This window comes from Balaenoptera acutorostrata, chromosome 6 (assembly GCF_949987535.1).
Source record: "Balaenoptera acutorostrata chromosome 6, mBalAcu1.1, whole genome shotgun sequence".
Lineage (NCBI taxonomy): Eukaryota > Metazoa > Chordata > Mammalia > Artiodactyla > Balaenopteridae > Balaenoptera > Balaenoptera acutorostrata.
Genome location: NC_080069.1, coordinates 39550568 through 39622656, shown reverse-complemented (window position 1 = coordinate 39622656; position 72089 = coordinate 39550568).

Sequence of the window (72089 nt, the reverse complement as noted above, 5' to 3'; positions counted from 1 at the left end):
GGTGAAGTGTGCAGTGAAGATGGAGAGAGAAAACCATGTCTCGAGCAGAGATTCTTCCCTCCAGCTGCATTTCTCAAGTGCTAACGATGCATGCTCACCTGGTGCAAGATGCCAGGACACCAAAGAGAAGGAGACTGTGCCCCACGCTCTGGAGCTCACAGTCCTATACACCCTGATGTGACAAGGCCTTCCTCGAGCTGGCCTCCCATTAGGAACTGTCCCCTGCAACTGCCCCCTTGCTTATTCTCCTGCAGCGCAGCTAGCCTCCATCCACTGCAAACGCCCAGGCTGCTCTTCCAAGGGGCCTTTGCATTATTTGCTGTTGCTTTTTTAAAGCGAATCCAAGAAAGTGTGTGGTTCCCTCCCTCACATCCTTCAAGTCTTTGCTCAAGTGCCATCTTCTCAGCCAAGCCTTTCCTAACCACTTGATTTAGCACTGCAGCTAACTTACATGACACCCCTACCCGGCTCCTCTGCTTTATTTTTCTTTATAGCACTTAACCACTTTCAAATACGTCGTGTAATTTTCTTCTTTATTTGTTTATTGTATGCCTTCCCCTCTAACCTGGCAATTCTTTGAGGTAAGAACTTTTGTTTTGTTCACTCATGTATCCTGGGTGACTAGATTATTGCTTCTACATGTTAGGTGCTCAGTAACTATTTGTTGAGTGTTTAAATGTTATAACAGAGGAACATGCTGTGAGCCATAGAGACCTGGGTGAAACAGTGATGTATTAGCTTATAGGGGCTGGGGGAAAGGATTGTGAGTCCCAAAGTTATCAATTTAGGGATCAATCTCACTGTCAGAGAACTTGAAAGCCATAAGGGAATTAAGGAGATTCATTTCCTTTTTGCCATCACTTAGCATTATGCCATTGTCTCCAAGAAAAATTTATTTTTCCCTGAAAATAGTTGTTTATTTGTGGTAGGCTGCATCATGATCCCCAAAGATGTTCATGTACTAATCCCTGGTGAGATTTTTTTTTTTAAGTTTTTTTTGATGTGGACCATTTTTAAAAAGTCTTTATTGAATGTGTTACAATATTGCTTCTGTTTTATGTTTTGTTTTTTTGGCCACGAGGCATGTGGGGTCTTAGCTCCCTGGCCAGGGATCGAACCCACACCCCCTGCATTGGAAGGCAAAGTCTTAACCACTGGACCTCCAGGGAAACGCCCCACAGATGTGATTAAGTTGGGGATCTTAAGATGGGGAAGTTATCTTGGCTTATCTGGGTGGTCGAATGTAATCACAGGTGTTCTTGTAAGAGGGAGACAGGAGGACCAGAGAGGAGAAGTGACCGTGGAAGCAGAGGATGGAGCTATGATGGGCCACAAGCCAAGGAATGCAGGAAGCTTCTAGAAGCTGGAAAAAGCAAAGAAATAGAACATCCCCTAGAGTTGCCAGAAGGAATGCAGGCCCACTGACACCTCGATTTTGGTCCAGTGAAACTGATTTTGGACTTCTGACCTCCAGAACTATAAGATAATAAATTCGTGTTATTTTAAGCCATGAAGTTTGTGGCAATTTGTTACAGTGACAATAGGAAAGTAATACAGTATCCTTTTTATAACTTGAGCATTTGTTTCCCTCAATCCTAACCTTGTTTTGGGCTTTTGCTCCGCTGACATCACTGCTAAAGGTGGGCACCACTCATCCATCTTCTTCTCCATCTTTGCACATGACCGTCTCAAAGTGGACTTAATCTGGTAATTCTTTGTCCAATTCCTAAGTGTTTTGCATTTTTTTTAAAATGGAGTTTTCCCCATCTCTTCCTTGTTGAGATCATTTGAGTTTGCACCATCCATATTTTTTCCTGTATATTTATTTATAAGTCCTTCCCAACCACCTTGAGGTGCTCTCAGCAGTTCCCACAGGGCCAGCTTTGGTCTCTAGTGTAGGCTGGCCCTTCTGTCTTGAAATATTTCTGCTGGAATGGAACAAACCTTTGGCCCGTTTCCTGGCTGTGCCAGTCCAGTTCCACTACTACACGAGGAGAGGAGAGGGTGGGAGCTAAAATTCTGGCTGTGCATCTGGGGGCTCCCCCACCTCAGCTTCCTCCTCCTCCTCTATCTTTCTCTTGCTATCTTCAAGCACTTCTGGATGAAACTCTCTTGGTCAAAGACATTGCACAAAGAATAGGACAGAAAAATATTCCTTAAATGATCTCCTTCAGGTTTTCCATGAAAATAATTAACTGAAAACTAGCACTTGAATGGTCATTTATTTGTTTATCTAACGTGCATTTGTTGAATACTTACCATGTACCAATGTTCTGTGATTCCCAAAAGGAAATATGAAAAACTAGGTGCAAAAACACTCCCAAATTATGTGCAGATGGGGTTCTTATGATACTTCTATAGTATTTACAGACCTGAGTGTAATCATTGTGAAAATGTCAGTAGAGCTCAGATGATGAACTTGCTTTGTTCTTTGGAAAAAGTTGGTTGTCAATCCTTTTTCTTTTCAGTTTTTATCTCCCAGAAGGCTGGGCTAATCTTACTGCAGATGGAGTAGGTTGGGTGGCACTCAAGGAGACTGAAAGAACAAGAAATACGGTACTCTTTACAATAGCCAAGACATGGAAGCAACCCCAATGTCCTTCGACAGATGAGTGGATAAAGAAGATGTGGTATGAATGTATATATATGTGTGTGTGTGTGTGTGTGTGTATACACACACACTATGGACTATTACTCAGCCATAAAAAGGAGTGAAATAATGTCTTTTGCAGCAACATGAATGGACCTAGAGTTTATCATACTAAGTGAAGTAAGTCAGAGAATGACAAATATTGTATGATATCACTTACATGTGGAATCTAAAAAATGTGATACGAGACTTCCCTGGCGGTCCAGTAGTTAGGACTCTGTGCTCTCACTGCCAAGGGCCTGGTTTGATCCCTGGTTGGGGAACCAAGATCCCACCTGCTGTGCTGCACGGCCAAAAAAAAAAAAAAAGATACAAATGAACTTATTTACAAAACAGAAATAGACTCACAGACATAGAAAACAAACTTATGGTTACCAAAGGGAAAGGGAGGAGGAGGGATAAATTAGGAATTTGGGATTAACAGATATACACTGCTATATATAAAATAAACAACAAGGGCCTCTATATAGCACAGAAAACTATATTCAGTATCTTGTGATAACCTATAATGGAAAATAACCTGAAAAAGAATATATGTATATGTATAACTGAATCAGTTTGCTGTACACCTGAAACATTGTAAATCAACTATACTTCAATAAACAAAACAAAACAAAAAAAGAAATATGGCACTAAACTAGAAATGGATTCTGCTACTTTAAGAGCTGAAACCTGGGGGTTGGAAATTTGTAACTATACTTTTGATCTGTGCTATCAAATACTGATCACTTGAAATGTGGCTAGAGCACCTGAACACTGGATTTTTAATTCTATTTAATTTACTTAAGTTAAATTTTAAAATGCTTCAGTTATTGAGGAGGTTTTAAATAGATTTAGAACAAATTTGGCACAAAATCTACTTTTTCAATTTTAAATTTCATGAAATCTAAATATAGATAAAGTATTTCTGATGAAAATTTAGCACCTAAATTGAGACATACCAGATTTTGAAGCTTTAGGATGAGTAAAAATTATAAAATATTTCAATCATAATTTTATATTAATTAAATATGAAATGATAATATTTTGGATATATTGAGTTAAAATATCAATAGTAGTTTCACCTGCTTCTTTTTACTTTTCTTTTTGATGCAACTACTAGAAATTTAAAATTACATGTGTGAGCCACATTGTGTTTCTATCAGCCAGCACTCTTTTATTTTTTTTTAATTAAAAAAAAAAATTTTTGGCCTTACCCTGTGGCATGCAGGATCTTCACTGACCAGGGATCAAACCTGTGCCCGCTGTAGTAGAAGTGCAGAGTCTTAACCACTGGACCACCAGGGAAGCCCCAAAAGCACTATCTTGAATGATCAGTGTTATCCTTCCTAAACACATCTTGAGAAATACTGGAAATATTTGATCAGCCCCCATGACATTGTCTTCTAACTTTTTAACAGAGTTAAGAGTGTAATGATTTTGGAAAATATATTTGAATCTTTGCTGGTGTTTCCATGTGCGTTCCATGCTGGAGGGTAGACTAAAGAGAAAAGACGCATTTTAGCTATACATGCTTACAGAATGTGAAATAGAGAATGGAAAAAACTCAATAATCAAGAATAAAACCACCCAAACAGGCAAACAAGCACTCACAAAAGCACCCAGATAAACACTAGGCTCCTAATTGGCTTTGAATTAAATTGTCATCTTTCTAATTGGCGTCTTCCGTAAGCTTCCAGTTGATACATATAGAGGGTGAGACTGTCTCCTATTCTGAGAAATTGAGGCCATTTGACATGTTTCTTCATTTACCCTCAAGACTCATTTGGCGCCTTTAACCACCACTTCTGTTCTTCTGTTTTCTCAGAAGAGATGTCCCTCCTCATTTATGATTTATATTAATTTATGTTTTGGGGACTTCTCTCTTCTGCCTAAAAATAGAAACAATAACTCAGGTGTTGTTGTAGTTGTCACCTTCATCCTTCTACTAATGATGTGTCGTGCCTGTCTACTTACACACACGCACACACACACACGCACGCCCCATGGTAGTATGGTGCAATCTTCATATTTATCAGGGTGTCCTCACAAAAGCTACACACAATCACTATGAGGTTTTAGCCTGGTGCTTTGTACATAGTGAATACACGTAGTCATAGAATAAATTAACCAGTCTAATAGAAACATCCTTGTTATTTGAAGTGATCAGAAACTGTTTAATAAGAGTTAACATTTATTATGTATAGCCTGTATGCCAATTTTCGTGCCTTGTTAATCTTATTATTAACCATAACAACAATACAATAATAACCATAATAATATCTAACATTTATTGATCATTCACTGTGTGCCAGGACTCTTCATGTCATCGTCATACAAATCCTAGGAGGAAGGTCCTGTCATTAACCGCCCCCGGCCCGACTTACAGCCTCCTACTCAGCCTGCTCTCCTCGAATATTGTACAAAGTGTTAACCCAGGCCTGTTAACTGGCAGTACCCATGTGACCTTAGTTTGGTGGTAGACACAGAGTGCCTGTGACACACCAGAACCTCAAGGCCACATTGGGGGCAGCGTGCAGGTGAATTGCTACCTTGGTAACACAGAAACTAAACTGAGGCCCTGGCCAGGTAAGGACTGTGGGCTCAGCACAGTCAATTCAAAACCACTGAGAGGTACCTCCATAAGCTGGGCCATGGAGGACACACATGAGAAACTGCTTCTGCTGCAAGTGAGCTCATACCCCCAAATTCTGAAACAAGAGAGTAAAAGTACCACCATAAGAGAACATTCTCAGATTAGAAAAACAAACAAGGGCTTCCCTGTGGTGGTACAGTGGTTAGGAACCTGCCTGCCAATGCAGGGGACACGGGTTCAAGCCCTGGTCCGGGAAGATCTACATGCCGCAGAGCAACTAAGCCCATGCGCTACAACTATTGAGCCTGCGCTCTGGAGCCCACAAGCCACAACTACTGAGCCTGTGTGCCACAACTACTGAAACCCACGTGCACACACATGAAAGAAAGAGAGAGAAAAGAGAATAAACAACATTAGAAATAGAAAAGGTGAAATAATTCAGGTATAGGAATTTCAAAAAACACAAGAATAATAGGAATGTCTCTAAGCCCTAACTTTGAAAACTTAGATACTAAAGGAAAGCTGTGTAACCCTGACCCACCCTGTCTCTCTCTCCACATACTCTTCAACAACTTGCTGTTTCCCTACTCTTCCTCCCAGCCCAGAATGTCCTCATTTTCATCTCAGCTTCACGTCCATGTCCATGAAATTGTTGGAGGGAACAAGACATGTGACTAGGGTGGTCAGATGTAGCAAATGAAAATACAGGATGGCCAGTTAAATTTGAATTTCAGATAGACAACAAATCACTTTTTCATTATATGTGTGTCCTAAATATGCAGTGTGGGACATACTTAATACTGAAAAATGATTCACTATTTGAAATTCAAATTTAACTGGCCATCCTGTTTTTTTGCCCGGCAACCCTACATATTTAGGATCTATTGAGTTTGATAACCAGAAGGGTTACCAGATTTAGCAAATAAAAGTACAGGGCACCCAAATATGTGATATTTTGGTCTTACTTATACTAAAAAATTATCTGAAATTCAAAATTAACTAGACATCTTGAATTTTATATGGCAACTCTAATTCCTGAGGAGAAGTTTCGCTGGGTGAGAGTAGCCTAACCATGGAAGATCCCGGGGTAGGAATTAATGTTTCTGTCTGAGGTCCTGCTAATGCCTCTTGGAGAAGCCCTTCTAGAAACCCAAGGAGGCCCTGGAGTGGGATGGTTTCTACTTGGGGTTCTGGTAAGGGGATCTGGCTTGCTTCTTGATTTATAGAGGGCCTGGGGCTTCCATAGCACTTGGACAACTTTGTTGAAGAGTGAATATTCAAATCCAAATCAGATCTACTTTGGTTCCTTCAGAGTAGAATGTCTCTCTGTCCAAAATGCACTCTGATCTTGATTTATTCAGTGGAGCCCAACCATTGCATCATTAAAGAAAATCCACAGCTCAGAGTTTCTGAACCAAATAGTATTGTTAATGAGAGTGGGGAAGAGAGGGAGGAAACGGCTTATCTCTTTGACACCTTTCTCCAGTTGTTCGTTAATCATTCTGGGTTGTTAAAGGTTGTCAGAAAAAGGTAAAAAACGTGTGTGTTGGGGGGGGGGGAGGTGCGGGGCAGACCCGGGCTCTACATTGCCTTCAGCCATTTACCTTCTGGCTTAATTCCCTTTTATAAACTTTGTTTTCCCTCCCAGACGCTACTCTCTTACAAAATACTTTTAAAAGAACATTAACAGGAGGCGGATCAAGGATCTTGTTTTCTTTTCATTCTTTTTGATTTATGTTCCTTTGTCTTGAAAGCTCCTGTAATCTCCCACATCTTCAGAGCCAGTTCCCTGCTGACAGGGTAAAGGCAGCAAAAACTCCCCGGGCTTTGAGATAAACCATCCCAAGCTGGATCATTAGCTACACAAACTTTCTCCCTTGAGCATTCTCTGAAATGTTTGGAACTCTAGAACTTCTGCCTTGAAAATGAGGAAAAGCAAACATTACAGGCCCTGTCTTTAGAAGCATGTAACCAGAGCTTTTTATTAACTCTGGTGGGAGTAAAACCTTGAACCGAATTGGTGTGGTAACTTCTTTATTGCAGCTGACATTTATTGAGGGGCTACTATATGCCCCGGGGCTGAGGCTGTAGGGGAGGCAAAGATAAATACCAGGAGGCTGTGCCTACAGGAGCTTGCTTATAAAATAGCTGGGGGCAAATATAACTAGTCTTCTAAGACCCCCGCATCTACACGGGGTCAGATAACCCTGCTTAACACTCTTCCAGCAACCTGTCTCTTCTTAATATTGCACATTAAAAAATATATTCATATTAGGTTGGCCAAAAAGTTCGCTCGGGTTTTTTGTGTTATGAACACCTGAACGACCCTTTTGGCCAACCCAATACATTTACTCCTGTAATGATTAGTGTCTTGCTCTCTCACTGGTTTCTAAGCTCTGTGAGCTCCAGGAGGGGAGGGGCTGGGTCTATTTGGAAGCTATTCAGAAAAAGGCACCATAGTCTTTTTACACACCGTAAAGCTATGTGGACTCAACTCACGGGAAGGACCTGCAGGATGCTGGCTCAGAGGGTCTTCTTCCCAACGAAAGGAAGACACACTGCCACCACCTGGCTCTGACCAGGGGATGTCAGACTCAGCCCAGAGCTGAGGATCTGTCTTTAGACCTGGCAGCATCCCCACCTTCACTGACCTCAGCTTCAGGGGAATTAGCACCAAACCCCAAATCATTAGCATTGCAATCCGAAGGCTCCCTGAAGCCCTCTGTGAGAGGCAGGGACCTCCTCCTAAAGGACTGATCCCTGTTATTGCCCGCAGGCCCCAGGGTCAGTGACAATGTGTAGCTTGGAGAAAACCTTGGCTAAGCAATGGGGACTTGAGGAGGTTCCCAGGTCAGTTAGGTGATCGTCTAATTGACTGTCCGAAACGGAGCAATTTTGAGAATGAAAAGGGGCCCTATTATTAATTACTCTTGAAAACTAGGCATCAGCCAGGATTGTCTCAGGCAAACTAGTCTGAATGGCCGCTGTAAGTATAGTGGTTAACAGTGCAAACTCTGGAGCCAGACAGCCTGGATCCAATTCAAACTCTGCCACTCATTAGCTGTGTGACCTTGGGGTGTTACTCAACCTCTCTGGACTTTAGCTTCCTCAGCTGTTAAATTGAATATGAAAACAGTACCATCTCACACAGTTGTGCTTAAGATTCAATGAGTAAAAAAATGCTAGTAAAGTGCCTGGTGCAGAGCAAATGCTACATAATAGTTTGCTATTGTTTTTACTAAAGAATGGAAGGAGAATAGAAGCATGCATTTTTTTTCAAAATTCCATATGGGACAGGCACTCAGCTTAGTGATATATGTACACTTTGTTTTATAATCTTCAAAATAACACTACGTTGTTGGGATTTTTCACCCCATTTTAGAGATGGGGAAACTGAGGCTCTAATAGGCTAAGTAACTTGGTTAGTCTGTGATCTGAGCTCTGTTATGCCTCAAAGCCCAGGTTCAGTCTATTATTACCATTTTGCACTGGCAGAGTGAGCTCTTCCCTTCCCTGGCCCTGACTTAGCACACCCAAATATCTCATAAGTTCCTCCTGGATTGAATAGTTCCTCAGGCCTCCAAGACTGCCTATGCTGTTCCCTCTGCCTGGAAAGCCCCCTGTCCACTTATTTAGCCATGTCGCTTCCACTTTACTTCGAATTCTAGCTCAAGCATCACCTCCTCTGAAAATCCTTCCAAGACCACCCACCCTCTTCTTCAGTCTGGATTATGTTTTTCTCCATGGTGCTACTTGAGGGTCACCGCCCCCCCCCCCATAAGAGTTCTTAGTCCACTCTACATAATTATCTACCAATTGTTTGTCTCCCTTACTGGCCTGTAACCTTTCTGTGTCTATTCCCCTACACTAAGTAGAGCACCTGGGATAGCAGGTACTCAATAAACATGTGTGGATTAGATGGAATTGTGGGTGAGCTGTGGAGAAATGCTCAGAAAGAGGTACCTGTTGGGAAGGGATAGAGTCTGGAGATGCTGAATATTGTGTTTCAGATTTCAGGTTGTTGCAACATGAACACACGGGAGAGATTTGAATAAGTGACGTGATGAGCATGGGGTTTTCAGTCCTGGACGTTCTGCTGGGTGGATTGGAAGGAAGGAGAGTAGGGGCCGTGAGGACAGTGGGGAGGTTCCTGAAATAATCCAGGTTTCAGCTGATGAGGCTGGCAATGGGAGGGGACAAGAAGATTCAGGCAGAGAAATGGGCTCAAGAGAAAACTGATGAGTCCAGAGAAGACTTAAAGTGTTCCCTGCTTTTGATCAAGCTGGGATTAGAATACAACAGCCAAGGTAAGACCGGAAATAAAAGTTGGAGACCAGGCTCAGGGCACACTGGATCCTCTGGGTTGCCTGGAACCTCGCTTTTACCATGCAGGTAGGAGTCAGAACCAGGCGACCTACGAGACGTGAGGCTCCACGGCAAACCCACCTAATATTTCCAGGTGTGACCCTTAGAAACAAGACATAGACATCAGTCCTAGAAAGACCTGAAAATAAAGGAAATTTTTCAATCGGGTAATAAGCTTTTACATTTTTCCTTCTAGGACATGAACCAGTCACAAGGTTTCTCTTATCTGTGAGAAAGGTTTGGGCCACATTGGCTAAAGTTTAGTACATTGTGCTGATGAATTGGGAACTCAGTAGAAACAGATTCTGAAATGTTGAAAGAAACAGCATATATTTGTTAATTGGTGGGTATGTAGTAACTTTTAGCAAGAATTTGCATTTATTTTGTTTTGTGTCCTTTCCCAATTAATACATATTTATTGCAGAAAACTGGAAAAAGGCAATCACAATGAAGATTAAATTACCAGTAATTCAAACACCCAGCAATGATCGTAATCAATGTTAACATGTTGGTGTATGTACTTTACAACATTGGGAGAATTCTCATAGCCAGTCATTGTGTGGCCTTCAAATGGTTGATGTGATTCCGGCAGTAGAGCTTGGGAAAATGCATTCTGAAGGCAGAAGGGAAATTCCACTGCGGGTGAAAAGAAGGGGAATTTTTTTTAACAAGACGGTTGCTAGTAGGGTTTAGGTGATTGTTATTTGGTGATTGCCAGATGTGTCCCTAAGCACTTTATACTCAGAAAATATTCCACGTTTTATGTACACATGCATATTTATACAGGTAGTGTCATACTACAAGAAAGGTTTGGTAGATCTTCAGTATTTTTTCCCTGATGAAATGGGGTTTTCCATGTCTGGTGACTGAGCACTCTGAAAACAAGGACTTTAATTCATCTCTTCCACAACACCTGACACATGATTATTTGTGAACTGAAAGGAAATACATTCCTATCATCCAAAATACTTCCATGTGCTCTAAGGTGGAAAGGCTACCTTGTTGCAAAGGGCCACTATTAGTCTAACCAATGTATGCAGTAGTTATCTATAGCTGCGTAACAAATTACCCAGAAATTTAGAGGCTTAGAAGGACAAACATTTATCATCTCATAGTTTCTATGGGTCAGGAATCTGGGAGCAGCTTAGCTGGGTTGTTCCAACTCAGGGTCCCTTGTGAGGTTGTAGTGAGGTTATTATCCAAGGCAGATGTTTGTCCCCCAGGGGATTCTGATGCACACTGCACATTGATGACCATTGTCCTAATCTAGTGTTCTTTTCTCAGCACTGTGGTGCTCCATCTTAACTACCCTCTTATAAATATTTTTGTTCAGAATTCATTGAGAGATTCCTAGATATCTTCCCAACTTGGTCTCCACTTCCATGCCACCTCTGATGGATGGATGAATGCCTGGACTGTTTTGTTTAGTAGAAACAGTACCATGATTGATTAGCAAGGTCTGTCACTGCAGGGGAGGGACAGTGCAGCCATTAGCATCAGCACTACCTGATGCTGATCCCTAGCCTCTGGCTCTCTGGGATAAGTCAGGAATAATAATTTAAAAAATTCATGCACTTCTCATTTTCTTTATGACGATGTTATGAAGGGAGATGTGTAAATTGTCCTTCATTTGTACTATTTTATATCATGTTTGCAACCTTTGTAATTTTTTAAAAAATTATTTATTTATTTATTTATTTATTATTTTTGCCTGTGTTGGGTCTTCGTTTCTGTGCGAGGGCTTTCTCTAGTTGCGGCGAGTGGGGGCCACTCTTCATCGTGGTGCGCGGGCAACCTTTGTAATTTTAAGAGAGACCTTATATTATATTAACCGCACATATTGACATGAGTAAAACAAAGCAAAAGAAAACAACAGAAAGAATTTATTGTTTGTCTTTTAAGCCAAAGCTGCAAAAGGCTCCGTGTTGATGGAAGGCTCTGTACTTTTCTTTGGCAACTAGACCTGGAGGGCCCGGGCTAGAATTTATTCCCTGCTCAGGACGCTCCCCCAGGGCCCTACTCCATACCCACAGAGGGCTCTGTGGTTACTTTTCATAAGCTGCCATAATTTTCAAAGCCCAAAGGGCTCATAATCAGATTTGGGAAAGCTGCTCTATTTGTAAGGGGCTGAGACTGGCTTTCACGAGGTTGTTCCCTGAAGGGACCGATGAGTGACAGCAAAGACATCCTTTTTTTCCCCACTTGGGGATAATCCTTTGTTTAGCAGGTCTTTATTGTTGCGGAGGAAGTTTACTTAGCTTCTGATCCCACTGGACTGATTCAGCAACTACGCCAACACCCCCCCACCCCCGACCCACGCAACACCTCAGCACCGACGCAGCGGACTCCTGGGAAGGGGTGTGAGGCCAGGGCCAGCCCGCTTGGTGCACACTTGGGTTTTTAGGCAGATCTTTTTTTCTTCAGGCTAATGGATTGTGTCCTTCCACCTACAACCTCAGTATCACACAAACGGAAACTGTTTTCATCTGGGGTTGCAGCAAAATGCCTCTCCCCTGCAAGGGTAATCCTTGTCCTCCAGGGAAAGAACTCCACTTGCATGGTTGCATTCTTACTGCCGCCTCTCTGCCTCAAGAAATGCCCACACATCTAAATGGAGATTCCAAACCCCACTCAGCTCCTTAATATTGATCAAGTGAGTCTTCAGCATGGCTTCTCTTCCTGATTCCTTTGCTTTTCACAGTGTGCCCTTACATAAGCTTCTTCAAGGACATTTTTGACTTTGACTCACTGAATCCCATTGCTTAACTAACATTTTAGTCCTTGCTCTTAACCATTTCTTCCTCAGTTTCTAATGTTAGGTCCCTTGATTCTTCGCAAAAGAAGGCAATTCCACTGACCCAACATTAATATTTTATAAGGAAACTAATCATATTATTTATAGGTAACATTTGTTGAGCATTTATACCATTCCTCATATTCTTCTAAGAGTTTTCCATGTAGTAACTCCTTTAATCTTTGCAACAGCCCTGCATGGTCAGTAGTATTATAAACTGCAATTTTCATAGGCGGATGCTAAGACTCATAGAGGTTAAGTGACTTGCCCAAGGTCACACAGAATGCTTCACTCTTCCAATCCTGCTTAGCAGTTTACCCTAAATTTATCATAGTCTTTGGCATGAAGGATCATACTTTTAGAAGGAGACTGTTTGGGGATAGTAGATCAATCTTTGGTTGTGAAAAGAAAGCTTTCTCATTGTGATGTTTATTGCTCGGCTGGGCCATGTGGGTTTTGAATCCTTGAGCCTTGTTAAATACTGAGCCCCAAACAGCTGAGTTAACTGGCCAGTGAAGAGTCACATATTTGCCAAAATGAAAACAATCTTCACCTCTACCTCATGTGGGTTTCATCAACCAAATACAATTTCTTGTTTCACGGCTCAGGAACGCAAGTAACATTTTTCCTTGATTAGTGTAGTTCCTCCAAATCCTCTCCCACACCATCATTCTGTGCAGAGACCCTTTTAACTGTGTAGTTCTGTGCAGTTGACTTCAAAGTTGCTACCAATACTGGTGGTTTCTTTGCATCTGTCCCCGGTACATGCTTCTCTGACAGAGACAAATGTCTTAATAATTGATGGATTTTTCACAATTTTACCTAGGTTTTTAGAATCTTAGAGATTCGACTCACCAGTAAAATACAGGATTGATTTTTGTCTTAAACATATTTCTAGACTTGAAGATTGTTTAATTTCAATCTTGAGAGGACAAAATTAACCGTATTCAAGTCGTCCCAGTAACTTTCTACAGGCAGTGACTGACGATTATTACCGCGTTAACCTGTGTTCAATTCTTTCCTTTTGGCCTTGAAATCCAAGTGTCTCACGGAAAGGAGTATGACTCGCCTTCCCTTGGGGGCAGTACTTTGGCTGTCCTGGTCCCTCACTCACCTCGCAGCTGTTTGTGAGGTCACAGGCAGGACGGACTGAGCCTCTGGGAATGAACTGCCCATGTATTGTAATTCTAGATGAGCAAAGGCTGCTGCATACTTGATTATGTCATCATTCGACAGGTTTCTGACTACAGGAAGGAAGCCAGAGAGAACGAATAATAATTTCCTGTACAGGAGACGGTGGTGGATTTGGGGTGCAGTCAACAGCTGTGTGAACATCTGTAGTTATCCAGCAGCACTTTTCTGAGTAGTGCTTTATAAATATAATTAATTCTACTTTCAACGCATTTGACTGTATTGACGGAAGAGAACTACTAGATCCAAGGAATAAATTACTGAATGCAACTCATTGTCTTTGGTTAATTTTGGAATCAGAAATTTTGTCTCGAGAAGTACTTAATGAAGTACTTAGCAATTTACAAGTCATTTTTTTGGGGGTCAGTGTCATAAGTTTTATGGGAAGAAAATAAACTTTTGAAAGTTCTTGCTGAAGTTTGAGACAAATCTTATTCTGTGAATTCTCTAAGTGACTAAAACATTGAAGAAGTACACAATATTTTTCCTAAAGAGACTGTCCCATGGAAAGTAGGACATGATTTACAGTCAATATCATGAGGGACTGAAACTTGAAGGCAGGAACGATCAGCAAATCAATGAATTGTGTTTTGCTCTAACTTTTTCTTTTTCTTTTTAGAAAGACCTCCTTGCTAAGTTGCTGTAAGTAAAATATGCTTCCATATGGAACAGAAATAAAAATTATTTTCATTTGGGCAGTCAGTTTTCTTTCATCCCTGTTTCCAGAATGAGCAAACCTTGTTTGAACCCTTTATTGAAAAGGTTTTATATTGTAATTTCTTGACCTAGTAAGAGATTATAAATGTGTGATTTGAATTCTATATCCAGAGCTGTGCAAATATTTGAATTTTGGTTTTAGCTTTCGTCAGGCATAACGTTGCCGTGTGGCTTCTCCTAGCACTTGTCTTTCCTTTCTCCCAATATACAAATGCTTGCTTTTCAATTAGAACTTGATTTGTCTCCAGAAAGTTACCAAAATAAACTCACTATTAGTGAACTCATAGGAAAATATTGCCCAGGTGCTCTAGTAAGCAGGGTCATGATCTTTAGCTTTCTCTCCTACTTATCCTCTCTACAATCCTCAAGAAAGACTTCTCTTGCCTTTAAGTGTCCTTAGGAATTTGAACAGATTGAAACTGCCTGAAGCCATGGGGTTTACTGAAGGGCTTTAAAAAATTGACATTTCAAAGAGCAGGGGAGGGAGCTGAGGAGGGAGACCTCCTTCAAAATGGCTCCGCGGTTTCTTGGTTAGCTATAAGCAATAGATATTTATTTTAGGGCTACCAATGCTCAGGAGTTGGCTCAGCAGCCTAGTGCAGATGCTACTAATTGAGTGTGTGTGTGTGTGTGTGTGTGTGTGTGTGATACAACCCTATCAGTTAAAAACATTTTATATATGCAAAAGCATGCACCTCTGTATATGCATTGCATGTGTTTATAATTTATATTCATCCCCTACGATACTAATATATGATGTACATTAAAACACATATAGAACTAGAAAATTTTAAAGGATGACATGAAGAATATAATTGAAAAGGAGTGCTATATATTTTCACTATATGCCGTTGGGCATCCCTGGGGTAGGCTTTCCCTACTTTGGAGGCCATGGCTTTGGAGACCACAGCGAAATATACAGCCCTTGAATAATGTGGAGCGTAGGCAGGACCCTTGTGTGTGGAGTGAAGGGCGCATTGAACTGGGAGCTGGTACAGGAGGGTTTTGATCTGTTTTTCTAAGTAGCTCAGAGCTGCCACTTGAGTTCCTTTGTATTTCATTTTGTCAAATGAACATGAAAGAGGTTGAATTTACTTAATGCACTCTGAGCTTCTGGCACCTGGGAAATATGACTGAGGTCTGGGGAAGCTACTGTAGAGGAAATATTGGAAATTGGTGGGATTCAGATAGTCAGAAGGAAGGAGAGGATTCCTCCCGGGGGGTGGAAGAAGCTCTAGCAAAAGGCTGACTCAAGGATCAGTGTGGCAGGGCCAGGAAACCATGAAGCAGAAAAGTTAGGGGCTGGTGGGAAATGTTTTGGAGTAAGCAAGGAATGATGGGACAGATTTTAAAGGCCTCAGAGGGAGGCAGAGAAGTTTAGCTTGATGCTATAGATGAAAGTAAGTCACTTGAGTAATAGGATAATTGTAATTTTTTTTTTTTTTTGGAACGTTCATGTGGTAGTGGTATGTAGGATGAATTGAAAGGGGAAAGTAAGTCTGGAATTAACATTGTGGCCTGGAAGGCTGGTACACTTGTTCATTTATTCATTTTGTTGTTCAAGCTTTCAGTCACTGAACATATGATTGTGGCATGTTTAATGTATGTCAGGGTAACAAGTAAGAACAAAAGAGTTATGATCTCTGACCTCATGGAGCTTTTAGAATCTACTGAGGGAATACAAATTAAACAAAAACTGATATTAATTTTTTTTTTTTTTTGGCATCATGTGGGATCCCAGTTCCCTGACCAGGGATTGAACCCGCACCCCCTGTGGTGGAAGCGCCTAGTCTTAAGCACTGGACCACCAGGGAAGTCCCCTGATATTAATATTTAATTAAAAAGTGTGATAAACACAATAAAAATGAAAAGGTTGCTCATCAGGACAAGAATAAGTTTGTTACAGTTCATGGGAAGGAAGACAAACAGTACATTTAATAGAGATGGCAAAGGAATAATAACACCGTTTGGAGGCTGAATAAGAAGAAAGACTGATGTATTGGAAAAGTGAAAGATGACCCCAAGGTATCTATCCTGGAGAAAACTGTTCTGTCACACTCCTCACATTCTGGATTTCGATGGTTGTATCCTATGGTGTCATCTGCCATGCTCTTCTAGCCCCTGTATTAGCTGTGAACCGTCAGTTTAATATGGAGGCTTGATTAGATTCAGGTTCAATATTTGCAGCTAGGATATATCTTAGGTAGGGCTGTCTCCTTCCCATCTCCTCACCTCAGAAGGTCACTATTCTTTGATGGCCTTTCTTTTTGGTGATGTTAATGTTGATCAGTGGCCTTAGGTGTTGTCAGCTTGGTTTCTTATTGATCTTTCACCTAAAGATTTTAGCAACAACTAATGATCATTAAGAGCTGTCAAATGGTGATTTTCTAATTCTCTGATTCCTTGTGTGTTTATTGCCCTCATCAGCTATTTGGCTGTTCTGAAAAAAAGACTGAACAAGAAGGGTAGAATGAACGCTTGATCATTTTTTTTATTTACCAGTTTTCAGAATAATGAGTTGGTTCCCTAGTTACCTCCAGAAGTGACCAATGTTTACTGTTTATTATTTTTAGTGTCATGTTGGATTTTTCTGAGTTTTAAACATAATTGGTATGTTTCAATACATTGCAGTCGTATGGGAGGAGAAACTTTTCCTTCTACCCTCTTAGGCTCTGTTTCTGAGCACTGTGAATTAAACAGATCAAAGACAGATTAATGGAAGAAAATGCTTATAATGTATGCCCATGGGGACCTCAAAGAAAAGATAGTGAAGATGCAAAGAGGAAGGTAGACCTCTACACTTATAATTGTTTTAACAAAGGGCAATAAATTTGTGGGGAAGTGACAAGACAAAGGAAAAAGGGCTTGGCTTGCTAAGGGTGGTAAATTGTGGAAAGTTAAATATATGAGAAAAATTAATGGAAGATAAGGGTCATTTTAGAAAGGCTTGTTTGTGCAGTCTCCTCTTGGTACCATATCCAACTCCAGTGATAAATGTTGTTTTTTCCTTCCTGATATTAGAGAAGGGAACACCTTCACAAAGGGAAACTTCTGTCCTCCCTTTAGACAGATGAAGGAGAGTAAAGAGCTGTTTCTGTATTTGCTGTTTCTCAATTGCCTTCAGCTCAAAATAATTCTTATGCTAAAGTGGCATATTTTGGGGTGGCATATACTGATCCCCTTTACACCATTACTCTTTTCGATGCTCAAATTATTTCATCTTTGGCCAGTAGGAGCCACTTCAAGTTGGTTCTTGTCTCCTTTGAAACAACCCAGTAGTCTTAATAGCTTGCTGGATCTCTGGTTTGACAGAGGTTCTAGGCTCCTCTCATACTTTCCTTGTGTCAGACCCAGGATGAGTCATTTCTCCAAGGAGCACTGGTTGCTATTAGGGGCAAATGGTATTTGGAAACCGAAATCTGGGCACAGCAAATATATGTAACTGAACGCGATTCTGTCATTTGGATAACTTGGTTAAATCAGGGCAAACAAAAAAATCTTCAAAGAAATCTTGTATATATAATCTTATAAACCAAATAGTACTTTGGCACATTGAATTTCCTTCATAGACTGTCCAATAAAGCTAATGCAATATGACTGTAAAGGTTGTTAAAAAGCACACATAAAAATGCCTTATTAATTTGTGACCCCCATGTGCATGTTGGGAACCTTCTCATGGGTAGCAGTGATGAACAACTTTCTACAAGAAAATCTTTATTAAAACTTATGAGCCTTGCTATGGTCTGAATGTCTGTGTCCACCTCCCCCCACCCCTAAAATTCATATGTTGAAAACCTAACGCCCAATGTGATGGTATTGGGAGGTGGGGTCTTTGGGAGGTGATTAGGTCATGAGGGTGGAGCCCTTATCAGTGCCTTTATGAGAGAGACCCCAGAGAGCTAGCTCACCCCTTCCACCATGTGAGGAAAGAGGGATAAGTTAGCAGTTTGCAATCCAGAAGAGGACTCCCACCAGAACCTGACCATGCTGGTACACTGATCTTGGACTTCTGGCCTCCAGAACTGTGAGAAGTAAATTTCTGTTTATAAGCCACCCAGCTTGTGGTATTTTGCTATAGCAGCCCAAACAGACTTAAGCCAAGCCCTAAATGGCCTCATGTGCTGGTGTAGATTATGAGATAACACACAAAATGTTTGGCCTCATGGAGAGTAGGAATTATGGATTAGTGATCTTTTTTCATGTTTTCAAAATATTCCTCAATGATGTTCTAATGCTTTTATTTTTCAATTAAAAAAAACCCACACAATTGTAGAAACTCTAAAAGAACAGATAACTCCCAAGTGTTAGAAGAATGAGAGCTGTTGATTCCATTAAGAACAGTGTTATCTCATGCCAAGAAAGGCAAATACCACTAGAGAATTTTTAGAGGGATTTGACCCTATGCAGTTCTGGTTGCTGACTGACTGGTCTTTGTGTCTGGTCTTGGAGAAGCTGGAAGCAAAGGAAGATGAAAGAGGGGGAGAACAAAGACCAGCTGGGACCATGAGTAGGAGCTAGAAACCACGAGAATGAACTAGAACACTGATCAGTTTCTTATCACTTCCAACTTCAATGATGGGGGTGATCTTGAGCAAAGCATGCACCTGGCCCAGGAGTTGGAGAAGACAGAGGATAATCTGGGGATGGTGGAGCAGTGGAGGTCTGGCTGCTGCCTGGTGTCAATGATGTGAGCTTCAGTAGAGCTTGGTATCCCTCAACTGACATTTTAAGTGTAATAATTATGTGGCTGCTTCTTCACTTCCACCTTCCAAAATTCAAAATGTCTTTTGTGGTCCACCTTTGTTGATTCTGCTTCGTCTTTATCTTTATCACGTGAGTGTGATGTCACATTTCTTTCTTGTTATTATTTCAATTAGACATTACAGCTGTATCTCTGTCTCCAGCAAGTATTAAATATTATTCCTTTACTATCTCATTGCAACAAAGTTGTGTAATGAGGTCTTTCCTGTAGAGTCAACATTCTGTTATGAGTGGGAGAGACTCTGAAGTAGTAAATTATAGTTTTAGCAAAAACACACTTTTCCACCAGAGTGAAGATATGTGATTACAACACTCTGTAGAATGAGTAAAAACCCAAACAGAAAATTCCTGTGCCAAAGTACCAGAAAATGGATCTGCCTGTTGAGACGGTGAAATCAGCAGATGCAGTTTATTGCTGAAGCTGAATGAGGTACAAGAAATGCATCATCTCATAAAGACTATTCAGATCTCAAACATTCTTTCAAGTTTTGTAGTTGAGTAGCAACAATTAAGGTAATCTAATTAGGAACTTATAATACTCCTTAATTCACATCTCAGTGGTGGCTTTTGCAGAAGAAATCTGACTGCTCTCAAAGGAGGTTCCAAATCCATTGGAAGGCGACCTCTATTCATTGGTTCACTTCTAATTCTTAATCTCCTCTCTGGAAGTAATTTCCACACTGTTGAAAGTTGACTTCTGTCCTGCCCTAACTAGCTCTGTGATTGTACTCATAGGACCTGGAGCCCCACCTGCCACATCTTGAAATGACAGGGTTGGACGTGGATGATTCCTAATGCTTCTAATGGCTTTAACGATATGTGTGACTCTGACAGATTAAATGACCACTTTCCCGTAACCGTCAGGTTTCTCTCTTCATGCTGCCAGAAGACAAACTTATGGCCCCATGTGACATATAATTAGTACTAAGCTTATTTCTGGCTTCATTTAATAGATACTTTTGTTTTCTTGTTATTCTTCCTCGTATCTAGTTCTATTTCATGCTTTCATTGTACTTTGTCTTTGCAAACCATCTTAAATATACTTTGCAAAATGGCAGGGTATAAACGTAGAAACATTTATTTTTATTTCATGATATAGAAACAGCAACACAGGATTATAATTAAGAAAATTACTTCCCAGCCATTGAATGTAAAAATAGGATTTTCATTATCTGAGGACTTTAGTTAATTGAGTTGTGTGCTCTGTTGTGGGGAAGACATTTCAATATGCGTACAAGCGCAGACACATCAAAAAAGAGTGGTGTATTCTGCTATATCTGACCCCATTTTTGCACAGGGCCTTGGCTCTAGTTTGATTTCCCTACTTTTCACAAACACGTCAAGCTCATTCCCAACTTCAGATCTTTGCAGCTTGATCTTCTATTTCGGACTATCAACGCCTTCCTCCCTCCCTAAATCTTGAGGTGAGATTTTCCATCCCTTACACACGTCTGGATTATCCGTCTTTCAAGGTGCATTTCAAACCTTACCTCTTCCCCAGTGCATGCTGTGTAAGTCTGCATCATAGAATTGAGTACTTCAGATTGTATCATCCACGTTTTTAAAAAAGTACAGTATTTAGTATTTTAAGGCTTGCACTAAGTTTGATGTGGCTTTACTTCTGGATACGCTATAATTTCTATGCAAAGAGTTGGAGCCAAAAAAATACCCCTTTTACTTGATCAATAGTCGTAATGAAAACAACATAAACAAAGATGTAAGCTCCAAGATTCTAAAAATATTTTGAAAGGGGGAAAAATGTAGAGCAGTAGATGATTCAGTGGTCATTGAGGAACCCACGTGTTTTCACTGAAAATATGAACTCAGCCATGTAAAAGTGGCTAATAGGTTTGTTTTGCTTCTCACCTATGTTTCTGTGACTGGCAGATGTAAAACCAAATGTGAGTGACTGATACTGGAAATGCATATTGTGGCTTGGGGTGAAGTGTCATTCCTGAGCTCACACATCTTTTATGACTTCTCCCAGCCCAGGTAGGTGAAACTCCAGGCAACATGGCAATTGCCTATTTCCTTGCCGAGTTGTCCTCTGGGTGGCTTAGTTTTGTGGGCAGAACCCGGGCCCATCACGTCCACCTCTGGTTCCCTAGATAAGACCTATAGATCTGGTTACTACATGTTACCCCAGAATTGAACTTTGAATCACAAATTAAATACTTCCAGAGCAAAGAAGCCTCACCCACCAGAAAGAGTTTTTATTTACCTGTTAAATGTTTTGATATTTCTGTTGCCAGCTGGATAGGTGTGGGAAGTAGTTTTTGAAACAGATGTCAGAATCCATGGCTTTTTGCCAACATGATCTGATGTCTGGGCCCATGTTTAACATGAGGTGCTACCTGTCCAACAATGTTAATGTTAAGATTGAGACACATTATTCTCTTTATTTGGCTTGTTAAACCACAAGTCCCCTTTGAATCCCAAATTATTAAAACATAGTGAAATTTGAGGACTGGTAGCTGTCTGGTAAACATAGATTTTGCCGCAAAGCAAATCACAGAATTTAGAATAGAAGAAATTCATGTTTAAGATTAAAATATTACTATAGTTTTGCTTTCAAGGCAAATATAGCTTTTTTGTGTGTGCGTGCATGTGTGTGTGTGTGTGTGTGTGTGTGTGTTTGTGTATACCATGAGGTTCTGGGTCAAATTTGTTCAGACTAGTGCTTTATCAAAAAAGAAATTATAGGCTATTCGTTACTAGAGCAACAATATTTTATTAATATAATCATACATTTACCATTTCTACTCAAAATGCTTCCCAAAGATATTTGAAGCAACTCGTTATTAATTAATAACCATATATCACAGGCAATTGATGAAGTAATTACTTTGTGCCTGGTACTGTTCTACACATATTTATTTATTTTTACACATAGTTCTACTTATATGTATATTTATATTTGTGTCTACATTCTATTATTAACTCATTTACTGTCCCCATTTTACAGATGAGGAAACTGAGGTACAGAGTTGTTAATTATCCAAAGTTCACACAGCTGATGAGGGGCAGAGCCAGGATCCTTACCCAGGTAGTTCATCTTCAGCGTCCAGGCCTACGCTCTCTGCCACTATGCTAAATATCAGAGTACAATTTGACAATTCAGTCGCTTCCATCTTCAGAGCAACTGTTTAGCTCAGATATCTCCTTGAGGGATCTTTCCCTGCCCACTTCTGCCCTTTACTGAAATAGGTGTCTGCCACATTTACCTCCACAGCATTCCATCTTTAATTTTATTATATTGTATGTCATCCTGTATAATAATTGTTCATGTCCTATTAGACTTTCCATATAGACCCTAAATTCCTTGAGGACTGTGTTTGATTTATTATTGGATCTCTAGCACAGATTCTGACCTGTACCATGAACTAACTCTTCAAATATTTCTTGAAAGAGCAAATGAATGAGCAAATGAATGAATGATTCAGATCCTGTATCTTCAGCTGTGCTTTTAGTGGAAGCCTTGCCTGATCTCTCCCACAACACATTTAATAAGAGCTTGACAAAGCATGGTGATGCATGCCCAGGTGCCAGAATTCAAGAGTAAGTCTCCAGTGGATAACTACGTGTTTCAAAATCATTGCCAGAGGGGGGGAAATGTGTTATATTTGACAGGAGAAGCCCTGTTGTGCAAACAGTATGTCTATGTAAGTTTCAAAAGGGTGCGTGCAAGCTTTTTTTTGACAAAGACGGTGAGATGTGTTCAGTAACTCTAAGGAATTTGTTATTTACAAGCATGTTCCTGACATTTTGGCTGTCAGACATTTTTCTCAAATGAAATGCCAAGAATGTACCTGAGAGCAACAAATCCCTTTCATTTGGAGGCCCATCTCTGTGCTCCTGATGATGTGTGCCCCGCCCCCTCAGGTGTGCCCTCCATACCCCTCACACTCTAGCCCAGATGACACTGGCCATCAGTTAGTCGGAGAATGGCCAAGCCATTCTCCGTTTACCTTGGCAGCACATATCAGTCTTTGGGAGTTCACGCTACACTCAGCCATTTCCCCAAATGAATGCTAAGCTATCCTAGTACTGAGGCCGTGTTGTCCCTCAAAACACTTGCATGATGTTACTTTTTAAATTCATTATCAGCCATTTTGGACTGATATGCTATCTTTCATGGATATGTTTCCATGAATTACTTATGATGAATATAGATGATTTTACTATTATTGTCTTTTAACCTCTTCCTACTAGCTTTATAAGTGCTTGATCCGCTACCTATACTGTATGTTTGCCTTTACCAATGAGATTTTCCTTTTCATAATTTTCTTATTCCTATTGGGTTGGCCGAAAGTTTCATTCGGGTTTTTCCGTTAAATCTTACAGAAAATCCCGAACGAACCTTTCGGCCAGCCCAATAGTTCTGGTCTTTTCGGTGTAGAGAAGTCCCTTTAACATTTCTTATAAAGCTTGTTTGGTTATGCTGAACTCATTTAACTTTTGCTTGTCTGTAAAACTTTTGACCTCTGCATCAAATCTGAATGGACATCTTGCTGGGTAGAGTATTCTTGATTGTAGTTTTTTCCCTTTCATCACTTTAAATATTTTGTGCCACCCTCTTCTGGCCTGTAGAGTTTCTGCTGAAAGTCAGCTGATAGTCTTATGGGAGTTCCCTTGTATGTAACTAGTTGCTTTTCTCTTGCTGCTTTTAAGACTCTCTTTATCTTATCTAAATTCCACTTATTTTGATTATAAACATCCTAGTGGGTGTGAAGTGGTGTCTCATTGTGGTTTTGATTTTGCATTTCCTTAATGACTAATGATGCTGAGCATCTTTTCATGTGCATGTTTGTCATTTGTACATTTTCTGTGGAGAAATGTGTATTCAAGTCCTTGCCCATTTTTTAATTGAGTTGTCTTTTTGTTGTTGAGTTGACAGAGTTTATTATATATTATGGATATTAGACCCTTACTGGCCTCATAGAATGAGTTAGGAAGTGTTCCCTCCTTTTTTATTTTTTGGAAGAGTTTGAGGAAAATTGGTATTAATTCTTCTTTAAATGCCCACCCCTTGTTTTTATAAATAAAGTTTTATTAGAACACAGCTGCATTCATTTGTTTTCATATCACCTATGGCTGCTTTTTTATGACTATCAGTGGCAGGGTTGAATAATTGCAACAGAGCTATATGACCTGCAAAGCCAAAAATAATTACTATCTATCTCTCTACAAATAATTTTGCTGACCCCTAGTTTAGACTATAAATCTTGTTTCCTGCTAATAGGATTTCACTTTTATGGAAAACTGAGAAATTTGCCTTTTCAGAGTAAAATATAAACAATAACTTAAAAAATTCATTAGGTCATTTAATCACACAAGTGCTGTTTTATAGGTATGTTTCTATGTTTTAGAGAATAGAATGAGAAAGAGCCATAACTTATCCTAAGAAATAATTCTGAATATTTTTGACAGTGGGGAAAACTGAAGTGCATTGGAAATAGGATGCAGGAGTAAGGGAGAGAAAGTTTCTGAGTTGTGCAACTGGGGGTGGGGGTGGGAGATGAGGATGCCGTCTCACTTAACTAGGGAAGACATGCGGAAGTCCAGATGTATAGGGGAAGGTGGTATGTTCAGTTTTTGATAGGCTGAGTTTGAGGTAAATTTTAAATGTCTAAACAGAGATGGCATGAAGAAGAAACAAATCACCCCTAAAAAGTAGTCCTCCTTGCTTCTAAATAATTAATGTACCAAGGCAGACTCTCAGATCCCACTTACTTCAAGAGGCATTTGATTCCTAATTGGGCACTTCTAAAGAGGTTGCATGTAGCTGACATTCCCCTCCCCCCTGATTTGGAACATTTATCCTGTCTTCCTAGGCCTCTTCTGTCAGCCCCTAGAGTTTTATGCATGGTTTCTCTTTGGAGGCATATCTAGCCTGCCCACAAATTGCGTCTCCAGTAACCTGCTGTGTTTTCAAGTTTGAGGTGTCTAAGCAGACTATGTGTTCCCTAACTCTCACTAAATGCACAGTTGCATTTACTCAATTTCCATGACTTGCATGACACTGAAAAAACTTGGAATATATTTTACAAAATAAATTTTTTTTTTTGCATTAAAAGAATAATGTGGGGCAAGGAATGAATCAAAATAAAGAACTCAAGAACAAAGAAAGAGTGGTAGGAAGACTAGTTGTGAGCATGAAATTCATGCCAATATAGAACTAAGAAACTAATGGGAAAATTATGGTTTACGTAAATGTTTCAAATCCTGAAAGTATAAAAATAGTATAAAGCAACAAAAATTAGGAGGGATAAGGGAGGCAGGAGGAAGAGAAAGAGGGCCTCAATCCAAACTGTTTAAAATCAATCCAAACTGCTTAAAAATAAAATGTGTATTTTAAACTGCCAGCAGCCAAAGGTGACTCTAGGCTGCTAATGACTTAACAATTTTTTTCTTAATCTTAGATGGCAAAGAAACATTTATCTAAAATTCTGCAATTTCCTTTACTTCAGTTTCTTTTTCCTTTATTAAATGTTGAAATGTCAGATTAACTACTTTTAAATGGCACACATTATCTATATCTATGTCTGTTTATCAAACTTTTAACCTTCAGTTTATTTTTTCCAGTCTTACTGAGATATAATTGACGGAACATTCATTCTTTTATCTATACATTTTTCAGAGAGAGTCTATAATAATAATATTTATAGACTCTTAACATTGCTTATTTCTGGTTGGTAGAAGTTGTTTCCTTCTTGGAACTTTTCTGTACTGCTAAGCTTTTTATGCTTTTACTACAAATGCCGGTATTACTTAAGAAGATAAAGGTAGATGACACACACGTGAAGTCAGTTTTTAAAGATTGGCTATTTTTAAGATTATGTTTAAAATTCTTGAGTGCATTTGGGATATTACTTAACATCACATAATGAAGATCATTTTACTACTTCCCACTATTCATTTGAAGGGAAGATTTTTAAGATTCTTACATTTTTACAAACACTGCTGAGCTCACCAAACATTTAATCTTGCAGGTTACACTTGCCTAAGTAGAAGTATGAGCCTTTTCCTTAAGTTTCATAGTCTCTCTTCAATAACTGTACTGGATTTATATTTCTAATACAGAATTCCAGGCCAAATGGAGGAACATCATAACCACTGGTTTTATTAGTCTTGGAGAACAGTAAGGCCATTGAAAGTCCTCAGAGAAACAGAAAAATCAGTGCATGTTATATGTGATACCTGGATCTCTTGTAAAAGAAAGAAAACAAATTGGAAATTAAATATAAACTCTGTTGAGATAATAGAGCTCTGGTTGAATTCCTGATAACTAGGAAATTTGTTTAGGCCAGACAGGTGAGGTTTAACATGTTACTTTATGACTACTTTTACATTTGAATGGAAATGGATCATTTTTGGAAAGGAATTGAAGTTTTAATTAATGTATTTTCAGCTTCTGTGGCAGAAGTTTAATCTCTTTCACTCATCCTTGTATTATTTTTCTTCTTTCCTTCTCTTTCTCTCCAGCTGTCTTCCTCATCTTTTCCTCCTCCCATTCTGCCCGCCCCCCACCTTTCCTGTCTTCCATTCTTTCTCTAAAGGCAGTTTACGGCATTATTTACTTAGGCCTCCCTTCCAGATCCTGACAGATGCGAGTGATGCCCTCACACTCTGCGTCTATGGCAGGCTTCAATGTGCTCTAACCCTGGTGTTTATGCTGCCTATTAAAGGCATCACTTTTTGGAAATATATAGGGAGTTAAATGATCTCTGACATCTGTGAACTGCATAAAAAAAAGGACTCCATTGTTCACAGAGCTGCCTTTAATATTGAGAAGCCCTTGCTAAACACTGGAGTCTGAAGTACGGCAAATGTTAATTGGCCATAAACTTAACAAGAGCTGGTCTCCCCCCTTTCCCTTAAGCTCCCCCAGCTTATTTCCCCCCGCCTGTTCCAAAGTTCTAGTTTCTCATATGACACTTCCATCTGCTTTTGTAAAATCACCTCAATAGTGTCTAAGGCTTTTGGAAATGCTATTTTCTCCTAACACATTTTTCTTGGAAACAAATAGTGTACAACTCAGACTAATTAGAGACAAGAAGGCAAAAGTCTTGAACCTTCAAATATACAGTTTATGGATGTCCTTGGTACCCCTGAGGAGCTTCCCTGATACTTCTGCCTTTGTAAGCCGTCAAACGCCAGCTTCCTTCTCTAACGTTGGTGATGATTTTCAAAAGCAAACTTCATTCATCCTTGGGCATTTTACGGATAGATAGCAACGGTAATAAGAACAGTGTAGGGTCATTAAGTTGTTCAGAATGGAGAATCCTGGAACTCCTTGGCATTCTTCCCACCTTGAATGTTCTTCCTAATCTCCATTATATCCAAATCTTTCGTGTCTTATTAGGCCTAACTCAAGCCCTACCGTGTCATACTTTTTCTGATTTCTTTAGTTGACACAGAGTTTTATGTTATGACCAACCTTTGTAGTGTCTGTAATAATTACATACTCACATATTTTTTAGTGCATATTTTGGTTAGAATTTGGATTTCATATAACTTTATTTAAAAAACTAGATTCACCAAAAGTGTTACTAAATATAGGGGAATATTTACATTCTGTACCTCATTTTACAAATCTGGTTTGTGTCTTTCACAGCCATTATCTTTGGAATCTACACCATACGATTTAGTGCCTAGCTATGTAATGTCAATAAGTTAATATTTTGAATGGCCTACTGGGCTGGGTGGGCATGGCTAGGTACATATTTTTCATGCATTAGTTTGATTTCCTTATCAAGATGATCAACTTCTTAAGGGCTGAGACCTTGGCACATCATTTTATCATCTCCTCTCCCCACACACCCAATCTAGAGCTGAACATATTGCAAGTGCTCAATGAATATTTTGAGTGATCAAAATGGATGCTTTTAAAGCTGACGTGAGCTTAGAAATCACCTACCACTCTCTCACTTGGTATTTCATTTCTTTATTGACTTTTGTCTCAAACTCTTTTATGGTTTTATGCAAAACCCAATTTTGTGTATTTTTAATTACACAAAAATGTATTTAAAATTACATTTTTAATTATGAAAAAAAATCTGCTTAATGTCTAGGTCTTAATTTGTGAACATCCTCCTTGGTGAAGCCTTCCGTGACTTTTCCTGGCTGATTCATTAGCTTGTCTTTCTAGGCCTCCATTATACATATACTATCCCTCCTTACTGGATATATAATTTTATATTTTAATTGTTGGTCTCCTCACCAGACTTCATAAGCTCCTGAAGGAAGTGACCATGCCATTGAATTTTGTAAGCCAAACACTGACACTTTCAATAAAATAGTTGGTCAAGCAATTATCAAAGAACCCTTTCTCTGAGTTAGGCATAGTAAGGAGAAGATGGTGTTGATGATGGAGTTTTGGGGACTGCATCATTCTCAAACCAGAGTTCCCTCTGCCTAGCTTCAGTCTCTCTCTTTTTTCACATTGTACCTATCTCTACAAAGAATAGCAATATAGCTAATAAAAGAGATGACACAATTAAAAAAAAAACTTTCTTGCTTTTTTTCATATTACAAAAGAGATGTAAACTAATTGTAACAAATTTAAACAGTACAAAAAAAAAGAAATGTTTTTTCTTGCTCACTCCATTTCCAGTCCCAGCAATAAATATTTTTTAACAGCTTTGGGTGTATCATTCTAGAACTCTTTGGAGTGCTTATGCAAATATCCACAAACAAATGGCATATTTTTTTTCAAAAAATTGAATTAACTATTATATTGTTCAGCAATCTACTTTTTTCAGCTATTTGACATAGACATATTAACACATCTAGAATGACCTCATTAAATTTAATAAATCCTTGATTTGAAATGTTAGAAAATTTATTTTACCATTCTACTATTGATCAATATTTAGTCATTTGTTATAATTTTATTAGCAAATACAATTTTTTTATTATAATATTTAGTTCTTCGCTATAATTTGCTATGTTTTGCTATAGTGTTGGCAGAGAATATATTTGTACATACATCTTTATGTGTACATGATAGAGATATTTCTGTAGTATATGTTCCTAAAAGTGGAATCATGGAACTTAAGGGAGTGCACACTTAAGATTTTGATGAATATTGACAAATTACCCTTCAGGAAGGTCATACTAATACTGTATGAGGGTGCCCACTTCTTTACACCAGCACTACCATTGAGTAAACTCCACCTTTAAAATTTTTGCTACATTGATAGACATTGTAGTTTACATTTCTTTAATTATTAAACATCTTTTTGTATTTTAGCCATTTGCATTTGTTCTTCTCTGAATTGCTTATTTATTATCTCCTCTCCCCTATTATGCTATGTATCTTTTAATATTGATTTGTAGGGATTCTTTATATTTTAAATCTTTTTTTATATATAAAATCTTTTTTCTTTTTCTTTTTTTTAGTTTGCAAATATTTTCTTCTAGTTGGTCACTTCCCTTTAAAATTTTGTTTATATGTATATCTCATGCCATAGAGAAGTTTTAAATTTTTATGTAGTCATTCCTGTCCATCTTTTTTCATTAAAAAAGCTCTTTATGATTTGGAAGTTTCATATCATGTTTCATGAAATCCATGGAAGGGGCTCTGGTACCATTCATGGCTGGGGGATCTTTAATAACTAATCCATGTAGTCAAGCATCTGATAATCTACAACATGCCAAGCACCGTGATGAATGCTGAGTAGGATACAGTCCCTCCCCTCAAAAAACTTACAGTCTATTGTGGAACATGGACACTCAAAGCCATTTATAATCTAGAAGGTTCAGTGCTACGTTAGGAATAAGTGTAGAGTGCTGCTGAGGGAAGACTTAGCAGGGCATTTAGCAAAGCCCTCTCTGGGGTGGCAGGGATGGAGTTAATGGGTAAGAATTCCTAAATGAGCTACATTTTCAGTGGGGCCCAGAAGGGTGAACTGGAGCTAGAGGGAAAGATGTTGATGGCCTGTTAGAGTGACTGCATCAGATGGGTCTCAATTTATCACTTTAGGAGACCCCAAGGCATTTCTGAGCCTTGGAATCCAACTCCTGGTGTTTCAGGAAGCCCCAGGTGAAGCCACATGCAGCTCTGCATTGACTTAGAGCCTCCCCAGTTACAGACTTGCTTGTTATTTACCTCCTATAGTCCCTGTTTCCTAATCTGCAAAATAGGATTAGATATGAATAGCTCCTTCACATATTTGGGACAATTCAACTATATAACAAATGGAAAGCTCCTAGCACAGTACCTGCTGTACAACAGGTAAAACTTAATTTATCAGCAATAAAATTTTATTTCTCTATCTTCCCCTGAACTTCACCTAGAGTAAATTTTCTTCTGGTCATTTAAAGAACTCTTTGATAGATAAAGAAATAAGCCAGTGAATTTGTTTAAAAAGTGATCTCTAGCCTGTCACTGATGGGTTATGTTAAAAGAGCTTGTGAATTTTAAAAATTAGGGTTTTATCTCCCACAAATATGAGATATAGCTGGCGTTAAGTATCCCCACAACAAAGACAAAAAAATTAAAATTTTCTTCTTTACATGATGTCAGCTGCTCCTCTTTTCTTTATTACCTTCTGCTCTTAAGCAGGACTCTTTCTGTTGTTTGAGAAATGTATGCAAGTTACTGCAGAGGCTTTGACAGATCTCTCTCTCTTCCCACACCTTCCTCCCCATCCCCATCCCTCATGCCTGTGTACACAATCTTGTGTGCAGGGGTACATTTGGCAATTGTGGCAGGATGACTTATTGAAAAATTGATGTCCTTTGTTCTGTGTTTTGCCTTCCCCAATTTAAAGAAAATGGTGGGCTTTCTCTCTCTCTCTCTCTCTCTCTCTCCTCAGTTTTAGAGATTTTACAGAACCCTAAATAAATGTTACTGCTTGTGAGCAATCTCTTTTTGTGTTTTCTGAGAAGTAAGGCTCATTGAAGATGCTTTCTGAAGTGTCTCAGAGAGGGAGGCAGGAGAGCAAGTACCTTGGAAGCAGAACAGCAGGAGCAAAAACGAGGGACAGTTTCTAAATCAGAAACATGGTCAGAGGCCAGCGGCTTTCTTAAGTGATGGTACCTGGGCCTACACGGTGAAATGTCCCAGCAAGACCTCAGATGGCAAAAGCCTTTGAGACACCATTGGGGAGGGCAAGGACCCTAGCTGCAGAATCTCTCTTTGTAAATGATCTCTGTTACCCCTTGGAAAAGTAAAGTCTACCCACCCATAGGGAGGCCTCAGGGATCAGAACAGTGAGAAGACTTGCAAGGACCAAGGGGCCAGGACGTTCTGAAAACCAGTGTCCTGCAACAGATTCTATTTTCTGAAGGTGGTCTGGACAATATCTCCCATCCCACCTCCTCTTCTCCAAGGTGGCCCTGTCACCCCCATTAAAGGGAGGGGTCTTATTTCTTTTTTTTTTTCTTTTCTTTTAAAATAACCATTTATTGTTACAGAAGCAATGTAAGTACATTGCAAAAAACTAGAAAATATAGACAAGCAAAAATCAGAAAAACATTACATTACCACCAAAGATTATTGCTAACACCTTAATGCATATCCTTCCAGATCTTTTTCTATCCATATATATTTACATCTTTTAACCAAAATAAGATCATACTCTACATAGTGTTTTGTGACCTGTTCTTTTTCAGTCATCAATCTCTGCTTTCTCATTCTAGAACATGTTTACCTCAGACCATATTCAAACTTCGAGGGGTCTTATTTCTTGACTCTAACTTGGCCTAGAGATTTGCATGTAACCTGAAGAAATCTTGCATCTTCTGTTCTGGTATTTTGGAAAGCTGGTTCTCTAGACACTCCTTACAGGGAAGCTCTATCTCAGAATCTAGCCCAGGTACCAGACTTGCAGGTGAAGAAGCCTCCAGAGGATTCCAGCCCCCAGCCATACAAGTCTTCCCATCAGAATCCACGATCACTGTGGGGCAGAGACATGCCACGCTCTCGGCCCTGATTGACTTCCCATTGACAGAATTCATAAGCATAACAAAGTGGTTGTTTTTTTTATGTCACTAAGTGTTATTTTATGCCACCAATTTAAAAAATAGCTTTATTGATGTATAATTTATATACCATAAAATCACCCATTTAAAGAAAACAATGGGTTTTAGTAAATATAAAAAGTTGTCACCACAGTCAATTTTAGGACAAGTCCATCACCCAGAAAGTTCCATTGTGATTTTTGAAGTCAATTTTCACTCCTAATTCCAACCCCAGGCAACTTCAGACCTGTTTTCTGACTCTGAAGTTCCTCCTTTTCTAGAAATTTCATATAAATGGAATCATATGAGTCTTTTGTGTCTTACATCATTATGTTTTAGGATAGTTTGTTATGTAGCAATAGATGACTAGAAAAATTCCCCTCCCTTTTTACCAGGTATTACATGAACCCTTTGGACCATTGTGCCCCGGAGAAGGGGAAGGGCACCCCAATAAAGACTGAGATTGAATCCCCCTTTAGGCTAATTTAATCGATTTAAAAGAAATTGGCATGTGATGGTTTATCCGAGCTGGTAGGCTAACATTCATTCATGATATGATAACATCAAGAGGCTGACTTATTTCTAGAGCAGTATCTAAGAGTTCCATATATTTCCAGGAAAGACAAATAGCCACAGAATATGATTAGCAGAATAGTTGCCCCTTTCCCCACCCCATGAGCTGCCTATATGTGTAGAAAATGCAACAATTCTTTAACCACCATCTTTCTTGTGCCACCACAGATCTGTTGCTTCATTTGTCTATTTCAGGGTTGTACATGGAAATGAAAGTCACTGTACCAAGTGGGAAGCTATTGTGCTTCCATATTTTCAATGAATTCTAGACTTAAAATTCCTTAGTGGCCTGAGAACTTTATATTTTTATTCTTTGCCAACCTAAATATCAAGATGCCTGAAAGAAAGGATTGGGTAGGCAAATGAGTTGCTACTGAGATGTTCCTTATTTATAGGAGAGTGATGATAAACATCAGGGAGATAAAATCTATGGGAAAAGGAGTGAAGGAAAATAGAGGTGAACTCAGAAAAGCATCCAAGAAACCTAGAGGCAAAGATAGGAAAGATCAACAGAAGACATTTATTCTGTCCTCACCTCTAGTTGGCATGCATGGACTCTAGCATACACAAGTAAATGCACAGGTAAATGGAATTCTTTCCAAAACTTCCAGGGAGGGCACTCATGCCTTCCCTTGGTAACTCAATGCTATCTAAAAACAATAAAGAAAGAATATTATTGACAGGGGCTATGTTCTTTGTTTAATGGAACCCTCATTTCTCAAACTGGTTTGAGTAGAGGTAATATTTTTGTTGGTCTCTGTCAGATGCTTTAGTGTTGCCTCATTGAAATTACAATTTTTTTGTTGTTTTGTTTTTTTTCATTCTAGGTGTCTGCAGAAGATGCCATTTGTGGAGTGAATTGCTACTGGGGAGGAGGACACCTAGATTTAGTTACAAAATAACGTGGACTGGATTATGATACATCAAGGAGTCCAGGACAGCCCCATAGACAGTGAAGGCAATTATGATTTATTGTAATATTAAGTGAGTTTCCAGCTGGGTAGAGGATTATCTATGTATTCCTCTCTCTTTGAAAGAGTCAACCCAAAAGGAGTTCACAGATTTTTGGAGGGGCTGTTGCCTAACTCTTCTCTTTGTTGTTGTTAAACTTTATTGAGGTAAAATTGATATACTAAATTGACACATATTTAATGTATACATTTTGATGAATTTGGACATATGTATATATCCATGATACCGTCACTATGATCAAGGTACTAAATACACCCATCACCTCCAAAAATTTCCTTGTCTTTTTTTTTTTGTGTGTGTGGTAAGAACACTTAACCTGAGATCTATCCTCTGAATATATTTTAAAGTGCACAATACCGTACTGTTCACTACAGGTACTATGCTGTACAAACCTCCAGAACTTATTCCTCTTGCATAACTGAAACTTCATACCCACTGAGCAACAACTCCCCATCTCTTCCTTCCCTCCAGATGGCAACCATCATCTGTTCTCTGTGTTTATGAGTTTGACTATTTTAGATATCTTATAAAGTGAAATCATGCAGTATTTGTCTTTCTGTGACTAGTTTATTTCACTTAACATAATGTTCTCTAGGTTCATCCATTTTGTCACAAATGGTAGGATTTCCTTCTTTTTAAAAGCTGAATAATATTTCACTGTGTGTGTGTGTGTATATATATATATATATATATATATATATATACACACACACTCTATATATAGTCTATCTATCTATCTATCTATCTATCTATCTATCTATCTATCTATACTAGATTGTCTTTACACATTTATCTGTTGATGGAAATTTGGGCTGTTTCTATATCTTGACTACTGTGAATAATGCTGCAATGAATATGCGGGTGCAGAGATCTCTTTGAGATCCTGACTTAAATTCTTTCAGATATATACCCAGAAGTGAGATTGCTGGATCATATGGTAGTTTTACTTTTAATTTTTTTGAGGACTCTCCATACTGTTTTCCATAGTGGGTCCACCATTCTACATTCTTACCGACAGTATATAAAAAGGTTCCAATTTCTCCACATTCTCACCAACATTAATTAATTAATTTATTAATGCCATCCTAACAGGTGTGAGTCGATATCTCATTGTGGTTTTAATCTGCATTTCCCTGATGATTAGTGATACCTTTTTATATACGTGGTGGAAATTTGTATGTCTTCTTAGGAGAAATGTCTATTCAAGTCCTTCATCAAATTTTGAATCAGCTTATCTATTTTTTTTGCTATTGAGTTGTAGGAGATTCTTATGTATTTTGGATATTAATCCCTAATCAGATAGATGGCTTACAAATATTTTCTCCCTTTTGTATGTTGTCTTTTCAGTCTATTGATTATTTCCTTTGCTGTGCAGAAACTTCTTAGTTTAATGTAGTTCCACTTGTATATTTTGGGTTTTGTTGCCATGCTTTCCGTGTCAAATCCAAGAAGTCATTGCCAAGACCAATGTCAAGAAGCTATCCCCCTATACTTTCTTTGAGAAGTCTTACTGTTCCATGTCTTACATTTGAGTCTTTAATCCATTTTGAGTTGATTTTTGTGTATGGAGTAAGATATGGGTCTAATTTCATTCTTTTGCATGTGGATATTGTTTTCCCAGCATCATTTGCTGAAGAGCCTATCCCTTCTGTATTGTGTGCTCTTGACACCCTTGTTGAAGATCAGTTGACCATATATGCATGGGTTTATTTTTGGGATCTCTATTCTATTGTATTTGTCTATGTGTCTGTATTTATGGCAGTACCATACTGCTTTATTTACTCTAGCCTTGTAATATATTTTGAAATTGGGAAGTGTGGTGTCACCAACTCTGTTCTTTCTCAAGATCACTTTGGTTATTTAGGGCCTTTTGTGATTCCTATGATTTTTTTTTCTATTTCTGTAAAAAATGCCATTGGAGGGCTTCCCTGGTGGCGCAGTGGTTGAGAATCTGCCTGCTAATGCAGGAGACACGGGTTCGAGCCCTGGTCTGGGAAGATCCCACATGCCACGGAGCAGCTGGGCCCGTGAGCCACAGCTGCTGAGCCTGCGCGTCTGGAGCCTGTGCCCCGCAACGGGAGGGGCCGCGATAGTGAAAGGCCCGCGCACCGCGATGAAGAGCGGTCCCCGCACCGCGATGAAGAGTGGCCCCCACTTGCCGCAACTAGAGAAAGCCCTCGCACGAACCGAAGACCCAGCACAGCCAAAAAATAAATAAATAAATAAATAAAATAATAATGATAAGTTTAAAAAAAAAAATGCCATTGGAATTTTGAGAGGGATTGCACTGACTCTCTAGTTTGCTTTAGGTAGTATGGAGATTTTAACAATAATAATTCTTCCAATTCATGAACATGGAATGAGATCTGAATGTGTCTCTCTTCCTTTCTGCCGGCTCAATTCATATATTGAAATCCTAACCCCAAGGTGATGGTATTAGGAGGGAGGGTCCTTGGGAGATGATTAAGTCATGAGAGTGGAACTCTCATGAATGGGATTGGTGCCCATATATTTTATTATTATTATTATTATTTTTTGGCCACTCCGTGAAACTTGTGGTAAATTAGTTCCCGCACCAGGGATTGAACCTGGGCCCTTGGCAGTGAGAGCACAGAATCCTAACCACTGGACCACCAGGGAATTCCCAAGTGTCCTTATAAAAGAGGCCCTGGAGAGCTAGCTTGCTCCTTCTGCCTTGTGAAGACATAGTGAGAAGTTGGCATTCTGCAGCTCATAAGAGGGCCTTTGCCAAAACCTAACCATGCTGGCACCCTGATCTTGGACTTCTAGCCTCCAGAACTGTGAGAAATAAATTTATGTTGTTTATATGCTATCCAGTTTGTGGTATTTTGTTATAGTGGCCTGAAAGTACTAAGATAGGATGTCTTTCCATTTATATGTGTCTGCTTTAATTTCTTTTATCAGTGTTTTATAGTTTTCAGTGTACAAAACTTTCACCTCCTGGGTTAAGTTTATTTCTAAATAGAAAAAAAGAGAGAAGTCTCAAATAAATACTGGAAATAAAAGAGGAGACATTACAACTGATGCCACAGAAATACAAAGGATCATAAAATAAAGTTATGAACATTTATATGCTAACAAATTGGATGACCTAAAAGAAATGGATAAATTCCTAGAAACATACAACTTACCAAGACTGAATCATGAAGAAATAGAAAATATGAACAGGCCAGATATTGCAATAGTAATAGAAAAAACAAAACAAAACAAAACTCCTAAAAAGAAAAGCTCAGGACCAGTCTTCACTGGTAAATTCTACTAAACATTTATAGAAGAATTAATGGCAATCCTTCTCAAAATCTCCCAAGAAGTTGAAGAGGAAGGAAAACTTCCAAATTCATTCTACAAGACCAACATTACCCTGATTCCAAAACCAGACAAAGGCAGTACAAAAAAAAAAAAAAAATATGGGCCAATATCCCTGATGAACATTGATGGAAAAATCCTCAACAAAATTCTAGCAAACCAAATTCAACAGCATACTAACAGCATATTAAGAAGATCATACACCATGTTTAAATGCAATTTATCCCTGGGATGCAAGGATGGTTCAACATACACAAATCAATAAATGTGGTAGGCCACATTAACAAAATAAAGGATAAAAATTATACAATCATCTCAGTAGATGAAGAAAATGCATTTCACAAAATTCAACACCCTTTTATAATAAAATGGTCAACAAATTAGGTATAGAAGGTGTGATATGGTGATTTATAATAAAAATATGTACAGCTTGGTGACTATAGTTAATAATACAGTATTATATGTTTGAAAGTCACTCAGAGAGTAGATCTTAAAAGTTTCCATCACACAAAAAATTTTTGTAATTATATGTGGTGACAGATGTTAACTAGACTTCTTGTGGTTATCACTTCACAATATATACATAGATCAAATCATTATGTTGTACATGTGAAACTAATATAATGTTCTATGTCAAAATTTTTTTTGAATGGATTCTTACAAAATGCAGATCAGTAACATTTTAAAATATGGTTTTGTTGTTTCTCCATTTTAAAGAAAAAAAAAAAAGAAATACATATTTGGTCTTTGTCCCTGTTTCTGGCATAGAACTCCTAAAACACTTGGAATTTCCTGTAATGAGAACAATAAGGTGAGTTTTGTTATGTTAATCAGGTGGCTTTTGGAAGGCACCAAAGGATGAGAACTGGTTGTCAGTGGAGCCAACCATGCAATAAGAAGGTCTGAACTTTCAAACTACCCCCCAACCCCAAATACCTCCACCTCCAGGGAGGGGAGAGGGGCTGGAGATTGAATTCAATCAACAAAGACCAATGATTTAATCAATTATGCCTATGTAATGAAGCCTCCATAAAAACTCCAGTGGATGGCCTTTGGGATCTGATGCTATCTCCAGGTAGATAGTGTCAGAATTGAGTTAAATTGTAGGAAACCCAGCTGGCATCTGATAACTGCTTGTTGGTGTGGGGGAAAGCCCCACACATTGTAATTGAGTGCAGAATGTTAGAAGGAATGTAACTTAACATAATAAAGACTGTATATGAGAAACCCACAGCTATTGCCATGTTTGGCAATGAAAAACTAAAAGCTTTTCTTCTAAGATCAAGAACAAGACAAGGGTGCCCACTCTCACCACTCCTATTCAACATAGTACTGGAAGTCCTAGCTAGAGCAGTTAGACAAGAAAAATAAATAAAAGGCATTCAAATCAGAAAGAAAGAAGTAAAATTGTCTCTGTGTTTTGATGACATGATCTTATATTTAGAAAACCCTAAAGACTCCACCAAAAACCTCTTAGAGCTAACAAAAGAATTCAGGGGCTTCTCTGGTGGCTCACTGGTTGAGAGCCTGCCTGCTAATGCAGGGGACACGGGTTCGAGCCCTGGTCTGGGAAGATCCCACATGCCGCAGAGCAGCTGGGCCCGTGCTCTGGAGCCTGCGCGTCTGGAGCCTGTGCTCCGCAACAAGAGAGGCCACGATAGTGATAGGCCCGTGCACCGCGATGAAGAGTGACCCTCGCTTGCCGCAACTAGAGAAAGCCCTCACGCAGAAACGGAGACCCAACACAGCCCAAAAAAAATCTTCTGTGAATTAGGTTTTAAATAAATAAATAAATAAATAAAAAAGAATTCAACAAAGTTACAGGATACAAAATCAACATACAAAAATCAGTCGTGTTTCTGTGCACTAACAGAAAACTATCTGAAAAGGAAATTAATAAAACAATCCCATTAACAATAGTATCAAAAATAATAAAATAGAATAATCTTAAGTCTTGCCTTTATTAACATGTTTATAAAGCACTAGGATGAAGTCTGCTTGCCACTTTTACACATGACTCTCAGCTAGTGTGGATCACATCAGAGATGCCCAGGAAGCTCCAGCATGAACCACTGAAGTAGACTAAAGCTCAAAACTAGGGAGGAATTGCTCGTCGTATACGTGTGTGACTCCTGGCTGGTTCTCTCTCCAGGTCAGTGACATCTCCCCCAGGAGTGACCAGCATCATGTCTGTCTTGAGTCTGGTCATAATCCTGTCATCTGTGTTCTGATTCTGTATGCCTTTGCCATGCACTTCCTGGACCTCACCATTTGAGCTAGTGTCCATATATAACTGACATCAGAGCTCTCAATAATATCGGAGTTATCAGTCTCTGCCTCAAATTGCACAAAGTTTAGTGTTTCAAAACACAGAGATTTTCTGCTTTTAGGACCCACTATTATGTAACTAACATCTAGTCTAGCTATTTCTCTTCTTATTTGTTATTGTATGAATTTATGCAGTTCTGTTTATTCATTTTTGAGCCACTCCTCCAAATGAGAATATTTTCTGCTTAGATATGACCTTAAAAAAGCTCTGGGAGAGGATGAAACTCAATTACCTAGTGTCAGGTTGAAACAGGAATAATGTAAACTAAATACTCTTAGAAATTTTCTCATTATTCAAAAACTTTTTTTTCCCTCAGGTCATTTTTTATAATTAACTCTCCTATAATTCAAGGGCATTTTGGTTGAAAAAATGAAGTTTAAAGTGATGTGATGGTACAACATTTCCATTTTGCATGTCACTTGATTTTTTCTCTCTCTACATACAGGACTCACTTAGGTTGCTGAGGTTAATTAGCAAACAAGAAAAGAAATGAAAAGGAAAGAGGAAGGCAGCAACTCCTCTGACAATCATGGTAGTTTGGATTCATGTGCCCCACTTGCTAAGACTGCTGGAGATGAGCTAGGACACGCGTGGTGGTGTCAAATCGGACACACTGAACATTATCAGTTAACCTTTACTTAGGTGGTCTTAGGTGCCTTTGCCTTTTATTATCTGGAATCATCTGTGTTCTTTGCTGTTGGTTGAAATATTGTTTTGCACCTGAGCCAAATCCCATCAAGACTTCTTTAAAAATAATAAGTTGCAGTCATTTTCTCAAAAAAGGAAAAAGAAAGGGCTGATCAGTAAAAATGATATGGAGGGGAAAATTGGCACGCACATGTCAAGTGATTTAAGCCCCTTAGCAAATAAGGGGCTTCCTCCTTCAGGCACAGACCTTGCATGGTATATTTAATTGGGAGTTTGGCAGGCTATCCAAGCCAGAAAGAGCCCTGGGGGAGAGGTGTGTGTGAGAAGAAGGTGTGAGGGGCAGGCTGAATCCCTGAGCAGTCTGGATCGCAAAGATCTGCAGGCAAAGGCACCTCTGCTTTCAACAAGAACCAATTAGAGAGAATGACAAAACCCACATCACTGCTTCCCAACTCATCAATTCCTGCCGCTGGAGAATGCAGAGTTTGTTTTCTGGATCTCAGGTCCCAGGCAACAGTGTGCTTGTAGCTTCTGGGGCCACTGCTGTGGGAGGTGGTGCAGTTGAGATCTGGGTGAGGCATCCTTGTAATGGAAGGTGGTACAGCCATAATGTGTGGTGTAGAAGGGACCTCAGGGTCCATGCCAATCAACCCTCACATTTTGCAGGGGAAGAAAGTGATGCTCAGAAACTCTGACCTTCTTTTTTTTTTTTTTTTTTATTTTTTTTATTTTTTATTTTTTAGCTCTGACCTTTTTTGAGAACGGAACTCACAGTGACAAAGCCCAACGGCAAAGCCCAACATGAACCTCAAGCCTCCTTATTCCAAGGCCACGATTTCCCTGGTCCTGTCTAAGCCTCCTGTGGTGTATATGAGTCTGCTTGGGCTGCCAAAACAAAATACTACAGGAAGGGTGTCTTAAACAAGACATTTTATTTCTCACAGTTCTGGAGGCTGGGAGTCCAAGGTCCAGGTGTCGGCAGGGTTGGTTTCTCCTGAGGCCTCTCTCCTTGGCTTGCTGATGGGCACCTTCTTGCTGTGTCCTCTCATGGTCTTTCCTCTGCGTGTGCACATCCGTAGTATCAGTGTGTGCAATTTCCTTTTCATGTAAGCACAGCAGTCAGAATGGATTAGGGTTCACCCTTACGGCCCCATTTTCGCTTAATCACCTCTTTAAAGGTCCTGTCTCCAAAGACAGTCACATTGTGAGGTATTGGAGGTTAGGGCTTCAACATGTGGATTTTGGGGGGACACAGTTCAGCACATAACAGAATGTGACAAGGGCCATCAAGACCATGGGAAGGAGATCCCGGCCTGTCCTTCTGTTGCTTTCTTGCAGTCACTGACTCAACGTATAAGCAGTCACTCTGTTATCTCCAGCCTTATTTCATTGTCATTCTTTTGCCCTGGAGATGAACTTGTTTCTCAGTCATAGACCATTTGAGGCTCCCCAAATTCCACAAGGGGGATGGTGTTGGCTCTCAGTGTTAGCTACTGATGGTAGAAATATCTGATGGAGATCTAGCATGAGACTCTGTAAGATGTGGTGGTCTTTGAAACTTACTGGGATGCTCCAGAGAGGAATCCTAATTTTCAATCCTAATTTCTCTGTATTTTGTGCATCCTTTTTTCTTTCCCTCAGGAATTCTCTTCATATAAATTTGCTTTGAGTCATGTAACATTTTTTTATAATGTTCTTTCCTTGTCATCATGAGCACTATCATTTCCCTCTGTATTTACTATACAATTCGTACACCTCCAAGAAAAACAGTAGTTACAAAGGCCAGTGAAGTTCTGTCCACAAGGGCAAATTAGGATTACAGCTGGAGTGGAATCTTAGATGTTAGCGTTCACATCTCGGCCACCACTGGTCAGATGTCATCACTGGCCATCTGTGCCCAAGGTACAGAGAGTGAAATAAGTTTTCTTCAAAGAAGACAAATGTTTGTAGAAGAAAAGGAGAAGCAGCAATACTTTTAGAGAAAAAAAATAGCACCTGGATGGATTAGATGCCTCTGATAGTACAGGTGCCTCTGGATTTCTGTCAGGAACACTAATCTTTTCACTTTGCGAGTCTTAGGGTGCAGTTTTTTACCAGGATGAACTAGCTCACCTGACACTGACGGTGACAGAAGCATGGGGATCAGGCTGCTTTGTCATACATGGATACAAACCTCAGTCTCCAGGCCACTGCAGTGGCAGGGTTGACCAGCACCGTGCTTCGGACACCCGAGGCCCTCTGCATCCAGCCGCGAGACAATTTCCTGCCAGAAGGAGTGGCTGGCGGTCTTAATGGGTTCAGAGTAAGATGCTGTATCCTCTGAGGCTATCCAGATCCTCTTGAAGCCAACAGTGTCTGGTCAGCGTAAGGAAATCATTGCCTCTCTTAGCTTTCAAAACACATCTGTGTATTTGTGTATATGTGTTCGATTTTTATTTCAAGATACAGCCTCAGCTCTTTGACTTCACAGTTGTGGGTGGTTAGATCTGATGTTAGGAGATACAGCTAGAGACACACAGAGGGCAGCAGATGGCCACGCTCTGCTCTGGCGGGCCTCCTGCGCTTTTAGCTTACGGCCTGACATCCCTGCCGACCTGTGGCTCACCACCTCTGGGTCCTGGCCTCTTTCTCCCTCCTCTCCTAAGGCAGTCACTAGGAGGAGATAAGAATAGCTTCCACTTGCAGCGTGGATGTGGATGTGTGTGGATAGATACAAGGCACGAGGGGGACACAGGAGGCACCTTAAGGGCCTTGCCCTCCACTCTTGTTTCAGAGCCTCTGGGGAGGGGACTCGATTCTGCTGCTCTGGGTCCAGGTCCTGCTTTGCAGCTCGCTGGCTCCCCAGGACCTCATTCACCCAGCTGATTTCACTTTCGTCATCTGTGAAATGAGAGATAACTCTGCCATGCCTGTCTCACAGGGTTGCTGTGAAGACTAAATGTATTTGTAATTCGGGAACTGTGTAATATATTTGTGTATGTTCATATGTATATATGTATGGATGCTTACATGCACAAATAATTAATGTATGAATATAATGTGTATGTATGAATTATTCTTACATTAATGAAAGACTAAGATGGGGAGAAAAATTTGAGTTTATGATTTAAATTCCAGAAAGATCCAGTGTCGGGGGAGGAGGAGGGCGCAGTAAATGTATGACGTGAGGACTCAGAGGGTGGAATATGTGGGACCTGTGAATTGTCCCTAGTGTCTTTCCAAAAATCACATTCATTGACTTCTAGTATTTAAAAGATGACATGTTTCCCTGATGAAAAAACTATGGTTAACAGTTGGTGAGAAATATCAAAATATGCACTTAAGCGTGTGCCTCTGGTGTGTTTCCGGAGGCCTGTCATCCTCCTCTGCTTCTCACCCCTTAGAAAGACAGCAGCTAGTATTCCAGAACTATCCGAAGAAGTACTTGTTTTTCTAAATTAAGTTTATTTCTCCTCTCCATCCCCGCCTTTTTTCCCAGTTAGAATTTAACTTTTGCTGGCTGGGTCGTGCAGGCTGTGCTTGTCTGCAGGGCTTGGGTGGCCTGTGAGCAGCTGGGGGTCGGGAACCACCAGGTGGCGCCCATGCTGGGGAGGGGCTGGTCGGACTCACCTTAACATGGTCTCTATCCAGCCTTGACTGTGCTTCAGAATTCACCCAGACTCAACGGAAGGAGGACATGGCAGTTTGTGAATGAGGTCAGTGCCTGCAGTGAGACTTCTGGAAAGGATGCAGAGTTGATGTGGACTTCCTGGTGATGGAGGGTCACTGGGCAGCCCAGCCTGGAGAGAGCCATCCAAGCTGGACGGGTGTCTCAAAAAAAAGAAAAAGCTCACAGGAGTTTCTGTAAGCTCTACTTTGCTTTGTGGTTGTTGTTTTGTTTGTTTTTAATAATATCCACCTCAATGGGCGTCTCTTTCTTTGCTTTTCCCCACTTGAATATGGCTTAATATTATATCTTATTTAACAATTTCCTCCTATGCCTAAAAAAGAACTGTGGTAGCTAACTGAGACATTAAAAGAGAATAAAGTGAATAAATGGGAAGAGAACTGGTAGTGAATGGGAAGGAGAATGAAGATCAAGTTAAGACTCAACGTGCACTTTTTGGTAAACATTATTGCCCTGCGTTTGTGGTGCTTGCATTCGCTCGGGATTCCAGACAGCTTGATCTCGGGAGAGAAGAGGACCTCACCTAACTTCTTTGCAGTTAACACTTAATGCTTTGGGGTCCTTTATTTGGCAGGGAGAGTTGGTAAAGTGTGTAATACACTCTTTTTGGAAGATAAGCCTGGACAGTTTGAAAAGGTTAACTTTGGGCACAGTGTTTAATCCTGGAACTGTTCCTTAAAAACCAGCAGAGTAATAAAATGTTCTATTGGCTGGGTGCCCATTGAAATTTATAAGGAATTCCAGAAGACACTTGAATGTGGGCAGGTCTGTTAAGATAGTTTAGTCTCTTCACCTGGGAGGCACAGAGAGCCTTTCAGGTTTCCCATGAGGTGAAAACTTCTCATAATGACACTAAGATATTACTTGGCCTTTTTTTTTTTTTTTCAAACATTCTCAAGTCAGCCGTGGATTTTTCTAACAATGAGTGGAAAGCAGATGCCCATGAGAACCTAGGTGTCTTATTAAAGAGATCTATGTCAGTTTCTAATGTATTCATGAATTATAATAAAGATGACTATTTACATAAAAAAACAAGACTCAGTGTGAAGACTTAAAGAGTCAGTACATTTGTCTTGGAATTGTCTTTGGTTCTCTAGGGAGGCACCAAGCACCTCACCTTGGACTTCCTGCTATAATGTACTATGCAGGGCCCAAGGTGTTCACAGGGCTGCTTGGTCCACAGGGGCCTCTGCTCCCTCCTCCACGCCCTCTCTTCCCTGACTGCTGGTCAGATGCAGAGGATCCAGCAGAGGACTCTGAGGCCCTCGGGAATGGCAGAGCCACAAAAAAGGAAGGGCATGGGTCCCTGGCTTACTGTGTCGAGGAGAGCTGCCCACTGACCAGGAACACCTGTTGAAACTTTATACGAATGAGAAATAAACTTCTGTTGTGTTTGGCGTTATTTATTGAAGCAGTTAGCCTATCAGATTACTACTCTGTCCACTGTTCTCTGAGCAGGCTTGAGAACCATCAGGAGCTTGAGAGACAATCAGAATCATGTCCGTTGAGCCTGTGACTTTGGACAGAGTCATGCTGGTGAGCCTGTGATTTTGGACCTGCCCGTTTGAGCCCTTCTTTCCTTGGTGTCCCAGCTCGTGCCATGGGCCTCCTTAGGGCTGATTTCTGGTTCTGTCACTGAAGCTTCCCTTGGTCTCTGATTACTGTTTGGTTCCTGCTGCTGCTTACTTTCTGCCCAGCTAGAAGTGGAGAATGATTTTTTCCTCAGGTGACCAGAGCTTTTGCTCCAGCACTAAATATTTAGATTACGAGGGTGTTATAACTTTTTACAGAGAGGTTTTTCCTTCCCAGCACATTCCCCAGGATATTACTTCCCAAATTGTTCCATGGATTGCTAGTTTTGCACAAAATGTCAATAGATACGTGGGGATAAAGAAGGGTTTTGTGGTCAAAGATGCTTGGGGAAAAGATTGGATTGGATGAAAATCAGTATTTCTTTAATTCAGGCCTAGGCGAAGCTTTTAACATTCTGGTAGAGGGGTCAGCAAACTTCAGCCCATAGGACAAATCTGACCTGCCACCTGCTTTTGTAAATAAAGTTTTATTGGAAAAGGGCCACGCCCATTCATTCACATATTCTCCATGGCTACTTTACCCTGAAACGGCAGAGATGGGTAGCTAAGACAAAGGCCAGAAGGCCCACAAAGCAGAAAATATTTACTATTGGCCACTTAGAGATGAAAATGTGCCAACCCCTGCTCGTGTGTCTCCAACAAGAGAACACATGGGTTCACACTTACGTGACCACAAATCCCTGTTTTCCTTGGGTCACCTATCAACCTCTTGAGAGTTTTAAGTATTCCTGGAAAATGTCATCCAAGGGTCGGAAGGCCTCCATACACCCTTCATCTCTACCTCCAGTGCCAAACTCAGATCCATTTCTAGGTGCTCAGGAGCCAGCATCCCAACTTCTTTCACAGAGTTTCTTTTCCAAAGCCTTAGGCCCAGGAGTTCGGGTTTTCTTCATTTTCCTCTTAATCCTGGTGTTCTGAGTGACTGTGGGATGGAAATTCTGTCCCACTTTTCTCTAAGGGCAGGCCTGCCCGTGCCCTTGCCTCACAAGGGCAGGAGGGCACCGAGACCTGACAGAGGGAGCGCAGGCTGCCCACGGCCCGCCGGCGTTCCTGCTCCACCAGCTGGCAGGCCTTGTATGGCCACACAGGCCAGCCTCCGGCCTCCGGGAAGGGTCGTTCCCACCCCGGGGCAACTCTAGGTGTGCAAATAGCTCAGGGAAGGATCATTTTAAATCGCCTTTTAAGCCTGATTTGTAAATAATCTAAGACCAAAGACAGAGCAAGTTAAATATTTATTTGAAGATTATGTCTCTAAGGAGGGATTGTTGAAAATTAGTGAGTGCTTTGCCATCCTTGCTTTCCCCTCTCCTGCTGGAGGGCATATTATTTTTACGGCTGTGTTTGACAGCCAGAACAAGCCTCTGTAGATTTAGTGGTTGTTTGTAGTGGCATTTATGTGTTTGAATGAGCTGGGCAAACAGGAGGGAGGGAGGTGGGGTGGTTAATTAACTCTGCGGATCTCTCCTCACACTTCCTCACTCCCGGGAAATGCCGGTAAAAGAACCATTCACAGGTTTTTACAAAAGAGATCCTTCCCTCAACATGGCAGTTTCGGAAGGCCCAGCAAATCGGCACTCTTACCGTTGCCGACAGGCTCTGCAGAGGGAAAGTCTTGCTTCTGGGCAGAAAATCTCTATGGTGATAACTTCCCTGATGAGAAAACAAGCCGCCTGGCCACTTCCTGGGATAACACCACTCACTCATTCACCGGATATTTTCTCATTACGATAGTTCTAGGCCCTGTGTATATACATATATGTGTGTATATATATATACATATACATACACATATATATGTCAACCGTTCTCTGAACTATGCACAGAGAGGTACTGGAAAAATCAACACCAAAACTCTTGTTCCACCAAAACATTGGTTTACTCACCTACAGCACTATCCTCTCCCGGGACGCGGTATCAGAAGGTGGGCTGGGCTGGGCTGGGAGTGTGGGCCCCTGGGGTCTCATCCTATTTTCTGTGAACTCCTGGGAAGTGCCTCACCTCTCTGGGCCTCATCTTTGAAATGTTGATTAAATAAAATTTTGGATTAAACCAGTGTTCCCTACACTTGCAGGATCTTATCTTAAGAATCACCTTGAGGTTCTGATTCAGTAGATATGAATTAAGGCCTGAGAAGCTATGCCTTTTTTACAATGGTTTAGGTGCATATTATTGATTTTCTTCTATTACTCTAACAAAGGCCTGGGTGATACTTAAGACCTGAACTGTTTGGAAAACACCGTATTAGATAACATTTGGTGTCCCCCTGGATGACACTTTACAATCTTTATTTTTCCGGAAGCTCCTTAGCTTCCTTCAATGAATATCTCTGGAAAAGCTTTAATAAGAGCACTGATGATCAGTAGACTTTTTAAACAGGAAAAAGAGAGAAGTGAGAAAAAGGCCATACACAAATATTTCAAAATCATTGATATGCTATAGCTCACTGACGATCTCACTGAATGGGGTAACAGTGACATCAGGGGGGCAGATTCCCTCAGTAATAAATGGTACAGTGACGAAACTAGGACAAGGCCACCCTATTGTGTCAGGGCCCGAGGAAGGCGGAGAGCTCATGCAGTGGGGCCATCCACCCAGCTTTTGCGCCCTGGAGGCTGCTGGGCACTGCTTAGCGGAGGCCTGAAGTAGGAGGTGGGCCTGCAGGCACCTTTTCTCTCCCTGCCCTGCCATCTGCCTCCTTTCTCATTTCCCCCAGCCCTGGGATGCTACTGCCTGTAGTACTTGCTCTTTTTCCATCTCTTCGCAAGGCACCATCACACTTGCTCTTTCCTCCACCCCAAGATACCCATCCTCCCTGAGCAGCCCACTCCTTGTCAGGCGAGAAGGATGAGGGAGGCTTCTTTGTCATGCACACGGTCTCTACGAAGCCTCATTCTCTGCTGAACAGCTTCCCGTTCCGTGTCCAGCTCCCCAGAAGCTCCTGTGAGATGGCTCAAGCTTTTGGGTGCTGGTGACCCCTCCTTCACTCATTGTCCCTTCAGCCTCAGGGGAGGTATCAGCTTCCTGCTGTTCTAATTTCTGGGTTGCCTTCACATCTCCTGTTTGGCTTCTCAGTGCTTCCATTATCTCTGTGTTAATTCCCTGCATTACATTCCCTTCGTGTAGGAGACCTGAACACGTTTCTGTTTTCTATACTTGACCCTGATTAACCCAGCTCTCAAGGTAGGTTCCTAGGCTTAATTTCCGTTGTGAGATTCGAAGCCATAAATACAAAGGCAGGACCTGACAAATGACTGGCTGAAAGGCTGTCATCTCCTACATAGTGGGTCCCAAGTTCAATATGTCGACCATCCCAATTCTCTTCCTCTTTCAGTGTTTGTGGTGCTCGGGCTCAGATTTCAACGTTCTCTACAATGGTTTCCTCTACCTCGCCCCTCACATTCAGTACATTGCCAGTCCTCTTGAGGACAATTTCCCTATGTACCTGTATCCACACCCTTATATGTATTCGCACCACCCTGCTTCAGGCCACTGTCTGTTCTCTTGCTGTGAAGGACTCTGCTGGCCCCTGGCTTTTGGTGTCTCCCCACCTCCAATCCACACATATACTCCTCCAGTGACATTAGTCAAACGATTCCATTCTACCCACCACAGACAAAATAAAGGTCCAACCCATCAAGACAAATGAGCTCTCCTGTCACCTAACCCACTGACACAGGCTCATTCTCACTCATCATTTCTCAGGCGTACCTTGCATTTCCTGCTTCCTGCCTCTCAGAATCCCCTTTCTTCTTATTTCTACCTATCTCCAAGTCTTGGTTTAATGCCAGCTCCAACCTAAAGCCTCTCCTAATCCTCCTATCTGGAACTAATCTCTCCTTCCTCAATGCGCCCCTGAGTTTCTTTGTTCAACTCCTTTGCCTCTTATTGCATTCTGCCTCATAGGGGAGCTACATTGCTTAAGTCACCCTGAAGGTAAGTTTTTTGGATAAGGTGCTTGTTCATATTTATACCTCCTATCAAATAGTTGATTCTCAGTGGAGACTTTGGGGAAGCCGTGTTATGGTCACTCAGTACCTAATATAGTACAAGTGTGAATTTGACAGTGAATTATAGCAATACATTCATATCTCTCTCTATGTGTATTAAAGCTATCTATTTTCTCCATCAGTTACATTGCTATTTTTCTTGGAAACAGTACTTGCTTCTCTTTTTTAACCTGGTCTCCTAAATAGAATCAACAGACCTGAATGATCTATTAGAACAATTTTGCCATGTTTTACTTATTTATTGTATGTCACAGGCAGGTGTTAAGTTACATACTTTATTTTAATTAATCCTCTTGAGGAGGGATTCTCTTTATTTCATAAGAAAACAAACAAACAGACAAACTAAGACTCATAGAGATTAAGGAATTTTACCAGCATCACACATCTGTTAAGTATCAAGCCAGTACCTGAACCCAGGTCTAAATGACTCAAAACACTACATTATAAAAAGGAGAGGTTCCTTACCTCCATCTTGGGAGAGAATGATGCACCTGATGAGAAATGATACAATTTGCATCCACAGAGCAGATGGCAACTCCCACCTCTTGTTGGTTCATAGCCCAGGAGCTCTGCCTTGGGTTTCCCTGGACATCAGTGAGATTGCCCACCCTATGTCCTTTCTACCCTTGCTCCCTCCATAGTAACTCCGATTACCTCTGACTTCTGGTCTAGTTCCTTCACCAGCTCCAGACACAATGGACCCCCTCCTTACCCCGACATGGGCACAGCCATCCTAATCCTCAGTAGCTCAACAGTTGAAAGATAGTTTGTCCTTACAAGAGATCCAGAGGATATGTCAGCCTTAGTCTCCAGGAGATGATCCAACCATTAGGAGCAGTGCCAGGCTCTGCACTGTCACAGGGTGTGGAATTCCTCACCAGCCTCCAACTAGGGTCTGGGCAGGCTGGAGCTGTTCGCAATTCTTTCCTGGGTCCCTCTTGCCTGCCAAGTTAGATGACATTTGGGGCCTGCTGAAAGGGTTAGCTTTTGGGTTAGCTATTTTTCAGGGCTTTTGGATTCTCTTCCTTTCTTTCCCCTTTGATTTTGCTTTTCAGAGAGACTCTTAGCGTCTTCATTCATTGTAAGAGCCCAAAGACATGAGGCCCGGGTGCCCAGAGGTGCCGGGCTCATTAACAGGAGTCCTGTGAGTGAGGATAAAAATGTGAACACAGTAACAACGGTGAGGTGACTCTCCTTTCTACCTCGGTTTAGATAATCCTCACTGTCTTTTTTTCTGCCTCAAGTTTCTGTTGCCTTATTTCCCTGCCACCCTGAGCGTCTGTCTTTCCTATTGCTCTCTGCACGTCTCACTTCTCCCGTTGTCTTTTATCTTCTCTCTTTATAGGAAAAAAGGACATAGCTTCTCAGTGTCTGCCTGTCAGACTTCTTGGCCTCAGCCTGGAAAAGTTGTGGAGTTCTCAGGAACCCCTGCAAGGCTGGCTCCAAGTTCCCCTTCACCTCCCCCCCGCCCCGGGACCACAGAGAGCCACAAGAATCCTTCCAGGCACAGATCAGGTTGGACTGTATTCAGGAGTCTAATTACCACCAGAAAATTAAAGAAAGGTAATAATTGCTTTTAAATACTTAACAAAGGCCAATCTCACCTCGCAGGTTTGTAAATTTGTAGTGAGAACTGATTACAAGGGAACGCTTGTGCTGCCTTCTTTGTGTTTGATTTGCAAACTAGAATGCACACGCCCCATATGCATAATTGGGTCCTCACGGTCTCTGCATCAATGTGGCGATGCAGTAGAAGTTTATTTATCCAGTGCTCATTCAAAGAAAAGCTGAATGGAACAAGAAAACTCCCACTTTGCGATGGGATTAGATACCATGGAGTATTCCTCCCCCGTACTCTTTCAAGGATTTTTTTTTTTTAAGTTTCTAAATCTGCTTGGGAAGAAAAAGTAAATTGCCAGAAGTGAGATTAGTGGGGAATATTGTTCTTAGGACAATAGTGTCTTTATGGCTTGACTGGTATGAGCTCCCTGCTTCAAAAAAATACAAGGGCTGGAGGTGTGAGGGTTCTTAATTGCCTACATCTGATCAACTGGCAGCAAAAAAAGAAGAAGAAAGAAAGAAATCTCATTCAGCTCTGATTCGGCCTGGATCAAGTCCACTTGCTAATCAGAATTTAATGAGGATGCCACTGGCCCTGTTGTATTTGCCAACGCTCCCACTAAGGTCCCTGGCCTCTGTTTGTGCAGAGAGCACTTTCGTCCTGCCGCCCCATGAAGCAGGATGCAGGCTGAGATGGAAGAGTCCTGGCCCGGAGAAGTTAATTAAGTTTAGGCCCTTGGCATTCCAAGTCACCGGAACCCATGGTGGGAAAGCTCACCCACCGCACAAAAGAGACCTACATGGGGCTCTGAATGACGGTCCGTGGCGGCAGTAGCTGGGCTTCTGTGTGCCCCGCTGCCAGCTCTTAACCCTTGGAACTGTGTCCCCTCCACTGCACAAACTGAATAGGCTTGCAGGACCACGGGCCGCCTCCGGTGCAGGAGGATCCTGGAAGCACATGGGCCATCATCCAATGTTACTAATAGACTTGCAGACGCCAGAGTCCGCAGAGAATCCATAGACCTGTGAAGGCTCAGATGGAGGACTGATTTTTTTTTAAGTTGTTTTCTCTTTGGTTTAAAAAAAAATTATTATAAGCAAAAAGTTGACCTTTAAGTGAGCAAGATACTGCCTTTTCTGTTTTTAATTGTGTGTCCAGTAATCTCCAAGAAGGGATTGCAGAGTCCGTGGTCTCCATGGGGATACTGGAACGTGCCAACACCCTGAAGACCCTAAGCAACTAACAGGGTGCAGGGAGCCTCAGGGTAAAGGGCACACCCCCTCTTTGCTGTGTGTTTGTGTTGATGTCAAGTGAAGGTGTGAGAGCAGTGGAAAGAACATGAGGTTTGGGGCTAATGGAGTTGGGTCTGAGTTGCAGGTCTGCCTGAATTCTCTGAGAATTTACCTTGGGGTAAGGATTGAGATAATGTGCTAGAGTTGCTTTGAGTGTCATCCTCAAAGTCACATGGTAAGAGTTCTTGTGTTCCCTCTAGACCTGCAGTTCTCAAAATTCGAATATCATCCGAGTGCCCTAAAGAGCTGGTGAGTGTGCCCCAGCCCCAGAAATTCTGATGCAGCAGGTCCAAGGTGGGGCCTGAGGATCTGCATTCCTAACGAGCGCCTGGTGATGCTGATGCTGCTGAATTGTAGGCCACACTTTGGGACAAAGCCTTGGATCGCGGAGCACTCAGGCAGTGACTTTTTTTTTTTATTACACCCGAAACCACCTGCATTTCCAATATTGTGGGTAGAATTTATTCTGCTAAGTCTGGTAACACCTTGCTAAGTGCTTTTTCTGTCTCTCTCTCACTTGAACACCTTCAATGTCCCAGGTATTGTGTGGAGCACATTACACACGTCATCCCTTGACTACTCTCTTTTTCTCATCCAAACTTCCAAACAGGTGTGTGGCCTCCTCACTCAGTTCCTAATAACCTTTGCTCAAAATGTCACCTTTCTCATGAGGACTTACCTGACCACCTTTTCCCAAAGCAAAGTCCCACCCCATTCCTTAGCACATTCTGTCCTCCTTTTCTGCCCCACCCTTTTCTTTCCAAAAAGTGTTTATCACTATTGAATGTACTATGTATTTCATTTGTCATCTGAATACTCCTAATAGTATGTAAATTCCATAAAGACAGGAATTTCTTTCTTCCCTTCTTCTACCCTCCCTCCCTCCCTAATTTGTGGTGTTTACTGCAGTTTCTCTAGTGGTTTCAACAGTGCCTGCCATTGTAGGTGCTCCATTAAAATGTATTAAACAAATGAAAGAACAACCCCAGGAAGTAAATACTTCACTTTGTAGATGAAAAGGTAAGGTTCAGAAGGATAGGTAACTTGGCCAAGATTACACAACCAAGAGATGGCAGGGAAAGAATAAGAACCCAGATACTTGCAGGTCCAAAGCTGGTACTCTTAACCCCTGTGACACCTTCTCCCCCTCCCAGCATGCTCTGGGCTGAGGCTAATTTGGCAAGTTCCCTTGGGAGCCCTGAAATCCTGGCTGCCAGCATCACACAGGGCTCTGAAGGGTCATTCTCTCCTGAGAGAACAAAGTTGAAGGTGCAGGGTCCGGTTGGCCTCAAGTGGGGAAAATGGTCTTCTGAGAACTTACTACTCAACCCGTCCATTGTTTTTGAACATCTGGATGCATCTAGAGAGACTTATCAATACACTCTCTCTCATTTGTTGGAGAGCTGATTGAAGTGTTTTCTGCCTCACAGTTTGAATTTACCCGCCAAGAAATTCCTTCCTCCAGCCCACGGGAAAGCTCCTGGATCTTGTTTTATAATCCCACTGTTGAAATGGTAGCTATAAACTCGGGAGACTCATTTGGTTTTAATACAATGAGAGGCTTGTAGTAGATGTTCAATAAATGTTTGAACAAATCAATGTACAAAACATTTTTAAATTAAACTTTTTATTTTGAGATAATTGTAGATTCACATATAGTTGTACTAAATAATACAGAGATATTCCTTGTACCCTTTGCCCAGTTCCTCCCAATGGTGACATCTTGCAAAACTACAGTACAATATGACAACTAGGATATTGACATTAATGCAGTCAAAATACAGAACATTTCCATCACCATGAGGATTCTTCATTTTGACCTTTTACAGACACTCCTAATTCCCACCTGCACCTCCCTCCCTGACCATAAGCCCCTGACAATCTCTAATCTATTCTCCATTTCAGTAATTTTGTCATTTTGAGAATGTTATATCCAAAACTGAACCAGGAAAAAATAGAAAATATGAACAGACCAATCACCAGTAATGAAATTTAATCAGTAATAAAACAACTTCCCCAAAATGAAAGTGCAGGACCAGATGGCTTCACAGGTGAATTTTATCAAACATTTAGAGAAGAGTTAACATCTGCCCTTCTCAAACTATCCCCCAAAGAAAGGAATGCTTCTGAAGGAATGCTTCTCATTCTATGAGGCTAGCATCACCCTGATACCAAAACCAGAAAAAGATATCACACAAAAAAGAAAATTATAGACCAATATCATTGATGGACATAGATGCAAAAATCCTCACCAAAATTAGCAAATCGAATTCAACAATACATTAAAAGGCTCATATACCATGATCAAGTGGGTTTTATCCTAGACATGCAAGGATGGTTCAATATCTGAAAATGAATCAATGTGAAACACCACATTAACCAATTGAAGAATAAAAATCATACGGTTATCTCAATAGATGTGAAAATATCTTGTGACAAAATTCATCATCCATTTACAATAAAAACTCTCAACAAAATGGGTATAGAGGGGCTATACCTCACCATAATAAAGGCTATATATGATAAGCCCACAGCTAACATCATACTCAGTGATGAAAAGATGAAAGCATTTCTCTAAGGTCGGGAACAAGACAAGGATGCTCACTCTCACCACGTTTATTCAAAATAGTGTTAGAAGTCAGAGGAAAAAAAAAAGAAATAAAAGGAATCCAAATTGGAAAGGAAGAAGTAAAACTGTCACTGTTTGCAGATGACATGATACTATACATAGAAAATCCTACAGATGCCACCAAAAAACTACTAGAGCTCATCAATGAATTTGGTAAATTTTCAGGATAAAAAATTAATATACAGAAATCGGTTTCATTTCTATACTCTAACAATGAACTGTCAGAAGCAGAAATTAAAGAAACAATCCAGTTTACAAACTCATAGAAGAATAAAATACCTGGGAATAAACCTACCTAAAAAGGTAAAAGACCTGTACTTGGAAAACTATAAGACGCTGAAGAAAGAAATTGAAGACAATATAAACAGATAGAAAGATATACCATGTTCTTAGACTGGAAGAATTAATATTGTTAAAATGATCATACTACCCAAGGCAATCTACAGATTCAGTGCCATTTCTATCAAAACACTAAGGGCATTTTTCACAGAACTAGAACAAATAATTTTTTGTATGGAAACACAAAAGACCCTGAATAGCCAAAACAATCTTGAGAAAGAAGAACAAAGCTGGAGGTATCATGCACCCTGATTGCAAATTATACTACAAAGCTACAGTCAAGAAAATAGTATGGTACTGGCACAAAAACAGGCACAGAATAGAGAGTCCAGAAATGAACCCACACTTACAAGGGTAATTAATCTATGACAAAGAAGGCAAGAATATACAATAGAGAAAATATAGCTTCTTCAGTAAATGGTGTTGGGAAAACTGGACAGGTGCATGCAAAAGAACCAAACTGGACTACTGTTGCACACCATGCACAAAAATAAATTCAAAATGCATTAAAGACTTAGGTATAAAACCTGAGACCATAAAACTTCTAGAAGAACACAAGACAATATGCTCTTTGACACTGGTCTTAGTAATATTTTTTTGGATATGTCTCCTCAACCAAAATAAACAAAAGCAAAAATAAACAGATGAGACTATACTAAACTAAAAACTTTTGCACAGAGAAGGAAACTATCAACAAAATGATAAGGCCACTTACTGAATGGGAGAAGCTATTTGCAAATGACGTATCTGATAAATGGTCAATATCCAAAATATACAAAGAACTCATATGACTCAACATTAAAAAAAAAAACAACCCAATCAAAAATGAGCAGAGGATCTGAATAGACATTCTTCCAAAAAGGCATACAGATGGCCAACAGGCACAAGAAAACATCACTAATCATCAGGGAAATGCAAATCAAAACCACAGTGAGATATCACCTCACACCTGTCAGAATGACCATTATCAAAAAGACAACAAATAACGAGTGTTGGTGAGGATGTGGAGAAAAAGTAATTCTTGTGCACTGTTGGTGGGAATGTAAATTGGTACAGCCACTATGGAAAACAGTATGGAGATTCCTCAGAAAATTAAAAATAAAACTACCATATGATCCAGCAATTCCACTCCTCAGTCTATATCTGGAAAAAAATGAAAACACTAATTCAAATAGATGTTCACAGAACTTATCATGGTAATCATCTTATGATGCATCCAAGTCAAATCATTATACTGTACATCTTAAACTTATACAGTGCTGTATATAAATTATACCTCAATAAAGCTGGAAAAAATAAATTAATAAAAGAATGTTAGATAAGTGGAATCATATGTATGTATCCTACCGTAATTGACTACCCCTTAACACATTTCTCTGGAGACTCATGCAAGTTGTTGATGTATCAATTATTAATTCCTTTCCTGCTAAGTAATATTGTATGATATCAATACACTGCAGCTTGTTTAATCATTTATGTGTTGAAGGACATTTGGGTTGTTTCCAGTTCTTTGCTATTAGGAATAAAGCTGCTATGAACATTCATGTACAGTTTTTGTATGACCATACGTTTTCATTTTTCTGGAAAAAATGCCCAGGAGCATAAGTGCTGGGCTATATGATAGTTTATGTTTAGTTTAGTTTTTTTTTTTTTTAAAGATTTATTGATTGATTGATTGCTATGTTGGGTCTTCGTTTCTGTGTTAGGGCTTTCTCTAGTTGCGGCAAGCAGGGGCCACTCTTCATCGCGGTGCGCGGGCCTCTCACTATCGTGGCCTCTCTCTTGTTGTGGAGCACAGGCTCCAGACGTGCAGGCTCAGTAGTTGTGGCTCACGGGCCTAGTTGCTCCGCGGCATGTGGGATCTTCCCAGACCAGGGAGCGAACCCGTGTCCCCTGCATTAGCAGGCAGATTCTCAACCACTGCGCCACCAGGGAAGCCCTATGTTTAGTTTTTTTCAAAATTGCCAAACTCTTTTCCAGAGTGGCTGTACCATCTTACACTCCCACCAGCAATGTATCCGTCATCCAGTTTCTCTGCATCTTCCCCAGCATTTGTCTTTCTTGCTATATTTTATTTTAACCATTCAGATTATGTGTGTAGTGATATCTCATTGTGGTTTTAATTTGCCTTTTCCTAGTCGCTAATGATGCTGAACTTCTTTTCATGTGCTTATTTGCCCTCTGTACATCCTCTTTGGTGAAATATCTGTACATGTTGTTTGACCATTTTCTATTCAGATTGTTTTATTCTTAATGAGTTCTAGAATTCATTATATATTCTAGATGGTAGTCCTTTGTTTGATATGTGGTTTGCAACTATTTTCTCCCAGTCTGTAGCTCGTCTCTTCATTCTCTTAACAGATTCTTTCACAGAGCAAAAGTTTTTAATTTTGATGAAGTCCAATTTTCCAATTTTTTCTTTAATGAACCATACTTTTGGAGTCAAGCCTTGCCTAGCCCTAGATCCTGAAGATTTCTTCCTAAGTTTTCTTCCAAAAGTTTTATAGTTTTACATTTTATGTTTAAGGCCATGATGCATTTTGAGTTAAATTTTGTATAAGGTACAAACTTAGATTGAAGCTCATTTTTATGGTCTATGGATTTCCACTTGTTCCAGCACCATTTGTCGAGAGAACTATCCTTCCTCCACTGAATTCCTTTTCACCTTTGTCAAAAAGTCGAGTATATTTGTATGTCTATTTCTGGGTTCTCTCTTCTGTTCCAATGAGTCTATCTTTCCACCAATACCACATAGACTTGATTCATGTAGCTATATAATGTCTTGAAATGGGGTCACTGTTTCTGTTTCACTCTTCATTTTCAATATTGTTAAGCTATTCTAGTTCCTTTTGCATTTCCATATAAACTTAAGAATAATCTTGTCTTAAATATAAAAACTCTTGCTGATATTTTGATAGAAATCAAATTAAATCTTCTTATCAACTTTTATCTTTACTAAGTGGAGGGTTCCAATCCATGTCCATATGAGACATACCATATCTTTGATTTCTTTCACCAGTGTTCTGATATTTTCAGCCATTGAGTCCTGTACATGTTTTGTTAGACTTACCCCTAAGTATTTCATTTTTTGAGTTATTATAAATTGTATTTTTAATTTCAGTTACCATGTGTTCACTATTAATATATAGGCATACAACTGATTTTTGTATGTTGATCTTGTATCCCGTGATCTTGCTGAATTCACTAATTAGTTCTAGGATTTTTTTGGGGGTGGATTTCTTGAAATTTTCTTTGTAGACAATAAAATAATCTCAAAATTGAGGCAATTTTATTTCTTTCTTTCCCATCTATAAGCCTTTTACTTACTTTTTTTGCCTTATCTTACTGTCTTTGTCTGGTTTTGGTATCAGGGTAACATTAACTTCATTAAAAATATTGAGAATTGTATACTTCTCTTCTGGTTTCTGGAAGACATTGTGTAGAATTAGTGTTAATGTTTTAAACATTTGGGAAAATTTTCCAATGAAAACATCTAGATCTGGAGATCTCTTTTTGGGAGTTGTACCAATCCAATTTCTTAATAGTTGCGGAGCTATTCAAGTTTTCCAATTATCTATTTCATATTGCATGAATTGTGATTTTTTGTGCCTTTTGAGAAACTGGTTCATATCCTCTAAGTTGTCATATCTATGTGAATAGAGTTGTTGGTAGTATTCCCTTATTATCTTTTTGATGTCTGTAGGATTTGTAGTACTATCCTCTGTTTCATTCCTGATATTGGTAATTTGTGCCTTCTCTCTCTTTCTCTTGTTTTTTTTTTTTGTCAGTCTTGCTAGAGGTTGATCAATTTTGTTGATTTTTCTTTTTGAAAAACAAGCTTCCATTTCATGAAAAAAACAAGCTTCCATTTCATGAACACATTTCATGAAATTCTCTATGTTCTATGTCTTATTTTATTTCCTTTGAGGCATCCTCTTTGATTCATGGATTTTTAAAAAAAAGTTGTGTATCATTTAGTTTTCAAGTATTTGGAGATTAAAAGAGTTTGTACAGGGTTCTAAAATTCTTCCATTAAAAAGTCTCATGTTATCTAACATTGCTAACATAACATGGCCACAATTGACCAACAGTGGCAGATTTCTTGGATATGGGAGGCTATGCTATGAGATTAGGCTAAAGGGGCATCTGATCAAGGCAAAATTTGGCCTTGGATTTCCTTTCTTCCTATGGAGGTGCATTGGATCTCTTTGGTCCAGACTTCCAGCAATGGCTGATAGGCCACTGACAACCATGTTTTTGTGGAGCCTGGGAAGTTTCCTTCTTTTAGTGATGTTTTCATTAGCGATCATAGACAAAGTGAGAAGCAAACTTAAGTGAGAATAAGGTAGTCAAAATGAAAGCTCTCTGGAACTTTAAATGCATATTAATAAGTGAAAGAAGCCAATCCGAAAGGCTATACATTGTACCATTCCAGCTATATGACATCTTCGAAAAGGCAAAACTATGGACAATGGTTGCTGGGGTTAGCGGAAAGTGAGGGATGAATAGGCAGAGTACAGAGGAATTTTAGGGCAGTGAAGCTATTCTGTATGATACTATAATGGCGGACAAACATCATTGTACATTTGTTAACATCCATAGAATGTACAACACCAACAGTGTACATTAAGGTAAGCTATGGACTCTGGGTGATTATGATGTGTCAACATAGGTTCATCAGTTGTAACAAACACACCACTTGGGTTCAGAATGTTAACAGTATGGGAGTTTGTGCATGTGTGGAGGAAGTGAACATATGGGAACTCTCTGTACTTTCTGTTCAATTTTTCTGTGAACATAAAACTGCTTTAAAAGATAAAGTCTATTAAGTTAAAAAAAACCCCACAATGAGATACCACCTCATACCCATTAAGATGGCTACTATTGACAAATTAGAAAATAACAAGTGTTGACAAGAATGTGGAGAAATTGAAACCCCCATGCACTGGTGGTGGGAATATAAAATGGTGAGGTCACTATGGAAAACATTGTGGTGGTTCCTTAAAAAATTAAGACTAGAACTATCACATGATCCAGCAATTCCACTTCTGGGTATGTACCCAAAAGAATTGAAAGCAAAGTCTCCAAGAGATATTTGTACACCCATATTCATAGCAGCCACAGTAGCCAAGCAGGGAAATAACCCAAGTGTCCCTCAGTGGATGAGTAGATATACAAAATGTGGCATATATATACAATGGAATATTATTTAGCCTTAAAAAGGGTGGAAATTCTAATACATGCTACAACATGGATGAACCTTGAGGACATTATGCTAAGTGAAATAAGCCTGTCACAAAAAGACAAATACTGTAGGATTCCACCTATAGGAAGTATCCAGAGTTGTTAAATTTAGAGACAGAAAATAGAATGATGGCTACCAGGGACTGAGGGAAGAGGGGATGGGGAGTTACTTAATGGGTATAGAGTTTCAGTTTTGCAAGATGAAAAAGTTCTGGAGACTGGTTACACCACAATGTGTATATACTTAACACTGCTTAAAAATAATTAGATGGTAATTTTTATTTGCGTATTTTACCATGATTAAAACTTTTAGAAAATTTTAAAAAAAGAAACGAAAAAGAAAGCTCTCTGAAGCAGAAGAAAACTGACTGGCTTTGAAAGTTCGGAAGTCTCCATTTAATTGAATCTGACCTCCATTTGAGTAGTGTCTTTAGCATTTTAACTTCTAGTGGTTCCGTAAAGGTTTTGGGTGGTGGGCACTCTAGTTACATTAGACTTTTCTCGTTAATTCTCCCAATAATGTAATAGTATTTTCACATGAGAGGTACTGAGAGTGTACTGAAAAGACAGGCAAAGGCATATCTTGGCCTTGAGGGGATCATAAACTAATGCAGACAGATGCCTGCTTACAGAAAGTGATCCTGTTCAGATAAAATAAGATGCAATTTGAAATCTAGACTCTAATTCAAGGTTTAAAAAAGACACTTGTCATGGTTTTATTTATAGTTTATTTCTCAGTTCCAGCACCCACCCTATCCAAGTTCAAATCAGTCCTTCCCACATCCAAAGTGTGTGGGGATGACAAATGACACTGAGTCATTGCCTAGCTCCCGGTGAGGTAAACACAGTAAAAGCAAATCTCCAGCTTCATTTTTTTTTTTTTATCGTGGTAAAATATACATTACACAAAATTTACCATTTTTGTTTTCGATTTTAAAAAATTTTATTTTTGACGAATAAAAATGTATATATTTGCGATATACAACATGATGTTTGGACATATGTGTACACTGTGAAATGATTACCATAATCAAACTAATTAACATATGTTATCTCCCATAGCTACCTTTTTGTCCTTTTGTACCATTATTATTTTATTTTTTTAACATCTTTATTGGAGTATAATTGCTTTACATTGTTGTGTTAGTTTCTGCTGCATAACAAAGTGAATCAGCTATATGTATACATATATCCCCATATCCCCTCTCTCTTGCACCTCCTTCCCACCCTCCCTATCCCACCCCTCTAGGTGGTAACAGAGTACCGAGTTAATCTCCCTGTGCTATGCAGCTGCTTTCCACTAGCTATCCATTTTACATTTGGTAGTGTATATATGTCAGTGCTACTCTCTCACTTCATCCCAGCTTACCCTTCCCCCCAACCGTGTCCTCAAGTCCATTCTCTACATCTGCGTCATTATTCCTATTCTTCCCCTAGGTTCATCAGAACCTTTTTTTTCATTTTTTTTAGATTGCATATATGTGTGTTAGCATATGGTATTTGTTTTCCTGTTTCTGACTTACTTCACTCTGTGTGACCAACTCTAGGTCCATCCACCTCACTACAAATAACTCAATTTCATTTCTTTTTATGGCTGAGTAATATTTCATGGTATATATGTGCCACATCTTCTTTATCTATTCATCTCTCAGTGGACACTTAGATTGCTTCCATGCCCGGGCTATTGTAAATAGTGTTCCAATGAACACTGTGGTACATGTCTCTTTTTGAATTATGGTTTTCTCAGGGAATATACCCAGTAGTGGGATTGCTGGGTCATATGGTAGTTCTATTTTTAGTTTTTTAAGGAACCTCCATACTGTTCTCCATAGTGGCTGTATCAATTTACATTCCCACCAACAGTGGAAGGGGGTTCCCTTTTCTCCACACCCTCTCCAGCATTTACTGTTTGTAGATTTTTTGATGATGACCATTCTGACAAGTGTGAGGTGATACCTCATTGTAGTTTTGATTTGCATTTCTCTAATGATTAGCGATGTTGAGCATCCTTTCATGTGTTTGCTGGCAATCTGTATATCTTCTTTGTAGAAATGTCTATTTAGATCTTCTGCCCATTTTTGGATTGGGTTGTTTGTTTTTTTGATATTGAGCTTCATGAGCTGCTTGTATATTTTAGAGATTTATATTCCCCTTGTTGTACAATATGTCTTTGAGCCTATCTTACACCCAATAGTTTGTACCTCCAACCCCCCCACCCCTATACTGTCTCTGCCTCCCATAACCACTAGTTTGTTCCCTATATCTGTGAGTCTGCTTCTTTTATGTTATATTCACTAGTTTGTTGTAATTTTAGATTCCACATATAAGTGATATCATACAGTATTTACCTTTCTCTGTCTGACTTATTTCACTAGCATAATGCCCTCCAAGTCCATCCATGTACCTGCTAATTTCATTCCAGTGCATACACACACACACACACACACACACACACACACACACACACCCCACATCTTCTTTATCTATTCATCTGTTGATGGACACCTAGGTTGCTTCCATATCTTGGCTATTGTAAATAGTGTTGCTATGAACATTGGGGTGCATGTATCTTTTCAAATTAGTGTTTTCATTTTTTTCAGATATATGCCCAGGAGGATTCTGTTCATTCTTTATCACATCATCCAGTTTGTTATCTGAGCAATGCTTATCAGAGTTTGTACTGACCTTGTTTCTTTATTTGCATGATGGTTTATGTCTTGTTGTTTCCACTGGGACGTAAGATGTAAGAGGGCAGAGACTTTACCAGTTTTGTTCCCTACTCTCACCAATACCTAGCAGAATGCCTGGAACCCCAAGGGGGTCAGCACCTGTGGGTAGAATGAATCAAAGAAAGGATAAAGAACATACAACAGAGATTTTTGACCTCATGGGGTTGATGGAGGGTTAAAGTGAATGGAATAACCTATCTCTTGTGTGAATCAGTCTCCAACTCAGGAATTTGAAAACAATAACTCTCTTCCTTTCTATAAGTTATCATTTTCTATAGTTTTCAAGTTTATGATTCCCTTCACCTGTATGAACAGACATGCTAACCTTAGCCTTCCTCTTCTGGATCCTTCCCCGGGGATCCGTGTTGTGCCAAAGTTAGGTATGGTGGGGGCATTCTGGTTACTGCCAAGAGCTGAGAGCCATGGCTAAGTAGCCCACTGGGTGTCTTTAGTATTTCCAGGTCCCACTCAGGTAAGGGACCCTAGGAGGCTCCCAGGGTCTGCTCTGCCCTGATGGACACATAGCCATTCCTCTTTGGGTCCTGCCACCTTCCCTGTGGCATGCCAGGACAGGCCCATAAATCTTCTCTGTTTCTTCCCATTTCCTAAAGTAGGGGATCCTTACTCTCATCTGGGGCTCAGAGGAGCCCTGCTATAGCCACTGCTTCTGGTGGAGTTCCTGTCTGTGTTCTTGACTCTCCTAAGGTCTTCTTGTGGCTTAATTCCTGGAGATGATGGTCATAAAGATTTTTAGGCTGCCTCCATTCCCCCTCTCCTGAGGCAATGAGCACAGAAAGGAAAGGAAAAATAAAAGAGGAAAGACATATAATGTTATATCTTATATCCAGCCACATTCATAAAGCAGCAGTCTTAGTAAGCACTTAATGAATATTAGTTCCCTACTTTTGTCACATTCTTTCCTCCCTCAGAAACCTCACAAATGATCTGTGGAGTCAAATTAATTGGGACATTAATGCCGACGTGGTGAAATAGCCTCTTCCCTGACTGTCTTAGCCAGCTTGGGCTGCCGTAACACAACACCACAGGCTGCATGGCTTAAGGAACCCTAATCACCTCCCAAAGGCCTCTTCTCCAAACACCATTACACTGGAGGGTAGAGCTTCAACATATGAATTTGGGGGGAAGACAAAGAACCAAGTTGGTCCATAGCACCAACTTACCTGTTCCCCCAGGGCCCGTATGCTGGTGTGTCATGTATAGTTCTTTCTCCCTTCAGTAGGTGTCTGTACACATGCATCCAGGTGACTTATCCAAACTCTGTCTCTTCTTTCTCTACTTCCCATAACTATGGAGTTTGAAACATTCATGTCCACACGTTGAGAGTGGTCTGGGTTTATTAATAAAGCACATGGCCAGGCTTTATTTCCCATCCCTTGCTGTGCTCTGGCTTCCTGATGCCTTTATTCAGGGCTGTGCACGAAGCAGATCTTCTCCACTGACTTACTGGAAGGGCCCAGGCCAAGGTTAATGTCCCTATTAAATACCCAGAGAGAAAACTCAGAGACTATCCTTAATCTCTATGGCCTTCTTCACCATGGTCCTGAATTACTCTATTTTTTTTTTAACTTTCCATTATGGAGAATATTTAACAATTGCCAAACTAGTCAGAATAAGAAAATTATTATTATTTTATAATATATTATAATAATATAATAATTATTATACATCTGTACGTCTGTCACTCACGGTCAACAATCATCAACCCATGGCCAATCCCATTCAATCCACATGCCCATCCACCCCCTCCTGAATTATTCTGAGGCAAGGCCCAGATATTCTATCATTTTGTCTTTAAATATTTCATATGTATTCCTTAAAGATAAGGCTTCTTACTGTGCCATAACCATAGTACCTACCATACCTGAAGTAAATTATTAAAAATATCAATCCTTAAAATGTCACCAGGACTTCCCTGGTAGTGCAGTGGTTAAGAATCCACCTGCCAATGCAAGGGACATGGGTTCGAGCCCTAGTCTGAGAAGATCCCACATGCTGTGGAGCAACTAAGCCTGTGCACTATGACTACTGAGCCTCCGCTCTAGAGCCTGCACGCCACAACTACTGAACCCGCATGCCACAACTACTGAAGCCCGCACACCTAGATCCCATGCTCTGCAACAAGAGAAGCCACTGCAGGAGGAGTCTGTGCTCGCCGCAAAGAGAGAAAGCCCGCGTGCAGCAATGAAGACCCATTGCAGCCAAAAAGTAAGTCAATAAATGAAAAAAAATGTCACCAATGATGCAATGTTAAAACTTCAATCGTCTCATACTTTTGTAGTTTTATATTTGAATTGATCCAATAAGATCTACACATTATTTGATATATCTTACAAGTATTTATAGGTTTCCCTGTCTGTCTTCCTTTTTCCTTGAAATTTTTCTTTTTAAGAAACTGGATCATTAGTCTCACTGAATTTTCCACATTCTACCTTTTGCCAGTTGTATCTCTGTGGTGTAGCTGAACATGTTCTTCTATTCCTTGCATTTCCTATAAATCACAGAGACTCGATCAGATTCAAGTTCTATTCTTTGACAAGATTATGTCCTAGGTGGTGTTCTGCTCTCAAATCTGGGTCTTTTAGAATACCACTGTCCCACAGAACTTTGTGTGATGATGGGAATATTCTGTATTTGTGTTGTTGAATTATGGGAGCTACTAGCCACATGTGGTTACTGAGCCCTTGAAATGTGGCTAGTGCAACTAAGGAACTAATTTAAGAATTGTATTTAATTATAATTAAAATACAATTTAAAATTTAAATACCATTTGAATAAAATAAAATAACATTTTAAAGGGCTACATGTGGTTAGTGGCTGCTATATTGGACAGCGCAGCTCTAGAGTTTCCCAAGGCATCGTTGGTGAGCAAAATGTGGCCAGTGGGGCTGAAATTAGGCTTGTGATAGACTATCTTTAAAAAATGAACCAGCCAGCAGCTGCCCTCTCTGTGTTATGCAGTCAGTGTAGTTGCATCCTGCAGTACCTGAAAGGGCCAGAGCCGAGATCCCACACCCATCCCATTCATACAGATGGGAACTGAGTCCTGTGTGCATCTCTTACAGGCTGGGATGTGGGCACTGGCTTCCTCTATTGCTTCATGTATGGAAGTTCTCAGTGGCCCTAGCCCTCAAGAATCATCAAGAAAATATACACTGATCATATAATTCTCATGGATGTCTTCTGTTTAGAACAAACTTTCTTCTAAAATTTGATTTAAGTTTTTAAATGAGTGTCAACTTCCCTGAGAAGCATCTTACCACAGAGTGATATAAAGAAAATTAAGATGTTAATCTGACTGAAGATGCCATCCAGAGATTAAACCAGTGATACCAAGCGATCTGGTTGCTCCTGGGCTGACATGAGCCTTTCTTTCAGGTGACTTTGCTCCTGTGAATCACACTGAGGTAGTCATTAGCACTACACACTAGTAACCACTTCTTTCCTTCCAGCCACACGGAAGGCTAAGTTTCCTGTCTCTCTCTGTGGTTGGGTGGACCCATCTGACCTGCTCTGGCCAAAGAGTTGTGAATGAAGTGATGTGTTGCATGTTCATTTTTGGGGCTCACCTCCAGCCTTCCTTCTTTCCTCAGACATGAAGTCTCCCTCAGGTTGGGCTCTTGAGTGGGGATGATAAAAAGGAGAGCGTGTTTCATGTGAAGGATGTGTAACATAAGTGAGAAATCAGCTTTTGTTGTTTTCAGCTTCTGATATTTTAGGAGTGTTTGTTACCACAGTATAATGTAACCTGTTATAATTAGTGCACTTCTTCTAAACCTAGCGAGAGGACAACTCAATGTAGTGTAAAGAGATGGCATACTTAGATTACAGCCTATTTAGGAAAAAAAAGAAGGACTTCTCAAAGCTGGTGACTGGGTTTCCTGAAGATTGAATCTCTACCTTGGGATCTGCTCTTCTCTCCATAAGACTCCACTGTACTCCCAGAGTCTTGAATATCATGGATATTCGTTGCATAACATAAGGATTAGATGCAGTGGCAATTGTGCACAAGAGCTGAGAAGCCATATAAAGTGGTAAGGCACATTTTAAATTTGGTTAAAATCCAGTGTTATAGCTACACCTATTTACTTTTGTAATTATTTAATAATGCTTACTCACTAAACTAGACTGTAAAATCCATGATGACAGGGATCAAATCAATTTATCACTGAATCCCTAAATAAATAAGAATAAATGAATAAATATATGTAGATGTGTATCAATGGGCATTTCTTGAGTGTTTCAATGCGTGTGGAGCAGCTCTCTATGCCAAAGGGCGTGGAGGGGAGAGGTGGGGAATGCGGGGGTGGAGGATGGCAGGAGCTCATGGTGTGGTTCACAAGCCCCAGCAAGCAGATTTCTTGACTCAAAACTCAGAAGAGAGAAACCTGTACACTTAAAATCCACAGACAGGAGGGATGTTTGCAAATATACCACCATAAAGTCAAATACAAAAATATGTTTCAGTGACAAAAAAATAAAATATATGCATTATATATTGGCCATAACTCAAGGCTAGATGCCAGCTAAAATGCAGCTGCCTGTCTTGTTTTAGCCTTGGCCTATATAGAATACATATGTATGTCTTCATTTTCAAAGATGTCAGTACTAATTTAGCCAGTCACTCAACACACAGCAATGAGAGGTAAGTAATTATTTTAAAATCATTTTAAGTAGCTTATAAGGCAACTATTGAGTTATTCATTATGAGAAAACTCATTCACATTTATACATAAATGGAAAGAATTGCATTTCAGACCTAACATTGCTCTTAGTTCTTATTCATTTTAAAAGTCTTCAGTGTTGTGCTTGGGTTGTAGCATCAGGCATCTTTAACTCTTGAGGTGGGCTGAACTTTAAACATGTTTGGAAACTTTTTTCAAGCCATACTGTGCACATAACTGACAGGTAAGTTGTTGAAAAAATATTGTTGGTACTGTAAGTAATTTTAATTACAAAGTATTTCTAAGATGATGGAATTTGGATAAGTGTTTATAGAATTCTTACTATATCTTTAGAGATAGAAAGGATACCTTCATGGAGCTATAATTAATGAGAGGAGGCTAAAAGGGATGAGATATGTTTGACTATTTTGTATAATTCAATATTATATGCCATATTATATAATAAAGAACTATAGATATAGAAATACATAGGAGAGAGATGAGAAAGCTGAATTAATCAGAGAAGTCTTCATGTGGACCTTACAGCTTGAGTTGGATATGGTACCCTGAGGATAAAGGGGAGGGAAAACTAGACAGGGCATGTGACTAATTTCTCATTCATAGTAGTGTGGGAAGGAGTGTGTACCGTGTGTACCGTGTTGTCCCATGAAGATAAGAGGGTGTGTGTGGTTGGGAGACCTGGGAATATGGTAGGATAGGTAGGATAGGGCAAGACTACAGAGAACTAGAAAATCACCCGTAAGAGACTTGTTGGAGGCACTGGAAAGCCATGCCAGTAAGTGTATCAGCTGAGATGCTTTGAGGTGCAAATAATGGAAAACTTGACTTACATGGCTTTAACAGAGAGAAAAATATATTATGACTTCACACAGAAGTCTGCATGTAAAGCCTGGATTGGCACTTTTCCCTGTCATTCTCTGACGGCTTGTCCTGAGACTAGCTCTCCTCATGGTCACAAGATAGCTGCTCCAGTTCCACACATCACATCCAAACACAACAATGTCCAGATGACAAAGATAGGGCATCCCACTCTGAATGGCTTTTTTTTTTTTCTTTAATCAAAGATATAAACCTTTTCCTAAATCCGCCTTAGACCTTTGTCCTTTCTGTTGGTCAGAATTGTATCACATGTGTATGCTTAAGGCACTTGCTGGCAGAAGGAATGCAACCCCATGAGACAGGGGCTGGAACCATCTTCCTTGAAACTGAGGGTTAAATAGAGGAAAGTGGGTCCCTGAAAAAAATTTGAATTCTCTTAGGAGAGAGGAAGGGGTATTGACTACTGGCAAGGCAGATCTGATTTTATGTTGCTGGATGTTTATATGCTCTGGGCTCCCTCTTTTAGAAAAGGTATATAAAGTTATGAATACAAAATTAGGAACAAAAATAAATAAATAAAATAATAAATTTTAAATAACTGCTTGGCACATCTCTATGAAACATTTTCTTTAAAACCCTCTTCACCTGACAATGATTTTATATAATTTTTACAGTGATGATAGAAAGATAATTCAGTCTTTTCTCAATGTGGTAGATCAAAATATTTTAAAATTGGGGCTTCCCTGGTGGCGCAGTGGTTGAGAGTCCGCCTGCTAATGCAGGGGACACGGGTTCGAGCCCTGGTCTGGGAGGATCCCACGTGCCGCGGAGCGACTGGGCCCGTGAGCCACAATTGCTGAGCCTGCGCGTCTGGGGCCTGTGCTCCGCAACAAGAGAGGCCGCGCTAGTGGGAGGCCCGCGCACCGCGATGAGGAGTGGCCCCCGCTTGCCACAGCTAGAGAAAGCCCTCGCACAGAAACGAAGACCCAACACAGCCATAAATAAATAAATAAATAAATAATGTGAAACCTTTAAAAAAAAAAAATTTTTTAAATTGGTAGTTTTTAAAAATGTCTTTCAGCTTGACAACTTGCTATTAGTAATGCCACTAAAGATTTAGGATTGTTGCTAAAATTGAAGACACTGCCACCCATTTCTTTCATAAGTGAGATGCAAGGTCTCAGGGTATTTCAAGTTCTCTTGTGTGTTGTCCTGTGCCTAGTGTGTTGACTAATCTTTTATTCATGACACTCATAAAGCAGTTAGTTGCCAATGTCCTCACTCTAATGTATATTGTGAGTTTTGTGCTGAAATTTTTGGTGTCAGTATTTTGTGCCAAATGATTAAGAAATTAAAATTGTTTCCCACGTGTTCCGATGATTTGAATTATTAATCAAATCATCAAATAATCCAAAAGTCTACTGGTAACTTTTATTCACAATTTATATTTTCTTTTTAATGTATTATGGCTTTAAAAAATACTCTCTGGATGTAATCCGAATGGTTCCTAAACCTCACTATTTGCTTTAAGCCAATGTGGGTTTACCTTGCAGTGAACCACATAAACATAGTCTACTAAAACCAGACTGAATGTATCCCCAACTTCACTTCCCCTTATCAGTACACCATAAACTACCCACAGACACCCTGCCACCATTCAACAGGGGTGGAAGTGTGAGGGAGGGAAACTAGGGTGGAAAATGACAGTGGTCACACCCAATTGTGGTGGAAATATCTTACACACATATGTAACTTTGAAAGTGAGATGCTTGCTTTTTCCCCGGGCTTTGGACGGGAGCCCAGCCCAGCGAGTAGCCTGGGAGTTTCAGCTTCAGTGGCTTCATGGTAATGGTAAGTCTACCTCAGGGCTCCTGGGTAGACAACCGCCAGGGTCTGCTCTCCTGATGCAAGGAGAGTCAGAAATCTTTAGGGGCAGTGAAGTGAGCAGAGCCTGGAATCTGTAGGAACCAAGGGATGTAGGAACCAAGCCAGAGCAGGGTTCCAGGAGGACCTAGACTTGGGAGTGGCAATGGGTGTGTGGAATAGAGATGGGAGGCAGCAGACTCCAGAGGCAAATACTACCATGTCTGGAGAGCTAGCAGATGTGGCAGATGAGATCCATCAGTGATACATCTCAGATTGTCAAGACTGAGTAACAGGGAAGAAAAATTCCTACTCCATATTGGATCCATTTCTTTTACTTTAACCTTTGTATTCTATTGCCTTTGCTACAAGTTAAGTTCTAAAGGGATGTTGCCTATAAACTTAAATTATACATAATGGGGAAAGGTGGGGTGGATAAATTAGGAGGTTGGGGTTAACATATACACACTACTATACCTAAAATAGATGATCAACAAGGACCTACTGTATAGCACAGGGAACCCTACTCAATACTCTGTAATAACCTATATGGGAAAATAATCTAAAAAAAGAATAGATATGTATATGTATAACTAATTCACACACACACAAATAATGGCCCACCTCTGGGAAATCTGCCTCCCATGTAATGAGCACTAAGCTAAAATGCCTTTGTTTAGCTCACAGGAAACCTCCTGACCAGGCCCACCTAGGAGTGGCTGCAGAAAAGAAGAAATTAACGCATCCCCTCTGGAGTCTGACCGGAACCCGGACTTTACCCTCTCCCCTTTTAGTATAAAAGAAGCCTGAATTCTAACTCAGGGAAGATGGTTCTTTAGGACATTAGTCTGCCATCTTCTTGGTCTGCTGGCTTTCTGAATAAAGTCACTATTCCTCGCCCCAGCACCTCATCTCCAATTGATTGGCTTGTTGTGCAACGAGCAGTATGGACTTGGACTCAGTTACAGCTGGGTCAGCAGGAAGATGGGCATCACTGGTGGGCACAAACAGGTAGGAAGAGTGGGATTGTCACATCGTGTAACAGGGCACAAGGTGACTTAGTTAACCTGGTCAGGAGGGGTTGAGACCTGAAGCTAGCAGGGCCCCCTGCAGATGTTGGAGGGTGGTTTAGTGCAATAAGTAACTTACTTGGGGTTATTCCTTAGAGTGTGGCAAAGCTGGAAGGGAACCCAGTTTTTCTGACTCCAGTTCTTTTCTTTACCCCAGGCTGCTTCCCAAATAAAATCTTTGCCTCACGCTAAGCATTCCATGCTGGAAGAAAGCATTCATTCTTGCTAAGGAGAGCCTTCCTGGGAGGTGGCTCATGGTGGGTGGCTCTTCTTACTGATGATTTTATCAGTCGTAGGGAATCCGTGCTGGGTCCTAAGAGCATCCATAAGACAGGGGAGGGACTGAGAAACCTGTTGTGTTATGTCTTTCTCAGTTTTCTCCCCTCTGCCTCCCACGGACACCTGGTACTGGTGCCAAAATACGCATTCCAGTGCCTTGAAGCAAAAGTAGTTCTTCTGCCAGAACAGGACTCTGACACTAAACTTTGTTTTTCCCTCTCTAAAAACCCTTTATCAAATTTTCACCACACAAAAGTTGAAGCATTTTAGTCACTTGAAGCAGTTCAGTGATAATTGTGGCTGCAGTTTTTTAAAGGGAATATTCATTCGACAGATACCTATCAAATGCTGCAATGTGACAGACAGTACACCTGACACTAGTGCAAGCACAGTCACTGTTCCTGCCATCCTGGAGACTCTGGTC